This window comes from Pteronotus mesoamericanus, unplaced genomic scaffold (assembly GCF_021234165.1).
Source record: "Pteronotus mesoamericanus isolate MK-2021 breed Mesoamerican mustached bat unplaced genomic scaffold, CSHL_Meso_final scaffold_85, whole genome shotgun sequence".
In the NCBI taxonomy this organism is placed as follows: Eukaryota; Metazoa; Chordata; class Mammalia; order Chiroptera; family Mormoopidae; genus Pteronotus; species Pteronotus mesoamericanus.
In genome coordinates this window covers 40897627-40969715 of record NW_026555329.1, presented here as the reverse complement: position 1 = coordinate 40969715, position 72089 = coordinate 40897627, and the positions used below count along the sequence as shown (strand labels likewise).

The following is a 72089-nucleotide window of genomic DNA, read 5'->3' as shown; positions in this document are numbered from 1 at the left end:
GAAAGAAATGGCCAAGCAACGTGGGTCATTTTCCCAAAAGAATCTTAAGGAGTTTCCTTGATTGGTCGTAAGATACATTCTGTGCTGCCCATAAACTCCATCTGCCTAAAACTGCAGTAAAGACCTTGAATAATTTGTTTGTTTGTTTGTTTGTTTGTTTGTTGAAATAATGGAAAAATGTTAGATCCATGCCTCAAACAATGCTAATATGTGGATAATAAGGAATAACAGCAAGTACAGGGAATGATTTAACAACGTCTAGAAGTCATGGCTAGAGGTGACTATGAAAATATAAACCCCTCCAAGAATAATTCACAATGTACAAAATTCTGGGTATTGAGGGGGGGGGAATCTAGAGGTAAAGACACATATATTTAGATGACTCAATAAAGAAACTCACTGTTACAGAGTGATTGCTGTATATGCTAATGGAGGTTTGTACAAAACTGGAGTCCCTAGGATAGAATAACTGATTGAATTGAACCAAACAGAATTTTCCCAGTGTACTGGTGATTTGTTGAATGAGCACTTGCCAAATATATTCTGTTAATGATGACTAGAACAGAGCTCCTGATGGACAAATTTCCCTTCAAATTCCTTAATATAACTTTCCTGTCATGGGGCAGACAGATATAACATATTTAAGGGGGTTATTGTTGGAAGTACCCACGGGCCCTTCCAGTAGTCAGATTCTTCCCTACATATTACATAATCCTCTCTGAGCTCTCTCCTGCCCTAGATGGGTTCATAACTAGAACATGTAGAGTTTCATCCAGGTAGGCAAGTATGAGAATTTTGCTTTCAGATAGAGTCATGAAACATTTAAGAACCTAAAATAAGTCCAGTATGACTATCAAGTGGCCCAGGTGGCTAGTCCTCAATTAGTACTGAGTTAAAGCCAGTTAAAAAACAAGATCACGTGTCAAAGAGTATGAAATGAGTCAAATCAGGAGGAAAAAGCCTAGGCTAACTGTCAGGAAGAACTACCATGGGATTGATTGTCTCATGGAATTGTTGCATCCCTGACTTGCCCATACTTGCTGTTACCTAAGTGATTTAGGTTTCATCTGAGTTGGTTTGACTTCAGTGTCTAAGTTCAGGATAAGGTGTCTCAAAAGAAGAGTTTAGAGAACTCAGAGGTAGCTGAGTCTTCGTGGGAGTGACAGGAAACCAGTACAAGTCAAAAGTTCTGGTTAACCTACCATATCCATGACCGAGGCTTTGTGGTATAGTTGAAAGAACATGAATACGAAAAAAAAAGTGATTGATAACCCAAAATATCCACCTTGCCAGGTTGTTTATGAGGATAAAATAAAGTATATATGTGAAGGTAAATCATTCAGTGTTTAGTAAATACTAGTTTCAAGCTTTACTTCTCTGTCTCCTTTCTTCCCCCTCTCTCTTTCTTCATCTTTCTCCTGTTTATCTTCCACAGTAGATACCTTAGAAGAATCACTTTCTAACCATCAGACCCACCAAGACATCCAAGTAAGTCTGATTTTCAGTGCTCACATAGACCTTGCCACAATGACCTTCAAATATATTAGTCTGCTGGCTTCCTTCCACACTGTCTCAGCTAGGGTGATGCTCTATGCCCACATGGACGTAAGCAGAGGGTGATTGTAACTTTGAGTCTTGAGTCAGGGTCCCTCAGGGAAGATGAGCAGAAACCTCAGCAAACTCAAAGCATGTGTTTTATACATTAGGAGAAAGCACAAAGGCAAACCATCTGTCAACTGTTTCCAGTGCTCTCAGGGGAGGTCTTTCTGAGGGTATCTAGCAATCACTGTTCAAGCCTCCTCAAAGGCTATTCATTCTTCTTTTCCCTGTGGCAAATCCTTGCTAATAGTCCAAATGATATAGATTTGGTAACAGCCTCTAAAAATAAGTTACCTGTAGAGTTAATAAAACAGGGGTTAAGCAGACCATATTGATATCCATGTGACCAAATCTGTGCAGTATTTCTTTTATAAGCAAATCAGAAAAGGTAACTGCAACCCAGGGAAAACATTTTAGAGGCATCTGCCGAAGGGTGGTAGCTGAAACCATGCAACAGGATGAGATCACTCAGGAAGAGAGTGGAATTCAAAGTTTAATAACAGACAGAAAAATGACATTCAAGAAGCATAGCCACAGCAATAGGAATGCACCAGAATAAGATAATATCTATAAAAAAATCAAGGTTAAAATTTCAAGAAGTCAAGATTGGTAGGGGCTAAGAGTTGACATGCATGTCAAGTATGTTGGAGAAGTTTTTCAGTGGTTTCCCATTTTGCCTAGGATAAGATCCTAAATTCTTAACAGTGCCCAAAGTCCCTACAGCCTCATCTTACACCATTGTTTTATCCTCCCACTTCCAAATCTCTGCTCCAGTCACACTGGTTTTCTTTTAGTTCTCCTTGTGCACTATGTTCCCTCTTACCACAAGGCCTTTGTATATGCTCTTCTTCTACCTAAATTACTCTTCCCCTTAAGGGCACTTTAATTTGTCTTTCTGATCTCAGATGAAGCATCATTTCCTCAGTGAAGCCTTTCTGGGATATTCCAGGCTAACTAAAATTTTTTAATTTTATGCTTTTGTAAAATCAAGGTACTTTTTTTTCACTAATGTGAATTTGTAATTATATGTCCATATGTGTTATTTAATAGAAATTCCTCACCCATTGGATTGTAAACTTTACAAGTGGGACTCAAGAAATTCTTAACACAGCCATTAGGATTTTAACCAAACAGCAATGGTTGCCAAACAGAATCAAGCCTGGTGTAAAAAGAAACCTCTGTACTCTCTGTCCATTAGTGAATGTCTAAACAACCCCATCAAAGTGACTGTGGTATTTCTCCATGACTTGACACTCCAGATACACCCTGGCACATCTCAAGCTTATGAACTTGCTGTTTACATTAATGCAAGACAATTCATAAGCAGGTTTCCCAGCCACTTGATGTTAGTCTTTGGAAAGGCTACAAACTCCTTTAAAAGTTCAATGAAAACTATTGATATTGTTATGGATTGAGTTATGTCTCCTCCAAAAAGATATATTAGAATCCTAACCCCTAGTATCTGTGAATGTGATGTTATTTGGAAAAAGGATCTTTGCAGATGATCATGTTTAAGATGCGGTCACTAGGATGGTCCTAATCCAATACAACTGATGTCCTTATACAAAGGGGAAATCTGGACACAGAGACATACATGTACAGAGGGAAACAATGTGAAGACACAGCAAGAATGCCATCTTGGAGAAGCAAGGAATAATACTTGAGGCAACCAGAAGTTAGGAGAGAAACTTGGAACAGATTCTCTTTCATAAGTCATAGAAAGAACCAATACTGCTGAGACCTTAATTTTGGACATCTAACATTCAGATATGTGAGGCAATAAATTTGTATAGTTTAAGCTACCAAGTAAGTGGCACTTTGTTAAGGCAACCCCAAGAGACTAATATAGATATTCTCTATCTAGAAATAAAAGCCTTTATGGACAAACACAACTCTTGCATGTAATTCAGGGTGTTCACAGATCCACTGAAGCTCAGGTTAATAATTCCTACACAGACACTATAAAATTCCTGGACTAAAATCCCACAGGATAAGGGCAAATAAAGAAGAAGGAGAATCAACTGTGTACTTCATGTCTGGTCCTTGGCTAGACTCTTGACAGTTATTATTCTGTTCAACCGCTCCATGAAATAGAGTCTATTTCATAACCACTCCATGAAATAGATGTTAGCAACCCCATTTCAGAGGGAAGGAAATTTAGACACTGAGAGATTTAATACAGTGCTCAAATTTACACATCTAGAGAATGGTTGTACTGGAAATATGCCCTGAGTTTGTTTTACCCTGAAACCAATGCTTTTTCCATTCTTACCCTGCTTCTGTTCATGAGTGATATGTGAGATGCAAAGCACATGATGTGTGGTTTCCGGGGCTGTGAGGTTACAGAGAGACCAGGGTTATGCATGTGTCAGTGGCTTCGAGGGAAACAGGAGAATAGCTTAATTTTTTTAAGTTAAAAAAAGAGAAGTTAAACAAGGGCCATTTCTTTGACTGCTTTCTTTTCCTTGTTTGGCATTATAACTTCTTTTGAACAAGGATTTTGGTATAGAATTTTTGCTCCTGCTAGGCAGGGATAGAGACAATAAAGGATTAATTAGGTTATACTGATGATAATTGTTAATAGGAATTTTAGGATTTTTAGGGATGGGAGGGTAGTATGAATGAGACAGTAAAGCAAAGGAAAAAGTCCATCTCTCATTCATCAGAAAATATTTACTGAATTTCCACTCAATGGCAAGCTCCATGATCTGCGGACAAAGTCTAGCCACAAGCCTTAAGTCAGAGAAGGAAATCAACAGTTTAATCTGTCAACACAATAAAGTAAAATGTCATATGATAAGGAAAAAATAATATACCATATAGCAAAAAGTGGAGGTAACTACCCACTTCTAGTCAGGGAGAAAGCTGGGTCTAAGTTTACTGTGTCTGAGTAGTGATTACCCTGGCACAGGGAGGTAAGAGAAGGGTTGTTCCAGGCAAAGGAAACATATGCAAATCTCCTAAGGCAACAGAAAATATAAAATATTTGATGACCCGAATTCATTTCACCACAACCTGAGTGGGATGGAGAGGGGAGTAGGAGCTAGACCATGAAGGGCCTTGGCAGCAGCTGTGTGATGGAGACTGAGTTTCCTCTAAAGAGCAGTGGGAAGACTTAAAGGTTGGCAATAGAGAAGGGCATATGGGAGAGAAGGAGTATTTGCTGTGGGAATCAAACCAGTGAATTAATCTCTCTGAGTCTTAACTGCCTCATAGTAAGAGATAATAAGGGCCACTGTGATGATGAAATAAGACATATCATGATATACTCTTAGAATAGTGCCCTGGGCATCATTAGCTCTTATACTAGTAATACAGGCAAGGCCTGGTGGAGGCCTGTCAGGTGCAATATTCTAAACACCATGTCTTTTATTCCACCTGTTCCTGAGAAGGGTTCCTCTATGGCAAGTGCAGCAGTGACCCTTTGCTCACAGCCTCTGGATCATACACAGGTCTCCAACAGGTTTGTCCTATTCCACCTTGGGCAGAGGGTGAGGTTTTTCCTTTCATTGTCCTTAGACAGGGTGGTAAGTCTTCATGTCTGTCGGAGGCAGCCTGTCCACAGGTATTGCCTACTGGAGGGGCAGCAGGTAGTGTGCTGATCATGGAGCATTCAATGGTGCGCTGCTGGGAGGCCCACAGTGTCTCAGCTTGGAACTCACTGAGGCTTATTTCCTTTGGGGTTGTTGTGGGATGATAGAGATACCCTGAAAGCATGCCTTAGAATCTTTATGCTATAGAGTTCTTTGTTTTGCAGCTTTTAAAAACGTAAGAGCTTTCTGGTTTTGCTTCAGTGAGGCCTGACGGAGGTAATACTTAGAAATATCACACTGTCTCACCACCATAGAAAAACCTCAGAAAATTCAGTTCAGTTGAGGGCTTCCCTCTTGCCCCTTTCATATCCAACTGTAGATGTAGAGACTCAATCAAAATATGTGTAGATGTGAGTGACAGTTCCTCTAAACATGCAGTGCCATGGGAAATAGAAATTAAGGTCACATTCACACTATTCACCAGCTGCCAGGCCTCTGAGGATGAGGACAAAACCATGGACATGTGTGTACCAGAGAAAGCAGGCTGTCTGCGATCTGAGGATTTCTTCTCATTAAAGATAGAATCTCAGACATGTTGAATACACACCATGCTCAGGGAACTATGGTAGTTTTTTGCTCAGACATTCTTTTACTCTGTTGCACCTGTAAAATAATTATTAGGATTATCATCTTTACAGATACAGAAAATCAGCCCAAGCAGGCCTGTGAATTGGGCCAAAATTTCACTTGGGTAGTTTGACTTAAAAGTCTGTAGTCAACTGCAGTTACGTCCCGGCCTGTGTGAATCATATCTGTATCACTGCCTGGCTCTGTCACTTTGGACAAGCTACTTAATCTTGCTGCACTTCAACTCCTTCTAAAAAGGTAAAGAAGATATTCATCTAATAAGACCATTATCAGATAGATGAATTAGCACTTGTGAAATACTTAGGACAGTGCCTGGTGATTAGCAAGTGCTATAAACAAGCTAAGCATTACTATTATTATAACTGGAAAGACAGCAGAGTCCCAGCTTTATCAGGGAAAAATAAGATATTGTCCAAGATTTCTTGGATAAAAGCAAATACATTCTATAACCAAATAAATATACTAAAAAAGAACAAGACAAAGAATATTCAAAACCCAACCTCAACAGCTCATTCTAAGAAATCCTCTTGAAAAAAAAAGGAAAGAAAGAAAAAAGTAACCTCCAGAACAGATACATGAGAAATGTTGGTTTTTAAAAACTCTTTTCCAGTAAGAGCTAATTCCTTTATTTATGTCTCTCATCCCCCTCCTATTTCCCCACAACTTCATTAATGATCTGGATAAACTGAATACTACCATCTTTGTCCCATGATTATCTACCACGATTACTGGCATCCTCAAGAAAAACCCATCCAGAGAATTTTAGAAGAGCCTCACTGTCATTAAATTCTTCAACCTCAAAGTTTACTCAGCTTATCCTCAGCTACAAGCAGGATAATGGAAAGATAGGGATTTAGTGACATTCATTAATGGCCAAAGCATGAATCCAAAGTTGTAGTTGTGGTTATAAGCCCAGAACTTTCTATAAGCTCATTCTTCTCAGAGCTTGATGGTTTATAAATTCAATTAAATTAGCAAATCTATATTGGTCATTGTGCAAATAACTTTGGGGATTTCAAGAAAAATTAAAGATGGGTTCTTGCTCTTGAGGAAAATAAAGCCTAGCTGAGAAACCGTGAATTGATCTCACATTAATGTAGAAGTGACTGTTGGAATCTGGCTAGGATATTAAGATGATACCGAAATATCTCTCATACACTGGCTGAAAGGTAATTGAAACCATTCCATTGTAATTTTATTTTTTAATTCACACTTTTGCCTCCATGCTACCCTCCAAAATTCAGATGATTACTTGTCCTGCTCACCTTAAGAATAATTTCCTCCAAGCCAGTAGTTCTCCAACAGCATCAGCATCACCTGGGAACATGTCATAAATGTACATTCTCAGGCCCAAATCAGATCCATCAAATCTGAAACTCTAGGGGTGGGGATCAACACACTGTTTTATCAACTCTCTCTAGTAATTCCAATTCATGCTACAATTTGAGAACCACTGCTCTTGAAATTTAACTCTGATCCCTCATCCCAAACTGTGTTAAAGACCTGTGGAGGATACAATATGTTTTTTGCCTGAATATATGTGCTATGAAGACGAGAGTATCCAGAGATTCCCTGGACAGTTGATGGAAGGCCAAGATTTTGATAGCCCATCAGGTTGAATTAACACCCTTTAATCAAAAATAGAAAAGGAGCCCTGGCTGGTGTGTCTCAGTGGATTGAACACTGGCCTGTGACCCAAAAAGGTCATCAGTTTGATTCCCAGTCAGGGCACATGCCTGGACTGCAGGCCAGATCCTCACTAGGGGGCATGAGAGAGGCAACTATACATTGATGTTTCTCTCCCTTTCTTTCTCCCTCCCTTTTCTTTCTCTAAAAATAAATAGATAAGAGGATGCTGTGTCACTGGGCCTGCAGAGTACCTTCCACATTGGGCCACTGTACTAAGACTAGAGATGCAAAAGTTCTACCTAATACATAGAAACAAACACAAGGAAGCAGTCAAAATGAGAAGATGAAGAAACAAGTTCCAAATGGAAAAAGAGAACAAAACTCCAGATAGAGAACTAAATGAAAGGGAGGCAAGAAAACTAACAGATACAGAGTTCAAAACAATGGTTATAAGGATGCTCAAAAAACTTAATGAGAACTTCAACAGCATAGAAAAAGATATGGAAACAATAAAAAAGAACCAATCAGAAATGAAGGATACACTAACTGAAATGAAGAACACCTTACAGGGAACCCACAGTAGAGTAGATGAAGCCAAGAATCAAAGCAGTGATTTGGAAGATAAGGAAGCAGAAAACACCCCAGCAGAAGAGCAAAAAGAAAAAGAATCCAAAAAAATGAGGATATTATAAGAAGCCTCTGGGACAACTTCAAGCATACCACTATTTGCATCATGTGGATAACAGAAGAGAAAAGGCAAGAAATTGAAAACCTATTTGAAAAATGATGGAAAACTTTTCTAATCTGGTGGAGGAAATAGGTATACTAGATGAATCAAAGAGGCCCATACCAAAATATATCATTATTAAAATGCAAAAGGGTAAAGACAAAGAATCTTAAAAGCAGCAAAATAAAAGCAGAGAAAAACAGTTATCTACAAGGGAGCTCCCATAAGACTGTCAACTGATATCTCAACAGAAACTTTGAAGGCCAGAAGGGATTAGCAAGAAATATTAAAAGTGATGAAAAGCAAGGACCTACAACCAAGATTACCTAGCAAAGCTATCATTTAGAATTGAAGCACAGATAAAGAGCTTCCCAGACAAGAAAAAGCTAAAGGAGTTTATCACCACCAAATCAGTATAACAAGAAATGTTAAATGGTCTCCTTTAAGAAGAAAAAGAAAAGATCAAAAATGTACATAATATAAGGATAATAAATACATATATTAACAATTCCTATAAATGCAAATGGATCAAACGCTCCAATGAAAATATATATGGAGATTGAATGAATAAGAAAACAAGATTCTAACATAAGCTGTCTACAAGAGACTCCAGTTCGAAAGACAAAGAGTGAAAGTAAAGGGATGGAAAAAGATATTTTATGAAAATGAAAACAAACAAACAAACAGAAAGCTGAGGTGGCAATACTTATACCAGACAAAACAGACAGTAAAATAAAGATTATATCAAGAGATAAAGAAGGACCCAGGAATTCTACTTTCCAAATTTCCAAAATGCTAAATCTAAAAGACATGTATATCCATATGTTCACTGCAGCATTACCATAGCCGAGATATGGTATCAACCCAAATGTCCATCAACAGATCAATGGATAAAGAGAAATAGTACATATATACAATAGAATATGCCTCAGCCATGAAAAAAATGAAATCTTGCCATTTGCAGCAACATAGCTGGATCTAGAAGGTATTGTGCTAGGTAAAACAAATCAGAGGAATACAAATGTCATATCATTTCACTTATTTGTAGAATCTAAAACAAGAAGAACAGAATGGGTTCATAGATATGAAAAATGGTTTAACAGATGGGAAGGGGGTTGTGGGGGATGAGTGAGAAAGGTGAAGGGATTAAGTACAAATTTGTAGTTACAGAATAGTTATGGGGATGTAAAGTATAAGCATAGAGAATATACTCAATATATTGTAGTAATTATGTATAATGTCAGATGGATTATTGGGGGTAATCACACAGTGAGTTATGTAATGTCTAATCACTACGTTGTACACCTGAAACTAAAATAATATTGTATGTTAATTGTAATTAAAAAATAAAAAGATATTTAAAGTCAGAAAATAAATGGATACTTTTCCCAATACTTTTTTGGTAAGAAAACCCATCCTTTAGGTGGGTTTATGATACTTTTTATGAAATTTGTGTTAAGTTTGTGTGTCTGTTTCAAGACTATGTACCCAATGAATTATCTGTGAACTGTAGATTTTGTCCAACTTTTAATTTAACACTTCATTCTATAACTAACCTCCCATAGGAAAAGTCCAAAACTGTGCTTTCTTTTTTTCTTTCATCCCTGCTCCTTATTTTTCCAGATAAACTTTATTTTGTCTAATTGCAAAGTAAACCCTTTGAGTATTGAAACTAATTTTTTAACCTTATATTAAATAGGAAAAAATATTCTCTATAGGCTACTTAGTAGGTAAATTAAAAAACTGATTAAAATAATTTTATACTGATGTACACTTATAAAGTTTATTTTCTTAGAATATAGGTTTCACAAATTTCTTGTAAGGGTCTTTGTTTTTCTGTCGATAGCATGAATAGCATTTTGTTTTTAGTCTCTTTCTGCTTATGTCTGGCATTTTGAAAACTACTGAATTGTAAAATATTTGTCATTAAAATTTCTTCTTTCTAAACATATGTTTAACTGAGTAACAACAGCCCAATCTCTGCAATCTGCAGACAGGTTCATGTTCACAAGTGCTGTGGGCAGGGGAAGCTGCACCTCCATTCAGAAGCTGAGCTTCCCTGCTACATTTGTCTCTCCACAGTCTCCATCTTATGTGATGAATTAGTGGTAGAGCCACTTTTTAGTCTCTTTGGGCAACTATAACAAAACACCACAGATTGGGCGGCTTATAAACAACAGAAATTTATTTCTCTCATTCTTGAGACTGAGAATTCTAAGATCAGGTGCCAGCAGATTTGGTATCCAGTGAGAGCTTGCTACCTGGTCCACAGGCAACAGCTATCTTCTCACTGTAAACTCACATGGTAGAAGTGGCAAGGGAGTTTTCTCTAGACAGTTTTATGAGGACACTAACCCCATTCATGAGGACTGTACTTCCATGACTTCATCACTTCCTAAAGACCCCTACTCCTAATACACACACCATATGAATTTGATGGGGGGGGCGGCACACAAACATTCAATCTGTAGCAGGCCAATTCTTCATTATTAACAGAAGAAGGTGGCTGGCCTCAACTGCTGCTAACTCTCTAAATGTTGTTCTCAGCTTTGAGTATTAGCATAATTTCATGAATCTAGAAAAAATTCAAACTGATATTTTATTACATAGCATTGCAGACAGACATGGTCATGCACATATGATGAAGGTCTGTCCAGAAAATATCCAGCCATTATTAATATAATGAGAATGGTTTGCGCAATATCTATGTAACCTGGCAGCTGAGGAGAGTGGACTAGAATGAGCATGTGTGAACAATGATGACTTCACTGTACTAGTCAGAGGGGGAAGTAGATGCCATTGAGTGAACATGTGTACTGTGGCCATTACATACAAAATGACTGAGCAAGTGCTAGAGCAATGAATCTGCATCAAATTTTGCATTAAGCTTGAACATTCCTCCCCAGAAACTATTCAGATTATTCAGAAGGCTGCAGCTATGGGCAACTGGTGACTAGCAGCCTCATCACAACAACATGCCTTCTTATGCATTATGTCTCCTGCAGAGTTTTTGGAGAAACATAAGATCACCCAGGTGACTTGGGGCCATTACAGCCCAGATTTGGCTTTTCCAAAAACTAAAATTCCTTTTGAAAGGGAAGATATTTCAGGCTGTCACTGAGATTCAGGAAATTGTGATGGGGCAGCTGACGGCAATTGGGAGAACTGTGTGAGGTCCCAAGGTGCCTACTTTGAAGGGGCTTGTGGGGTCATTGACCTATGTACAATGTTTCTTGTATCTTGTATTTTCCTCACTACACATCTCTATTTTTCATAGTACATGGCTGGTTATTTTCTGGACAGACCTCAATATACATTATTCATAAAATGTTCTCCACAGTTCTAATAGTTTACACACACACACACACACACACACACACACACACACACACACACACACAGACCCTTAGATACTACACTAAGGAAAGATTTTTTTCCTGCTCATTATCTACATCTCTAAATCTGAGATAAATTTAATCATGGTTTACACTTGACTGGGATTTCCTTGACTCCTTCTTCCTCCTTACTTTACACATGTAATCCACCAACATGTCATACTGACTCCCAAACATATCCTGACCTTCTCCTTCTTCCCAGCTCATTGCTGCTACCCTCGTGCAAGCTGCCATCCTCTCTCTAGGTGACTGCAAGAGCCTCCACTGTTCTTGCTTTCCCTCCCACTATCCTACCATCCATTTCCTCACAGAAGACAGAGGGTCTTTTTAAAATATGTTAGATTTTTAAAATTTCCATCAGCTCCCCCTTGTCTTTAGAATAAAATCAGACTCCTTGTTCTATTCTACCAGCATCCAGGACTCTGCCTCTGTCTCTTCATCCTCATCTGGAAATCATTCTCTTTGAAGGTCTTGACAACAAAGCTCCTTCCACTTGGGCCTGTATGTTTCCTCAAACAGGATGAATTCATTGTAATCTGACTCTGGATCTATTCATGACTAGCTCCTTTTTGATGTTGAGATCTCTTGTTAAAGGGTACCTCTTCAGAGAAACCTTCCCTGACCCAATCCTGACCATCTAAAATATTTATTATTCACTCTGTGCTATTACTCTGTTTTCATTCTGTTTAGTTCTTGTCACTCTCTGGATTTTTAAATGGTCTCTCTGTTGTCCCCCATGACACACACACACACCAGAATGAAGCTCCCTGAAGTCAGGACCTTGTGCATCTTGTCCTCCATGGTATTGTGAGAGAGACGTAGTACCTCATCGCATCTCTCTCACAAGAGGGTCTCAGTACACTTAAATGAAGGGATGGGTTCTTGATCTTTTAAACAAGTGACAGTTCTTCTTCATCCTGAAAACTACAGTTTGCAGAACTTTACCTGTCCTATTTCATCCTTGGCTGCTGCTAGAAATAGTATTACTGGGAATTGATTCAGTAAAATGATGCTATTGAGGAGTAGGGTGAAAACAGAGGATGAATGGATGGCTTCAGTTGTCTTAGAAATTTTCTCTCCCAGGAGGAAGGATACTGCTGGTTTTCTGACTGATCAGGCCAGACCTGTGGCAGAAGTGGTAACAGTGGGTGGGAATATTTTTCTATGTCATTTTGGCTTGCTATGGCACTTTCCATAGCCTAGCAGTGAAATGGTCATGGTCCCTGCTCAGGTAACTCCTCTGATGGCTAGTTAGTGATAACTCTTGCACAAGCTGGCACACTGCTGATGGATACTTCTTGTTTCCAGCACTATTGTGACTTTATATCTTTATTTGTTTGCTTCTTTAAATGGACATTTGACCATGAAATTTGGGAAAAGATAAGAAGGTGCCATGACAACTCAGAAGTCCACAGGTACTGCTGTCAATCAAACAAAGAGGCTTTCTGACACAATTTTTTTATATTCAGACCATGTTCAAAATTGGCTGTAGAGAATTGTGTTTTAATGTATTTGTTAAGCATTTCTTCACTTAACAATGTGACTTAAAAGTAACACATCAGTGTTACCTAGTAGATAAAATAATAGTTGAAGATTGTTACCAGCTATCCTATTCAATTAAGGGCATTTGATTTAAATTTCAGTCTTCTCCCTTCTGAGATGGGGATAGTTAATAATACCACCAATAATAATAATATCATCTAGCTCAAAGAGGGGTGTCCAAACTTTTGGCATCTCTGAGCCATACTGGAAGAAGAAGAGTTGTCTTGGGCCACACATTAAATACACTGCGACATGTAATCACAAAAAAACTTCATGTTTTAAGTAAATTTATGATTTTGTGTTGGACTGTGGGTTGGACGCCCCATTGAGAGTAAATGGGATAATCAGCATAAAACTCTGAACAAGACCCTGACACAAAGCAAGTGCTGGTAATGTTCTCTAAGATTGAGATTGATACTATTTTTATTTTTTTTGTTCTTAAAATGTTTTGTACAAAATGCCAAGAACCATAAGAGCTATGTTTATTAAGAGAAAGTCACTGTTATTTTAAAAAACCAAGCTTTTATTATTCCTGATGGTACCTGAGTGAGGCTAGGGATAGGTGCACACTTTTGCCCATGGGGGTAAAGCAATGGAGAAAAGAATTATCTCAGAGGGAAGGCCAGTAATAAGCCAAGGAGAGCCCATAGAGGGCACTGCCTTCCAGGGTGACCATGACTTTAATCTTTAGCAGATTTCCACAGTCATAAAAGTTGGAATGTGTTGGTCCAAGGAGGATTGGTCTCTCAGGGGAAAGAGAGCAAAGGTGGGAAGTATCTAAGATTTTGAGTGCTTATTCCTTGCAAACCATTTGCTGCATACTTTATAAATACTATTTCATTTAATCATATCAAAACCATTTAAAGTAGGAAGTAGAGAAAACATAAGCTCATAGAAAGCTGCAATAACTTATCCTAGATAAGTGACCTAATCAGCATTTAAATTCAGATGTGTATATTTCAAACCTTCATCCTTCCTATTACATCATGTAACCTTTCTTACAAAATGACATTTACTAAGCACCTTAACTAGACTAGTGTCTAGTTAAAATCAGAATAACAATGCATTGTTTTACAAGGGTGTTTTTAACCTTTCCAGTGAGTGGAATATTTAAATCTGCCATTTAGGACATTCATCTGTGATAAATTACTGAGAAGCAATATTTCTAATCAGAAAGAAATCCACCTAGTCAGAAGGAATAATTCTTCCAGGCCACCAAGTCCATTGAGTTCTGCCTGACTCACAAGCCTCATCAAGTCTGTCTCAATTTTGGGTGTTCCGCTTCATGCAGTTTGGCTATTGCTCTGACCAGCCAAGGTAGAGAAAAGGCAGAATTGGGCATTCAGGCAAATACTTTCTTTCTGTGGCCTTGCTCTTTTCCTCTCATGCCAGTGGGTTTGCTCTATGGGCCCTTTTGCTGAGCTGGGACTTATAAGATCTATTTGAATTAGCATTTGTAGTACAATGGACAAACCTGGAAATTTAGCCTTCTCTGGCCATGGCTACTTTAACCTCAACCTCTTGCACTCAGTCTAGCCTAATTCACTGGAGTTCTTCAGAAGTACCCAGGGGCAAAGTTGCAGCTACATAATGGTTATGGCTTGTTTGTCTCTGTCTTTTGAGACAATGTTTTAAGTAAATTTATGATTTTGTGTATGGATCAGTTATGGATCTTTAACAGAGAGGGAGGTAAAATCTGGGTATTCCTGGATCTTGGTCAAAGTAAAAACACATGACATTTACCTTAAAATTGTCCCTAACATTCTCTGTCAGATTCCATAATTTTTTCTCCTGGACAGTTAAATTAGCATTAACAAATCTTTTGTCTTAGATACCCTGTTCAAATTCCATGTAAACTAACCTCCTTCTGATAAAACATTTAGTCTTCAGACAAAATAATAGTTTTCTGTGTTCTTTCGTATGAACCCCATTCTGACAACTTGATGAGATGGCATTCCAATGGCAATCTTGCTTTATTAAGTCTTCATGATTTCACCATTTTTTCGTCCCTGAAGATACAGATTTTCTCTTTCCATGGCTTAAATATCTAAATAGCTCATTTATCCATGGCCAGCATAGCTCAGTGGATTGGGTGTTGTCCCGCAAACCAAAAGGTCATGGGTTTGATTCCTGATCAGTGCACATGCCTGGATTGTGGGCTCAGGCCCCAGTTGGGGCACACACCAAAAGCAACCAATTGATGTTTTTCTCTTACATCAATGTTTCTCTCTTTTTCCCTCCCTACTCACTCTCTGTAAAAAACAAAAAACAAAAATAAAATAAATAGATCATTTATCTATTCATTTGTATTGGTCCTAATCTTTCAATTACATAGCTTAATTTTATTTTCAAGGTTGGAGACAGCTCAGTTTAGCTTATTGATGTCTGACTACTGAAATTTGTTACAAAACTCTCCTAGAGACACATGGATTCATCTAAACAGAAAATTTATTAACAAACTTTTTTTAAAGAGACTGGTTGTACTGAAAGAATATAGAAGGCAAGAATCTGGGGGAAAATTTATCCTCATCCCTGAAGCACTCACTGCAAATAGCATAATAAACTCTAACATTCTTGTATTATCTGAGCTGCCTGAAATATCTGAAATTGTTTCCCTCTTTTCCTAACCCTTAACCTAGGAAATACAAAGTTCTTATTACTGAATTGGGAAGGTAAGGGATTTAGGATAGTGAGACAGACTAGTGAGTTTTCAAAATCACATGGTAACCTATTATTATCCAAAGACTATCTACATAATAGTATAACTTCTATACAGAGTTAAAATGAAAACTCTCCTCCAAGGTTGAATTCCTACACAGTTGAGCATGCCAGAATACTGAACTTTAGTTGTTTTTAATAGACAAAATAAAATCATTTCAAATTTGTTGACCTGAAAAAGCAGGGAAAGGATTCCCCAAACCAGTAGGCTTTCTAATTCAGACTATTTTCCTTTCTCATTAAGTGGCAACATCTTCCACAAGGTGCAGAGAGCCACAGGCATAGGAATAATTCTGAATTTCTGGTAGATGGGGCCAGTGGTCTGTGGTTTAGGGAAGAACATTTGGTCTGGAAATGCTCTATATTGGGATAATTTTAAAGGGGAGATATCTGAACTGAAAATTTCTAAGGTGCTGCCACAATTTGGACTGAACTGTTCTCATGTTAATTCATCAATGCACATCAATAATTTTGGATTGTGAATTTATGATGATAAATCAAATAGCATTTCCTCCTCTTTCTACTGCTCTCCTTCCTTACCCTTCCTCTTCCTCCTCATATACTTATTCTCCAGTTCTCTTTGCTGTTTAGGGCATAGTTAGTTTGAACTAGAATTTATATGATTGCTATAATCATGACATTTGTGGATATTAGGTAGAGCACATAAAGATATAAACAATATCCTTAATACCAAGCTCTCAAGAGTATTGGAATCCACCATAAATCTTTGCAGTGCTATTGGTTGCTTTTCATATAGTATGCATTATGACAATAAGAATGTGTATGGTTCTTGATTTAGGAGGAAATTATAAACACTGTTCAGTGAAAGGAGGTTTAACCAAAACACTTTATTAAAAACATATCCTTTTGTTGGACTTGAGACATTAATTGACTTATTCCCATGATGCTAATGGGCATCACAGTTCATTATAATTTCCTAAGGTCATGCAAGACAGACCAATATATGTGTTCACTTTATTATCTGCAAGCCCTTAGAAAAGCCAGTTACTAAGGAAAGGTCACTTTGCAATGAAAACTTTTTGCAAAAACCAAGGGCCCTGCTAAAAAGAGACTAAATTGCAACTGCTGATCACGAATTACAAAATGTTTCAAAAAAAAAAAAAACATTTATCTTAGTCTTTTTCTCATCAAAAAGTTTTCTCTCTATTTTTTACACAACTTTATTTTTCGTGGATGAGAAGTCCGCATTTTATAATGGAATTTAGTGGGAAACTTGGTTTGGCTAAGATGTACTTATTTATAAGACAGGACAGATGTACCAATACTCCATAGCAAAGGTACTATTTCTGCCACTACAAGTGAAACAAAATAAAGATACCCTAAAGTTATGTGTATATTCTGCATATGTCTTAGCCCAAAACTATACTGTTAATGAAATAGGTTTCTCTGTATTTAGTTAATGGGGAGCTTTCCAATAGTTTAAGTTGATGGGAAACCAATACTAGTGTTTTTTTCCCAGTCTTTCTCCAGGCTGAGAAAGCTAATCAACCAGGTTGAGAGGTTACTAAGTAACATACTTTAGGTTTGAAAAAGCATTTCAAAAGATAAGATCATTCCTGATTTTTTAATTATTTTCTTTATTTAAACTATAGAGCTCAGTTGAAAATTATGATAGCAGACATGTTTTTAGTAAGAAAGGTACCTATTTTGCCATCAAAAATTTTCTTTATGAAGGAAAAGATTACTTAGCTATGGGATTGAAACAATTATATGTAAAAATAAATATATGGTCACTGAGGGTAATACAGTTGCAACTGCTGCATAGCACACACACATACTCAAGTTACCTAAATACTGTGTATGATGTATTCATTGCAAATTATTCCTAAATTATAGGATAATGATAGCCCATTCCTTAATTGTTGAGTTAGCTTAATTGCTGAAAGGTGGAACATTACATATTTCACCCTTCAATATGAAAAAGATATAAATATGTGTTAAGTTTTGCTCTAACTAAAAACAATACAAATTTTAAAATTGGGATATCATAAAAGTAAGCATCACTCTCCCTGAATAAAATATACAACAAATTATAAGCCCAATATTTTTTCTACACATGTAACTGAGCTAATAATTCTGCTTTAAAAAATAAAAATACATTTCAGTTATTATTTTAGCATAGTTCTTAAAAGACAATATTATTGATGCTAGAATATCCATATATAAAATTAAGCTTGTCTTTTAAAGAGATGTTTATTTACAAGGGCTTTAAATCTCATAAATTTATTCACAAGATTGGCTAAGAAGGCTCCTTCTCTCCTCCAACTGAAGCCACTTTAACTCAACAAGAAAGGCAAGGACACCGTTCCTGCATTTGAGGTGCCTTCCATAGATAAAGACAAGGGTTACATGCTTGGAAAAACTGAAAAACACCCTCATGTATTATGGGTGAGTAGATAAATTGATTTAAAATAACAATGGGAATGTTGAAAGGGTAGACATTGAAAGAAAATCCATCAAGAAATGAGTGTTGAACTTTCAAATGGTATGGAATTTAGCTTGGTAACAAATTAAGTATACTTCATGGGAAATTTCCTTAGAGACCTAAACTTTTTGGCTTTTAAAAAATATTTAAATAATTTTAAAATGTAAACACAATTTTATGAAAAGCAACATTACCCCAATTAGCAAAGTGTCTTCTAAGAAAGTCACCCTGATAATAGAGTGTCTGGAGGCTGTAAGGCTAGGCCCCTTTGACTCTACATGGGTCAGTGGGAGAGAGGGAAGAACAGCTCTGTCCCAGGAATGGGCCTGCAGAGTTGAAGGCAGAGGCCAGCAAACACCACAACACTTGCATGGATCCTGGCAATTTGCCTTGGGAGAGGTGGAAGTAAGTTGTTCCTTTGTAGAATAAAAGCTCGGAGACACACGGGGCAGGGTATCCGCAAAGTGGCACCCACTCCCAGATCAGGCCCATTGTCAGGAGCACCGTGGCTGCAGGTGAAATGCAGGATGCTCCTCTTTATTAATAGGATAAGTTGCTGCCCTATTTAAGAGCTCTTCTATTTCTAAATATATTGCCACTAGAGAGTTTTATATAAGATTGGTGACTAAGGAAACCCTCCTGTCAGACAGAGGTGACATGTGCCTCACTTCAGCTCTGCAGCAATTGGGAAAGAGGGCAGTACTAAACCCAGAGGCTGGAAATGGAGTCAGGAACCTGATGGAAAGGGCCTTGACACTGTACCAAGGAGACTCTGCTTTACTTTGAGACAGTGGAGAACCACGAGAGCAGGGCACCATCAAGTGCGTATAGAGGTTCTACCAGATGTAAAATATTTCTAGAAGGGGGACTTTTTATTCACTTCTGCAAAGTGGCTTAACTACTAAAACAGACCAACAGAAAAATAAAAGGCCACATAGTTTGTATGTTCCTGAATAAAATAGAAGGAGTTCCTTTCCTTTCTCCTTTGAGTAGGAGTGTGGATGGGGTGGGCACAGCAAAGGCCCACAGCTAAAGGGGGATGCTCTTTCTGGAGAGCAGCAGGCCAATCCTGTGGGTGGAGAGATAAGAAGTGGGGCAAACACTGTCAAAGGCTCTATCAGACTGGCCCACCTTGAAGGCCACTGTGAAAGTTCCCCATCCGTGCATTCCTCAGCTAGGTTTCACTATGTTTTGTGACTCTAAGAACCAATATGGGCACTGAAGATAACAAGAATTGGTATTGACTTATGACTGACTAAGCAGAGGATAGCATCTAGATGAAAAGACCAGGGAAAGGACAAATGGTATGAAGGTCTTGCAAAGCCAGTGATGCTAAGAGCCTGGTCCTGAATGGCAGCTGAAGGGATGGACAAGAGGCAAGAACTCTCAGAACTATTTTGATAGGACTTGGGACACTGATAGTGAGTACTAAAGGAGAAAAATGGGTCAAGAATGACTCTAACGCTTCTGATCCAGGCAACTGGAATTTAAGCAAGCTTTTGAGAGAGGATAATGAATTTGGTTTAGGTCACATGAAGAACCTTCTTTAGAGAAGAGTTCTCTAAAGAAGAGAACTTTAAATCTCTTATAACCAAGACAATGTATATTTATTACAAAAACAAATATATAAAGGAACACTTTGAAATACAATTAAATTTATTTATTGAAATAACATAAACAGTGGGTATACAGATTGTTTTCAGCATAACATAGGTATCACACATTTCTCCTGTTAAGAGATAATAGATAGATAGATAAGCAGAAGAAACACAATAATAGAATAATCTAGAATAATTAATTTTACTACTGGGAGTCTGTATAGATCAGCAAACACAACCCCATTAACTGGTGAGGAAACTAAGAACTAGAGAGGCTGGCATTCTCTACTGTACAAATTTTTAGGGCACTGACCATGTGCCAGGCACTTACTTGGTGCTGGACATATAAAAGTAAACAGAACATAGTTCCTGTACTGAAGGAGCTCCTAGCCAAGCTAGTGTGTGACAGTGTCCAGTAAGCAGGAAATTAACACACAGCCTAAGTAATATGGAAAACAGCATGCTTAAGCTGCAAGGTGCACCCAATCCAGGCTTAGGAGTTCTCCGAAGGTCTTGTGTGAGCTGATCTAAAAAGGATGAGCAGAAATAAGTAGACAAAGAGATTACACTCCAGCAAGGCCAAGGTGAGGGAAAGCGTGGGGGCATTTAGTTAGTCAAAGGCATTAGTGTACAGGGAAATTCTAGGCCTGGATTTTGGAGACAAGTCTTCTGACTCCCAGTTCAATGCTATTTTTAGAATACTACTAGTCTCCGTAGGTCTCTTGACAAGTATGTGATGATTTAGCACAAGTATCAATTCACTTGCACAGAAAAAAGGAAGCATACATGGCTCATGCTTACCCAGTGGTAAACATTAAAGATTTTCAAACTCTCTTGTTTAAAATTTACTCCCATTAGAGTAATAATTACTTTGTATTATAGCCTTTCATTTCCTTCCAAAATGTTTATATCAATTGGCTCATGCCATAAACTCATAAGTTTGGAAGAGATTTTAAGGCACCACTTTTTCAGTAGCCTAGGGAGCATGGGGTGGGCACAAGGAGACCAGTCAGCCCCTTGGTGGAGGCAATAAAGGGGTCATTATCTGCAAAGAACTTAAAAATTAATAGTAAAACTGACCAAAACTGTTCCACTTTTTATTATCACCACATGCCAGGAATCTGATGGTTCTCAGCAATGTCAGTAATAAAAAATTCTTCTCTGTAAAGGCAAAGTGCTCCTGCTGTCAGCCCAGCATAAGCCGCTACCCTTCATATATACCCACACACATAAAAAGCATGGCACCCAGATATGCTATGTAAGTCCCCATGTTCATCTCTCCAGTTCATATTACCACAGCCTCTCCGTCCTATTCTCTTTTGTAAACATAGGTTAAGTAGTTAACATCATATGTACTAAAAAAAAAAAAAAAAAAAAATCAATGTCTATCTTCAAAGAAGATTCTCATCTCTCAAGTCTCTAATCTGTTTTGAACTAAGGCCACCAGTGTCTGTCCGATGCTGTCACTCCTGCATTCTCAGGCTTACCAGGAGCAGTCCTCGCTCATCCTTTCCAGCCGGGCTGTCTGGCACGTGCTTGGAGGAATAAACACAGATGGGTCTGCGATGCCCAGTTGTATGTCGAAAAACCGTGTGGAAAGGACCACACTGTAATTTTTGGTGAAGGTTTCCTGGACAGGATAACAATCCTTGACTGTATAAATGCCAATCCAGGTTTCATCTGTAAAAGGAAAGAATGTTGATTCTTTAATATAGAAAACAGGCAAAATGCCTGTATTTTTCATTGTGGTAAATTATACTTAATATTTACCATTTTAACCATTTTTAAGTGCAGTTCAGTGGCATTAAGTACATTCACATTGTTGCATAACCATCACCACCACCCTCTCCAAAACTTTTTCACCTTCCCAACTGAAACTTTGTGCCCATTAAATGTTAACTCCCAATTCTGCCTCCCCCTAGGCCCTGGCAACTACCATTTTCTTTCTGTCTCTATGAATTTGACTACCCAGTACTTCAAATCAATGGAATTATACAGAATTTGTCCTTTAGTGACTGGATTATTTCATTTAGCATAGTGTCCTCAAGGTTCAACCATGTTGCAGTATGTGTCAGAATTTCCTTCTTTTTTAGGTCTTAGTAATACTCCATTATATGAATATATCACATTTTGTTTATCTATTCACCTGTTGATGGACACCTGGGTTGTTTCACCTTCTGATGACTATGAATAATTCTGCTATAAACATAAATGTTCAAACGTCTGAGTCCTTGCTTTTAATTCTTTTAGGTATATGATCAGAAGTGGAATTCCTGGGTCATATGGTAATTCTATGCTTTTTTTGTGTGTGTGAACTGTCATATTGTCTCCCAGAGCATAAAGGCCTGTGTTTTTGACACGGTCTTGGGGTAGGATATTGGCAACAGAACAGAGAAGAGCTTCATATCTATGTATGAAAGCAGACACTAAAAATAATGGCAGTAAATCTGGTCACTGTGACATTAGAAAGTGATGTGGGGAAGGAAAAGGAGGCATCCAATTCTAATGTGTGCATTAGATAAACACCTTCCATGTCACTGGTCTGGGAAGGTGGGGTGAGGGGGATCATTAAATGTCAGAGTCAAGGCTAAGTCCATAAGAGCTAATGTGGTAGAAATGTACAGATGATGCTAGAAGTCTGAGGTATTTCAAATATGATGCTTAGCTCCTGGTTCTATACAACTAGCAGAGTACCTGTGGGGATGTCATTGGGGGTTAAGCAATTCAATTACACTTAAAAATTTCCCTAACAATGATCTTCCTTAGTGGACTTAAATATTTTTTCCCATGATGCTTTCTAAGATGCAACCCTCTCATATTTTTTTAACCCTTACATGATCTAGCTGACTTTCTATCGGACCACTCCTGGACAGTGATCTGCTCCTGGGGCCCCCCTATAGAGTACTGGTCCTCAAAGGTGGAGTTCTGAGGAATGTCAAGAGGGTCCCAGGGGTCTGTCAGGGTGATCTTGGAACACTGCTTGGTGGCTTGTTCAATCTGAAACATCACTTCTTCTTTATAGAGCAAAATATATTCAAATAATCTGAAAGATAGATTAAAAGAATAATTCAGGACTTTACATGACAATCATCATGGATTTTATCAGTGCAAAGGCCAAAAGCCTTTGATATAAATTACTCTTACAAAAGAAAATACCTTGTAGGCAATCATTTGCTTATAAACACTAGACATATGAATTCAGAGTTCATAACTGAATATTCACTGGACAATTTCTTATCAAGCACCATATGCCAGACTCTGTACTTAGGACACAGACATGAGGAAGACCTGACCCTGGATTAACAGATATTTGTGACCTATCTTTAGACACAGGGATATAGGAGGATTTGACCGTTGGCTTGGTTGAGTTCTCCTTATCGCACTAAGTCAAGGAATTACATATACTGAATGTATAACAAGAACCTGCTGATGGGCCAGGCACCTCAGCCCCATTGTCTAAACTGTCATTCATGAGTAAAGAAAGGGCTTTGGTGAGAAGAAACAGCAGCATTGAGAATGGGCACTCCTCACATACTGGGAAGAGGCTGAGTTAAGCAAAGACAAGAGCTGAGGGGATCCCAAAGTAAATGGCTTCCTGTGCAGATTGTTTGTATGCTCTCTGCCTCATCGCTCATGGCCACATGCACACCCTATTCCCAGGTTGTGCTGGGAGTCAGCAGACTGCCTGTGATCACCTTACTGTGTTGTCAACCATAATGTGTAATTCTTAAATCTAAATAATTTTGAGTGAAGCCCACTCAGCTTGGGTTTCTTTTTACTTTAAATAATTTTTTAAATTTTTAAACAGTCGAAGGGAAATATGGTGGAGCAGTGAGTGGAAGTCACACTGACCTCCTCTCAGGACCAAACTGGAATTGCAACTAAATTGTGGAGAAATCCCCTGGAAAACAATGGAACGAAAGAGAGAGAGGAGCCTTGGAGCCTCGGACACACAGTGGAATTGGCTTTCGCACAACCTAATGGGTGAGAAGTGCAGTGGAGGCTCGAAAGGGTGGGCTGGGTGCCCAGGGGTGGCAGAACCAGAGGGATATTGAAATGTCCAGTTGGATCTTCCTGAGAAGAACAGGGTCTGAATCATAAGCAGGGACCTCTAGCCTACAGCACCAGAGTCAAAAAAAGCACACAGACAAAAGGTAGCTGTGAAAAGTGAAGTGGCACTCTCTGCCAGAAATAGGCAGCTGGACAAGCAAAGAAATGTTTAAAGAGCCAATGCAAAAATGTGCAGTGGCAGCCACCTACCTTGGTCTCTGGGCAGAGGCGGGGGCAGAGTGGGCTGGAGCCGCCTGAGGAGATATTGGTGAGGAAAGCTTTGGGGAGAGAACTGAGACAATGGCCAGTGGGGCTCCAGTGATGACTCACCTCCCACTCTGCAGCTTCCATCTTGCTCAAGCATAAAGGATACAATAGCCTAACCCTCAAGAGGCTCAGCCCCAGCCAGGACTTGTGCACAGGCCTGGGTGCTGAGTACAGAGCGGCCAACACAGATAGTAGATCCCTGGCTAAAGGGGACACAAAACTGCCTAGAGATGCTTGAGGAAAAACTGGGGGTGGAGGCACTGGGGAGAGAACTGAGGGAGTAGCTGGGGGATTCCTATTGCTGACTCCTTCCCCATTCTGCAGTCTCCATCTTGCGTAGGCAGACCATGCCCCAGAAAGGTAGCAACAGGAAAGGAAACAATAGCACTACCCTCAGGATGATCTGTCCGGGCCAGAAGTTGTGTGCCAGCCAGGGTGCTGAGTGCAGAGCAGCCAGCACAGATAGTAGATCTCTAGCTAAAGGGGACACAGAGCTGCCTAGAGATGCTTGAGGAGACTGGAGAAAGAAGCACTGGGGAGAGAACTGAGAGACTAGCCAGGGGGATATTGGTGCTGACTCCTCCCCCACTCCTCAGCTTCCATTTTGCTCAGGAAGACCACTCTCCTGAGTGGCAGCAGCATGTAAGGACACAATGGCCCTGCATTCAGGAGGTACTGCCCAACCTTGTGGTGCCTAAGCCTGATGGTTGAGGGCAGAGTGACTAGATTAACAATTGCAGGAGTCAGACACAGACACTGGATTTTTGGAAGTCTCAAACAGATTGCTGAAGGTCAGACAAGGTCAACATCTGACATCATCAGAGACAGACCCAGAAAGAGAAGAAAAGAAACAAAAGACCTGTCTACTACCATAGAAGTTCACCCCCACAAAGTCAGGAAATCAACGTATATCAATTTAAGAAGCAGAAGCTAAAAAGAAGAGTCTCACAAATAATGGGAAAGAAAAGAAACACCCCTCTCAAAAGGGGAGAAAGGAGGAATCCCCACAGAGAGAACGAAATGAAATACAGGTAAGTAAACTATCAGACATTGAATTCAAAACAATAGTTCTAAGGAAGCTCAACGAGCTCAGTGAGCTCAAAGAGAATTATGAAAAACTACAGGGAAACTATGAGGAACTAACTATGAGGAACTTACTGTAAACTATATCAACCTGGAAAAGGACATAAACAATCAATAATACACAAGAGGAAATGAAGAATACCATTTCTGAATCAAAGAACACAATAGAAGGAATCAAAAGTAGGCTAGATGAGCAGAGGATCGAATCAGCCAGCTGGTAGAGGACAAGGTAGAAATAAGCTCCCAGAAAGAGCAACAAATGGGGAAAAAGCAACAAATGGGAAAAAGTCTAACAAAATGTGGTATATTCATATAATGGAGTATTACTAAGACCTAAAAAAGACACAGAAAGAATGAAGAGACATTTAGGGAAAGGCAGGACAACATGAAACATAATAATATCCGCATAATAGAGATACCAGAAGGAGAAGAAGAGGAGGAAGGGATAGAGAACCTGCTTGAAAAGTCATGATGGAAAACTTCCCTAATTGGAGGAGAGAAAAAGTCTCACAAGTCCAGGAAGGACAGGGGGTCCCATTCAAGAGGAACCCAATGAGGCCCACTCCAAAACACATCATCATTAAAATGGCAAATGTCAAAGACAGAGAATCCTAGAGGCAGCAAGGCAGAAAGTAGTAACATATAAGGGAGTCCCGATATGGCTAGCAGCTGACTTCTCAACAGAAACACTACAAGCCAGAAGGGAATGGCAAGAAATATTCCAAGTCATGAAAAGCAAGGGCCTACAACAAAGACTGTTCTACCCAGCAAGGCTCTCAATTAAAACGGAAGGTGAAATAAGGAGTTTCCCAGACAAAAGGAGTCTAAAAAAATACTTCTCCACCAAACCAGCACTACAAGATATGCTAAAGGGACTGGTTTAAAAGGATGAAGAAAAAGAGTGACAAAGAGAAGAATGCAGGTACAAATAGAAAAAATGAATAAGTACCTATCAATAATAACTTTAAATGTAAAAGGACTAAATGCCACAATCAAAAGACACAGGATAGCTGCAAGGATAAGAAAACATGACCCACACATACACTGCCTACAAGAGACCCACCTCAGAACAAACGACCTACACATATTGAAAGTAAAGGGATGGAAAAAAATATGGCAAGCAAATGAACAGGAGAAAAAAAGCAGGGGTAGCAATACTTACAGCAGACAAAGTAGATTTCAAAACAAAAGCCATAAAAAGAGACACAGAAGGACCCTTTATAATACTCAAAGGAAGAATCCATCAAGAAGACATAAACATTGTAAACATATATGCACCCAACATAGGAGCACCCAAATATGTAAGGAAAATCTTGGAGGACTTCATGAAAGATATAGACAGCAACACAGTGATAGCAGGGGATTTTAACACCCCTGCCCTGTCAAAAATGGACAGATCTTCCAAACAGAACATACACAAGGATATTGTGGAATTGAATGATGCATTAGACAAAATGGACCCAACTGACATATATAGAACCTTTCATCCCAAAGAGGCAAAATACATTCTTTTCAAATGTGCATGAAACTTTTTCAAAGATAGACCACATGATAGGACACAAAACAAGCCTCAACAAATTCAGGAAAATTGAAATCATAACAAGCATTTTCTAGGACCACAAGGGGTTGAAACCGGAAACCAATCTCCAGGAAAATCCTTAAAAACTTTGAAACTCATGGAGACTGAATAGCACACTATTAAACAATGAATTGGTCAATAATGAGATAAGAGAAGAAATCAAAAAGTTTCTGGAAACAAATGAAAATGAACACACAAAAGTCCAAACCTATCGGGCACAGAAAAGGCTGTCCTTAGAGAGAAGTTCATAGCAACATAAGCCTACCTAAAAAAGAGAGACATTTCAAATAAATGATCTAATCCTACAACTTCAAGAATGGAAAACAACAACAAACAAATCCCAGAGTGAGTAGAAGGAAGGAAATAATCAAGATCAGAGCAGAACTGATTGACGTAGAGACTAAAAGAACAATTCAAAGGATCAACCAATCCAGGAGCTGGTGCTTTGAAAAGATAAACACAATTGACAAGCCTTTAAGCAGACTCATCAAGAAAAAAATGGAGAGAACCCAAATAAAAAATATCAGAAATGAAAGAGGAGAAATAGCAACTGATACTACAGAAATACAAAGGATGTAAGACATTATGATGAGCAATTATATGCCAAGAAATTTGAAAATCTTAATGAAATAGACAAATTTCAATAAAAGTATAACCTTCCAACACTGAATGAAGAAGAAGTAGAAAGCCTGAACAGACCAATAACAGCTGGGGAAATTGAGGCAGTAATAAAAAATCTTGGGGCACACAAAAGCCCTGTACCGGACAGTTTCACAGGCGAATTTTACAAAACATTTAAGGAAGAGATAACTCTTGTTCTTCTCAGGCTATTCCAAAAAATCAATATGAGGGAAGACTCCAAAACTCTTTTTATCAGGCCAGCATCATCCTAATCCCAAAACCAGATAAAGACACAACAAAGAAAGAAAACTACAGGCCAATGTTGCTGATGATCTTAGACCCTAAAATCCTCAACAAAAATATTCACAAACCACATCCAGCAATACATTAAAAGGATCATCCATCATGAGAAAGTGGGCTTCATCCCAGGGATGCAAGGATGGTTCAATTTTTGCAAATTAATAAACATAATACATCACATAAACAAAAGGAAAGACAAAAACCACATGACCATCTCGATAGATGCAGAAAAAGCATTCAATAAGGTACGGCACCCATTTATGATAAAAACACAGCAAAATGGGAGTAAAGGGGGCATACCTCAACACAATAAGGTCCATTTATGAAAAACCTACAATCAACATCATACTCAACAGGCAAAATCTAAAAGCTTTCCCACTAAGTCGGGGAACAAGACAAGGATGTCTGCTTTCACCACATCTAGTCAAAATAGTATTGGCAGTCCTAGCCAAAGAGGTCAGACAAGAAAAAGAAATAAAAGGCATCCAAACTGGAAAGGAGGAAGTAAAACTAACATTGTTAGCAGATTACATGATAGTGTGCATAGAAAACCCTATAGACTCCACCAAAAAACTATTCAGCCTAATACGTGAATTTGCAAAACAGCAGGACACAAAGTCAATATTCAGAAATCAAAGGCATTTTTGTACACCAACAATGAAATATTGGAAGCAGAATCAGGAAAAAAATCCTATTTGCTATAGCAACAAGAAAAATAAAGTACCTAGGAATAAACTTAACCAATGAGGTAAAAGACCTGTACGCAGAAACCTATACAACACTGAAGAAAGAAATTAAGGAAGACACATATAAATGGAAGCATATACTGTGTTCATGTATTGGAAGAATTAACATCATCAAAATGTCCATACTACCCAAAGCTATTTATAGATTCAACGCAATCCCTATTAAAATACCAATGCCGTATTTTACAGAGATAGAACAGACATTTCAAAAATTTATTTGGAACCATAAATGATCCCAAATAGCTTCAGCCATTTTGAGAAAGAAAAACAAAGTAGGAGGGATCACAACACCAGACATAAAACTATATTACAAGACCATGGTAATCAAAACAATCTGGTACTGGCACAAGAACAGACACAGAGATCAGTGGAACAGAATTGAAAGCCCAGAAATAAACCCATGTCTCTATGGTCAATTAATATTTGACAAAGGGGGCAGAAGCAGAAATTGGAGTAAATATAGCCTCTTCAACAAATGGGGTTGAGAGAGCTGGACAGCTACATGCAAAAAACTGAAATTTGATCACCAACTGACACCATACACAAAAATAAACTCAAGATGGATAAAAGATTTAAATATAAGTCGCAACACCATAGAAGTCCTAGAGGAGAACATAGGCAAGAAACTCTCAGATATCCTATGCAACAATATTTTCACCGATATGTCCCCAAAAGCAAGGGACATAAAGGAAAGAATAAACAAGTGGGACCTCATCAAAATAAGCAGCTTCTGCATGACTAAAGAAAACATCAGCAAAACGAAAAGGGAACCAACTCTATGGGAAAATATATTTGCTAATGATACATCAGATAGGAGCTTGATCTCCAAAATATATAAAGAACTCATACGACTCCACTCTAGGAAGACAAACAATCCAATTAAAAAAATGGGCAGAGGACCTGGGAAGACACTTCTCCAAGGAAGAAATACAGAGGGCCCAGAGACATATGAAAGGATGCTCAGCATCACTAGCCACCAGGGAAATACAAATTAAAACCACAATGAGATACCACTTCACACCAGTCAGAATGGCCATCATAAACAGATCAACAAACAATGGATACTGGCGAGGCTGTGGCAGAAAGGGGACCTTAGTACACTGTTGGTGGGAATGCAGACTGGTGCAGCCACTGTGGAAAACACTTTGGAATTTCCTCAAAAAGATAAAAATGGAACTGCCCTTTGACCCAGCCATTCCACTGCTGGGATTATGCCCTAAGAACCGCAAAATACCAAATCAAAAGAACCTATGTACGCCAATGTTCATAGCAGCACAATTTACTATAGCCAAGTTCTGGAAATAGCCTAAATGCCCATCAGTAAGTTAGTGGATCAAAAAACTATGGTACATTTACACAATAAAATACTACACAGCAGAAAGAAAGAAGGAGCTACCACCCTTCACGACATCATGGATGGAAGTGGAGAGCATTATGCTAAGCGAAATAAGCCAGGGAGTGAAAGACAAATACCATATGATCTCACCTATAAGTGAACCTAACGAACAAAACAAACAAGCAAGGAAAATATAACCAGCAACATTGAAAGAAAAAAGAAACCAACAGAATCAAGAGGAAGGAGGGAGAGTGAGGCAGGGAAAAGGAATGGAAGGGACAGGTCAAGAAACTTATATAAAGGACCCATGGACAAAGCCAAAGTGGGAAAGGACTGATGGAGGGAGGTGGGGAAGGGGGACAGGGGAAAGTGGTGGCGGGAAGGTTGAGACAAATGTATTTGAACAATAAAAAAATAAAATAAAAAAGAAGAGCGGAAAAAAATTAAAATAAACAGTTGACATACAATATTATCTTAGTTTCAGGTATACAACGCAGTGATTAGGTATTATATAACTCGCTAAGTGGTCATCCTGATAAATCTCACACTCATCTGACACCATACATATATTATTGGCTTTATTCCCTATGTTGCACTTTACATCACCATGACTGTTCTGTAACTACCAATTTGTACTTTTTCAGGCATCCTCCAAACCCCCTCCCATCTGGCAACCATCAAAATGTTCTCTGTATCTATGAGTCTGTTTCTGTTCTGCTTGTTTATTTATTTTGTTTTTTAGATTCCACATAAATGAAATCATATGCCCCCTGAGTTTCTATGCGTTTGACTGTCAATCCAAAACTGAGGCCAAGCTGCTGGTTGAGCAGAGTGAGGCTGCAACCCTAACCTCAAAAAGTGAAATTTTCAGCAAATGAGGGCAGCAGAGCCTAGAGAAGTGGCCTTTCATGAGCAAGTAACTCCACTTCACAGCCTTCATTGAGGACTCCTGTTCACCATTCCATTCCAAGTCTGAACTTAAAAATTATTTTCTTCAGGAAAAAGTATTATAAATGGTCTGTCTATATGGTTAAAAGAGTATTACAGCTTCTGTTTTGAACAAGCTGGTATAGAAATATATATATATGTGTGACCTCCTGCTTTTACAGAAAATATTTGAAATGGCTTACAAGGGTAAAACTCAAGCACAGCCCTCTAGAAGTCAGAGTGTATGTAGACAGAAAAGGTAGTGTTCATTTTATGCCATATTGCTCAAAAATGGAGTCAGCCTCTTATAATACACACCCAAGGTTCACATCAAACTATAAGCCCTTTGGAGGAGTTTGGGATTGGATTGTCACTGTTTTCTCATGTCACTGTTTTCTCCTTAGGTCCGTGGCACTTCAGGGTCTAAACGTTCATGGAAGGAATACAAAAACAGCATCAACTTCAGAGCATAGTCTATGTGTAAACATGGGAATTTTTGTGCATACACAAATCCTGTTCCATGGTCCTTTTAATGACAGAAGTCCCCCACAAAAATGCCAGTATTTTTTGCCCTGTGCAGTGGTCTTTTTTGTTCTTCTCTTCATGATCAGTGTAATCCTCTTGTGCTTTCCAAGTTTAAGGTTTTTAACCTAGAGAGTCATTCCTAGCTTTTGCTGAAACTTCAGTGGAGGGCATCTCAGACTACCAGGATTGTCCCTTGGAAGATATACAGTCATGTTCAGGAAAGAAGGTTCCTTCTTGACAATAGCCCAAACCCCCTAAATCCACAAGATCATAGAAGTGAGGACCTGGCAGCCAAGTTTGTGTACATGATTTGGTCACACTCAGCAGAGTTTGCTGAACCAGAGATGGACGGCTGACCTAGGCAGGACAGTCAGCTTCGCTCCCCCAGTCATGTGGAATTGTGACAGAAGTTCTGCCAGTCAGTCTCATGTGACTGGATATGTCATATGTAAACACAGAAGTCATGGGAGGCTATTTTCCAACACGTGAACTCGATAAGAGCAAAGAATGAAGCAGAGAGAAGCACGAGCAAGCTGGGATTCCAACAGCTCTTCAGTTCCTAGATGCATTTCTTTTCTGAAGCCCAGTGGCTGGAGATTTCCTTGCAAAGAAGTTATGATAATTTTCCTTTGTTCTAATAAACTTTCCTTTTTCTGCTTGGAACATTTTGTGTGACTCATAGGCAGGACTCATTTCTAATGTCGCTGAGGACTCCACTGTCCCATCTAGAGTCCTGGGCAATAGCTGCCAGCAGAGCTGTTCTGGGAGAGGCACAGCACTACCCGCTGCAGAGCCAAGGGTCACCAACGCCTGGGCAGTCACCTGCCAGGGAAGGCATGGTGACAGCAGGAGCAGAAAAGCTAACTTTACTGTTTTCCTGAAGCCAGTTTAAAGGAGATGTACAAAATCTGTATAGGAAAATAATCAAACACTCCTGAAATATACAAGGACACACAAAATAATACTTGAAAAACTCAAAAGATTTTTGGGGGGTGATAGGATGACTCAACATCATAAAGATATCCATATTTTCTATATTAATATATAAATTTAACTCAATTTCCCTTCCCCAAAATGCAAAAAAGGTTAGGTTTTTCGGGGAGTTAAGGAAGTGGTGGGGCCTTCCCGGAACCGTATTTACAGTGGTGTATTTTTGATACCAAAAGTACAGTTTAATTTTAAAATGAGAATTCTAGACTTGAAACAATCATTACAAAATGTTAACATTTGTTAATTCTGGGTGGTCTGAACACAGGTGTTTGTTATACTGTTCTCTGTTCTTTCCTGTTTTCCAAAAAAAAAAATTTTTTTTTAATGAGTGCATAGTCTGATATTGAGCTATGTCAACAGTATCTTAAGTAAAACAGAAAATATTCATTTAATTAGAAACAAAACAGAACTGTAAAATTTGTTTTACAAAATATCATGTGCATATAAATGTGAGGACTGCTCTATACAAAGTTTTGGAAAAGAAGATTTTCATGATGCTGTAGTGGCTTGTATGTTTATATGAACATATGCAAAATCAAGTTTCAAGTCCTCCATTGCAAGTAGGATACAGGGTCTGGAACCCAACAAAGCCAAAAGGTCAAAACACAGATGTCAGCCAGGGTTGAAATGAGTCATCAGCCTGGGATCTTGTGCGGGTAATAAATGTAGACCCAAAGAACTGACCAACTTCAACAGAAACTGGATTCTGGGAGGCGAGATCAAAGCCTGGCTCTGAAGTGAAGTAAGCTCTCACTAACTATACCCCTGGGGTGCAGTCAAGCAAGGTGAGGTGCTGGAATGGATGTGGAGGACAAGGCAGGCAGGCCAGCCCTGGGTCAACAACAGCATGTCAACTCCTCTTTCCTGGCCAGACCCCACTGTAAATATGGTTCTGGAAGGGCCCCGCCACTTCCTTAACTCCCTGAAAAACCTAACCTTTTTTGCATTTTGGGGAAGGGAAATTGAGTTAAATTTATATATTAATGTAGAAAATACGGATATCTTTATGATGTTGAGTCATCCTATCACCCCCCAAAAATCTTTTGAGTTTTTCAAGTATTATTTTGTGTGTCCTTGTATATTTCAGGAGTGTTTGATTATTTTCCTATACAGATTTTGTACATCTCCTTTAAGTTTATTCCTAAGAAGTTTGGCTTTTGTTGTTGCTGTTACTGTTTTAAATAAAATCTTCTTTTCTACTGTAGTTTCTAGCAGATTACTGTTTATATATATTAAGAATATTAATTTTTCACTTTAATTTTATATACTGTTACCTTACTAAATAACTTATTGTTTGAATTAGTTTTATTTTTGATGTCTTTTATGTTTTCCAAGTATACTGCATCCACATAAATGGCAGAGATCGTTTTTTATCCTTTCTTTTATAATTTTTCACCTCTAGTTTTTTTATCTCTCTGATTATATTGGCCAATCAACCCAGCACGATATCAAACAAAACAGAGATGGCACACATCCTTGCCTCCTTCCTGAGTTTAGTAGGGAAACAAGCTATGGTTCCAATATTAAGTAAACTAAGAACTGTACGGATGCTATCATATCAAGAATACACCCATCAATTGCTACTGAATGCTTTGTATCAGAAATGTTTGTTGAATTTTATCAACTAGATTTCTGGAGCCTAAGAGATGATCACATGTTTATTTTCATAGATGTTTTTGGGTTCCTTAAATTATCCTTGCATTCCTGAAAAAAGCCTCACTAGATCATAATTTATTATGTTTTATTTTTATGTGCTGCTAGATTCAGTTTAGTATTTGGAAATTTTTAATCAGTGGTTGTTTTAATTTTCATAAATGAGATTGTGCTACAAGAATTTTACTTATGCATATTCTCATCTATATGAGAAATATATACATTACATTATTTCTACAATTTGTTAACATTAATGATATTAACAATGTTGACTAAAAATGGGAAATAAACCCTTTTGCCTGTATTTACAACAAAATGGAAAATTTATAGACTGACATTGTTGGATCAAAAGAAATTCCCATTTTATATTTTGTAAGATAATACTGTTTCCTTCCCCCTAAAAAAAACACACTGTAGTTTTTAACTGAATGTAGAGCTTCATTAATTTCTTTCCATTACAAGACACTAAAAGTTTATCTTACTATGATAAGACAGGATAAAATTTTTTTTAATTTAAATTATTTTTTATTTTTCAATTACAGTTGACATACAATATTATATTAGTTAAATCCCCATAACTTAGTAAGTGATCATTCCAATAAATCCCATTCCCGTCTGACACCATACATAGTTATTAGATACTCTATGCTGTACTTTATATCCCCACAAATGTTCTGTAACAACCAATTGTATTTCTTAATCTCTTCACCTTTTTCACCATCCCACCAACCCCCTTCCCATCGGGCAACTGTCAAAATGTTTTCTGTATCCATGAATCTATTTCTGTTCTGCTTGTTTATTTTGCTTTTCAGATTCAATTTTTGTAAGATATGTATTTATTGCCATTTTATTGTTTATATTCACATTATTTATTTTGTCTTCTTAAAAAAGACTCTTTAATATTTAATGTAAATATTACGTTTGGTGGTGATAAACTCCTTTAGCTTTTTTTATCTAGGAAGGTCTTTATCTGTGCTTCAATTCTAAATGATAGCTTTGTTGGGTAGAGTAACCTTGGTTGTTTGTCCTTGCTTTTCATCACTTTGAACATTTCTTGCCAGTTCCTCTGACCTGAAAAGTTTCTGTTAAGAAATCAGCTGACAGTGTCAGGAGAGCTCCCTAGTAGAAAACTGACTGCTTTTCTCTTGCTTCTTTTAAGGTTCTCTCTTTGTATTTAACCTTTTGTATTTTAATTCACGGGTTGGATTCCTAGTCAGGGCACATGCCTGGGTTGCAGATTTGGTCTCAGGTCAGGGCATGTATGAGAGGCAACCAATTGCTATTTCTTGCATCAATGTTTCTCTCCCTCTCTCTTTTCCACTTTCCCTCTCTCTTAAAAAAAAAAAAATCAATAAGTATGTCCCCAGGTGAGGATTTAAAAAAAATTTATCCTTCATTTCAGTTAGTGTATCCTTCATTTCTGACTCTCTTTTGTGATGTTTATGTCCTTTTTATGCTGTTGAAGTTTTTACTAAGTCCACTGAGCAGTGTTTTAAACTCCGCATCTAGTGATTGCTTGTGCATTTGTTTTTCTGGAGTTCCATTCTATTCTTTCATTTGGAACATGTTTCTTTGTTTCCTCATTTTGGCAGCCTCCCTGTGTTTGTTTCCGTGTATTATGTAGAGCTGCTACAACTCCTCGGCTTGACAGAGCGGCCTTACGTGGTAGGTGTTCTATAGGGTCCAGGGGCACAGCCTTCCTGATCACCCAAACTGGTGGCTCCAGGTGTGCCCCATATGCATGTGGATTATGTACAGTCTCCTGTTGTATTTGAGCCTTGATTGCTGTTGACACAGCAGTAGGAGGGATATACCCCCAGGCCAGTTGGCTTCAAGAACTGGCTACAACTGCTGTGGAGGATCAGCTGTGCAGGGGCCCACACCCCAACAGAGCAGGATTACTTCAGCAGGGTTCTGGTGCCTGCTGAGTCTGCCCCATTTCACTGTAGAGGTGGTTTGGTGGTGATGCTTCAATGTGGTCTAAAGCTGTCCACCAGGTGCACTAGCTCTGGGACCTCCCAGGAAATGCAGGCCAAGGTCACTTGCTGCCTGTATTTTACCCAGGGCCACCTGACATGAGCTACAAAGCAATCTGCAGATGGATGCTGCTTGTGCTGGTCTTGGAGGTGCCCAGGTGAGGCCAAGATGCTAAACAAGGTTGGCTGCTGCTAGTGCCAGGCCTGGGGCCACTTAGCTAGCGGTATGGGGTATACTGACACCAGATGGTGCCTGTTTTGGAGATTTTGTGAAGCATGAACCAAGACATGCCATTCATATGGAAAAGCCACTGGAAACAGCTTGGATGAGCCAGCAAGTTGGGTGTAGCAGGGTCTCAGGGAATCACCGGGGTGGAACAAACAGTGTGAGTCAAATGGATGGGTACTCAGATATGGTGCCTACCTGCTAGCTCTGTGGGTGGAGTTTCAGAAAAAGAACAATGGCCTCTGGAAGCATTTATGTTTGGCTGAAAGCTTACCCCCCCCAACTCTAAACCTGATGCCAGACAATTCAGTTCCTCCCCATATGTCCTTGGTGCATTTCGAGTTGCTGCCCCAGCACTGGAGCTCAGAGCGAATGAATCTGTATGCTTGTGCATGGGCCCTTTAAAAGGAACTGCCTGGAACTCCAGAAGCCCCCTGTATCACTCAGCCTCTGTTCCCACTGGTTTTTACAGCCTGACATTATGGGGACTTATATTTCTGTCACTGGAGCCCTAGACTGGGGGGCTTGGGGTGGGGCTGGGGCTCCTCACTCCTCAGGGGAGAGACCTCTGCAGCTGAGATATCCCTTCCAATTTTTATCTACCACACATGAGTGTGGGACCACCCAGTTCCACAACTCCATCCCTCCTACCAGTGTTGAGGTAGCTGCTTCTTTAAATCCCTAGAAGGACTTCCATTTGACTAGATTTCTGGTGTTTCTTTAATGTAGAAGTAATTTTGCTGTGGTTGTGGGAGGATGCAAGTACTGCATGCATTTATCTGCACCTCCATCTTGACCAGAAGTCGGGGAGTAAACATTTAAGTGTCTTTTTCCTACTTTAGGATAAGGCTTATAATGTGAAAAACACTGTAAAGAAGCTTAGGTCAAGGAATCAATGTCCCCAGTCAACCACTGGTGAGCAATACGATCACAATTTTAATCTATTTCTCATATGTAAAGAGACACTAAAATTTTGAAGGTCACAGCATTATTATAAAGGTGACTTGAGATAATGGTTATAAAATTATTATATAAATGCAATGATTTATAGCTTTGTGAGAAACTCTCATTATAATTGTATTTACTATAATCAGTTAATGTTTAACAAAGAAACTACTCTCTTAACTTGTATACCTAACACTTGATCTAGTAGGTAACAAAGAAGGGTTAACTCATCCAGGTGAGATGCAGAGATAAGGAGAAAACATTCCTGAGTGTTATAGTGGATCTTTTTGTAGAAGACCATCAGGCATTCCCACCCCTTCTCCCTTGCCAGCTTCTCAATATAAAGGCTGAGAAAGTACATTCATTTTCTTAGTCTCCTGTGAAGCTAGGGGTATACATCATTCTGGCACTGGAAACCCAGAGGAAACATGATCACATGTGGGAAGAGGAAATACTCTGGAAATTTTTCTTCTCTCTAAAGAAAAGGAAAATATAGATGTGGTACATATATACAACAGAATACAATTCAGCCATAAAAAAATGAAATATTACCATTTGTGACAGCAAGGATGGATCTTGTTAAGTGAAATAAGTCAAACATAAAGGGATAAGAACTGTATAATTCCATTCATACGTGGGATACAAAACAGAAAGCAACAAAAGAACAAATAAAACAAACAAACTCATAGAATGGTGAAGGGAAGTAGGGGGAGGGCAAAGAGGGTAAAGGGGGTCAAATACATGGTGATTAAAAGAGGCTAGACTTTGGGTGGTGACTACATAATGGAGCGTACAGATGTATTATGAAATTGTATACCTGAACATTATGTAATGTTATTATCAATGTTACCTTAATAAGTTGAATTAAAAAAATTAAATTTTAAAAAACAAAACAAAAAAGAAACAAAAAGAGGAGAGTCTCTGCCCTACTCCTCTTCCTTCATTTCTTGCCTTTGAACATAGTTGGGTAAGGACATGTGCTTGGAGTGGCGACAGCCACCATTAAACAATGAGGCAATAAGTCAGTATGCCATCTTGCAACTAAGAGCCAACATTCTAAGACCGTCAGAGTAGATGAATCGAGAAGAACTTGGGGCCTTGATGAAACTGTTGAGTCAAACCTAGGAACATGTGTGACCAGAATTTTGAGGAAAAAAACCAAACATCATCATAGTTTAAGGCTCTGATAGTCAGATTTGCTACAGCTGAAAGCACCTGAAGTGAAGTAAGAAAAAACCACTGCTTTACCAGGTATTACCTATGGGGTTCCTTATAATAAGTCTACAAGTCTATAAGAATCTTCGCTTCCAGAATGAGCAGGGTCCAAGTATTTGGATAATGTTAGAATCCAAAACACCAGAATCTAACCTGAGCACAGATGACCCTGAACAGCTACTTCCTTTACAGCCAAGAGGCATTTGTTTTTTGACCTGAATTAGCAGAGTCAAAAAACAAAACAAAACAAGCAAACAACAACCAAAAAAAAAAAGTTGTCTAAGACTGGAAAATTCAGCTGACATGTTATTTTAATTTTTTTCTCTCCTTTTTTTAACAGATGAGAAAATATGAGGCTCAGAGCATAACTTAATAGCAAATAATTGTGCCAAGATTCAACCAAAGATCTGATCCCCAACTAGACTCATTCTAATGCACTAACGCCATGCTCCTTCATTCCTCAAAGGGAAAGAGTGATTCTTCCTATCCATGTAAAACAACTTGACTACCCATGGTATATTAAATTACAGAAAAGGGAATGGACAAATATTATATCGTGATTACAAATGGACTTTGGCTTTTGTAAAAGAAATTGGACAAATTTTGGATTTGTTTAATGTGCAACATAATAGATTAGTAATGCATGCCGACTCTCTGACTCTTAGCAGGAAGAATTGAGCTGCAGCCACTTGCCATTCTGGCGTAAACTTAGACGGAGTTACACCCTACAGTGATTATGAGACATAAAAGAAAAACATTATTTTGAAATTGTTGTGTTAGACACAAACTCATTGTGCTGGCTGATGCCAACCACATACAACAAAAGGAAAGTTAAATAACTTGAGAATGCAGCCCTAGAAAAAGTAAAATCAAAGCGTGATTATGTGTGCAATTTAAGAAGCTGTAAGGTGATGGATCTCTACTATTTGGATTCTAGTTCAAAAGAGGAACACAGTGCTCAAGAAATTGAAGAGATTTTCCCCCAGAAATGTATCTGGATGAATACTGGCAATGTGTAGGCATATATTCTTTCATCTGATGGAAGATAATAAAAAATTTCTCATGAGACAACAGCTCAACATAACTTTTTTTTTCCACTACCACTAAAAGAAACAGCCTCCTTAATATTGAGATATCCCTCTGTCCCTGGTACACAATGATTTCTAGAGCTACATGTTAGGGAGCTAACAACTTGGGAGGGTACAAGAATAATCATGTTCATACAGCCAGCACTATGCTTTTCAGTAGAAATATATCAGTTCCCTCCCTGTTGAAATAGAAACACACATGCGCGCGCGCGCACACACACACACACACTTCCTGCTAACAATGAAACTAAAATATAAATGTTATTTTTTTTACATTCACTGAGACTTGGGATAATGACACATTTAAGGAAAAAGAATAATGTGTGACTGCGAGAATAGCTTTCTAGTGAAAAACATGATTATCAAAGTAGAAAATACAGAAGAGGCAGTGTGGAACGCACTGGCTATGGAAACCAAAAATAGCAACAGTGAATTAAAAGGTATTGTATCAAAACTAAGAGAAAAACATAAAATGATAAAAGGTTAATGAAAATATAAGAAATTTGGGAGACAGGCATGAGAGAACCAATACATGTAAGTAGAAAAATATTACAAGGAACTAAGAGAGAAGACAGAGTATTAAACCTCCAGAAATAGTAGATTAAATTTCCCTAGAGCTGCACATAACCTGGAGATATTAATTAATAAAGTTCAAGGATAATGGAAACAACCTACAAAAACTTGGGCAGAAAAAAAAGTGATTAAAACTAAACCAAAATTACTTTGGAATCAGACTTCCCTTCTAGATCTCTAAATGCCATAAAATTTTTAAGCAAAAATATTATTACCTAATGAGTCATATACTCCCAAAATCATCATTATCTAAGACAGCAATAAATAGATGTTCTCAGACATTCAAAATCTCTGAAACTAACCTGTCTGAAAAAAAATAATTGAATATGTTTTCTAGCTGACTGAAACAGGAATCAAAAGATTTAAGTAAATAAGAATATTAGTATAAAAGAAATTACAGTGAAAAATTAAATTAGTAAAATAATACATTTTTTTAAATAGTAGACCTTGTGGTAAAGCTATGAATAAGTTTGTACAAACACATGCAGCAGAAAAATTTTACTGCATTTTAACTGGTGAAGAAGTTGACTTTTTAGAGGTCTGAACAGCATGATAAGAGAAGGAAAGAATAGAAACTATCCAAACACTTTAAGTTCTTTTCAACATACCTCCTGGTACCTAAATAAATAGTTGTTCTTTACCAAAACAACAACAGCAAACCTGTATCTAGCATCAGAAAAGCAGATTTCCAAGCTTCATTCTCTAACTCCTTAATAATAACTGACACCTCATGAGAGTGGCCCCTCTGGGGTCCCACGGGTAAGCCAGACAACACCTGGTGCTGGACCAGGAAGAGAATCACTGTCCAAAATACAGAGTGTGTGACAAAAGGGAGAGCAGAGGATTCAGTTCAAAGAAAGGATTCCCACATCCAGCAGAAACATATAAAAATCACCAGAATGCAGTACCTGTGTTCTCTGTTCATGATGTGGCATTTCGATGGATGTTAAATCTGGGGTAGATTCTCTTCTCAGCATCCTTTGCTCCCAGGAGTGTGGGCTAGTGGGCTGATGGATTTGTCCACTGGCCCATTGTCCTGTGTCCCCTGAAATTAGAGCTTCCATCCTCTTGTGCTTTCTCCACATTTGCTGCATTGGCCTCCCCACTTCCTCCAGAGCCTCTCTGCAAAGAGTTGTCCTGGGGCAGCTACCTTCTGTTTGGAGGTCATCTGTCCCAGGACCTTCTTTCTTTGGATGGTCTGAGAGCAACATAGGCACCCTTTTAGGCAGTCTGATTTTTCAGATAGCCTCAGTCCAAAGAGGAACCAAGAAAAGAAGAAAAGAACAAGGCTTCTGAAGAAAACCATTAGCACTTGGAAAATTTTCAATGCCCATATTGGGGGGTATTCCCCAAAACTGAGATTGAGGAGCAAGAGAGACACTGGGGACAGCGTTTGATGAGAGAACAGCTGGGGAGAGGTTCATTCATGAAGGAACTTGGAGGGTCCATTTTCAGAAGTTGTGATACGCCCTCCAAGGGAGAGCTCCACTACAACTCTGCTTAAAAACTTTTTAAAATATGGGTGCACACTGTAATTTGATGTCAAAAATTATTCTTAATAAAGGAGCTTTGTGATGTAAAATATAAATGAATATTATACCATAAAACCATAACACAAATCCATGTATATTGTTAAAATGTAATTAAGAAGAAACAGAGGCATCAATAGGCAAGGCAGAGTTAAGAGTTATGTACAAACATGATGAGTAGACTCTTTCTGAAATGGAAGATTTCGTATAAAAATGTAAATACTAATAGTCAAAAATGACTCAGAATGAAGCAGAATGTTAAGTGAATAAATAACCAGAGGGGGAAAAAATCCTTACAATGGCCTAATGATATCTTACATCTTCGATCTTTGAACTTAAAAAAAATCAGAGATACTTTTTCAAATGAAATTGTGACCAAATGGTTTTATTAATTAGTCTTTCCCAACCTCAAGGTTTTAGAACATAGTAAACTATATAAAGCTTGCCAATGTTTTTACAAAGATATGAAAAACCTCACATTAAAATATATAAAATATGAAAATAAAGACTACAGATCAAGTTAAATTGTGGCTATGGGTTAAAAACAAGTCTTAAGTAAAATAATAGGAAATCAAATCAAGCAAACTATTAAAATATTACACATACTGATAAATTAAAATTTATTTCAGGAATGCAAAGATGGTTTAAATGATCTATTAGTTAAAATCATGAGGTTGCGAAAGTTTAATATCCACTCTGATTAGAATAAATTCTTCATAAAATAGGTCAGAAAAATATTTGCTGAGCATCACAGAGTACCTTTGTAGGACATTTAACTGAAATATTAGAGGCATTCCCATTAGAGTGGGAATCATGACAAGGAGGTGTGACATCACTGTAGGTACATCATTTTGCCCTTCTGTTTCTTATCATGTTCAAAATCACTAATACTAGACTCATTATAGGTGTGGGAAACATAAGCACTCGTATACTGCCACTTGAGATATCAATTGGAACAACTTTCCTGAAGGGAAAAGTAAACTAAGTTTACTGAAGGGAAAAGTTGTCAAAATTTTTAAAATGTGCAAATCCTTTTCCTATCTATCATTTTTTGTCTAGGAATTTATCCAAAATATATTTTTAAATGGTACATATATAATTGCACAAGATTATACATGTAGTTGTTTATACTAATGAAAAATGGGGGTAAAGGAAGATAATTGTCCCATAATAATACTGCTTAAAGAAACAATGTTCTATCCATTAGCTAGAATACCAGAATCACTAAAAAATGATTCTGTTAAAGATTACTTAGTGGCATGAGACATATACACAATATTTCCATTTTAATTTTAAAAGTATATATATAGAATTAGGAAAACATCCAGAAGCACATTTACCAGGGTTGTTAAACCCTAGATAGCAGAATTATGAGCAATCTCTAGTCTCTTTGTTTTGCTTGTCTGTGTTACCTAAATTTTCCACCATAAACATATATAATGTTTGTAACCAAAAAACCATAAAAAATAGCATTTATTCATTCAACACACATTTATTGAGACTTCCTATGTACCAAGCACCTCTAGGTTTTGGGGATTTGCTGGTAAACCAGATTGATAATGTTTTCCCCTCACGTTAGGGAGGAGAGACAGGCAATAAACACCAGACAACTGAACTAATAAGACAAGGTTACATAGTAATAGTGTCCCGAGAAAAACAGAATGAGGTGTATTGTAAAGTGGCTTATGGGGACAGGTTTTTGGAATGGTCACAGAAGGCCCCTCTGAGGAGATGACAAGCTGAAAACTAAAGGAAGAGAAGGAAGGAAGAGAGGGGAGTTCAAAGATGATAGAAATAAACTAGTTGGTATGGGTGAGTTTGCAGAATGTTTTGAAGAAAAACTTAAAAAGTATTGAATATATATTAGATGGTGGTTAAGAATCTTGAACATATAAGGCAGTGAGGTGGAGTGTATGAGAATGTGGAAAAGAAAGACAGTCTAATTTGGGAGTGGGCCACGCAGCTTTTTAGTGAAAAGGCTTTCTGGGCAGAGAGAACAATAACACAGTGCCAAAGGGTAAGAAGCATGCTGAGGTCATGGGCTAATATGAGTGAGCTGGTGATGTAATACTGGATGGGCGATGGAGTGATGAGGTCAGAAACAAGGTGTGGAGGGGATTGGGGAGGTGATCCCATAGGACTGTCAGGTCATTGCAGGTGAATTTACTCTGAGAGACAGCAAGGCATTGGAGGCTTTTGAGCATACAAGTGACATGATACAACATTTTTTAGCAGACCCACTCAAGATCCTGTGTTGAGACCAAAAAGGGCAGCGGCAAGAGTTCGGAAATTCATGCAGAGGCTATTGTAAAAAATCTAGGCAAGAATGATGAAGTTTTGGTCCAAGAATATAGTAAAGTTGTATTTTAGTAAAGATTCTGAGTTTACATTGAAATTACAATCAATAGGATTTGCTTATGGATTACTTGTGACAAGGGGATAAAAAGAAATCAACGATGACATCAAGAGTTGACCCTAAGCAACTGGAATTGCTACTGGCTGAGATTAAAAAAAAACAAACTAGAGGAAGAACTTTTGTTTTTTATTTGTTTGTGGTGAGCCATTAGTTTTGGACATGTTGAGTTTGAGATGGCTACTAGAGATCCAAATGAAGAACTTAACACACCACAAAGTCAGGAAATCAAGACAGATCAACTTAAGAAGCAGAAGCTAAAAAGAAGAGTCTCACAAATAACGGGAAGACAAAGGAACACCCCCCACTTGAAGGGAAAGGAGGAATCCCCACAAAGGGTACTAAATGAAATAGAGGCAAGTAAACTCTCAGATATTGAGTTACAAACAATGGTTCTAAGGAAACTCAGTGAGCTCAGTGAGCTCAGAGAAAATTACCAAAAACTACAGGGAAACTATGAGGAACTTACTGCAAACTATATGAGCATGAAAAAGGACATAGAAACTACCTACGAGGAACTTACTGCAAACTATATGAGCATGAAAAAGGACATAGAAACTATCAATAAGAAACAAGAGGAAATGAAGGATACAGTTTCTGAATTGAAGAACACAGTAGAAGGAATCAAAAACAGGCTAGATGAAGCTGAGGACTGAACCAGTGAGCTGGAGGACAAGGTAGTGAAAAGTTCCCAGAAAGAGCAAGAAAATGAAAAAAGACTCAAAAAGAATGAAGAGGCATTTAGGGAAATGCAGGACAACCTGAAATGTATTAGTATAATAGGGATACCAGAAGGAGAAGAGGATGAGGAAAGGATAGAGAACCTGTTTGAAAAAGTCATGATGGAAAACTTCCCTCACTGGAGGAGAGAAAAAGTCACACAAGTTCAGGAAGCACAGAGAGCCCTATTCAAGAGGAACCCAATGAGGCCCACTCCAAGACACATCTTCATTAAAATGGCAAGTAGCAAAGACAAACAGAGAATCCTAAAGCAAGCAAGAGAGAAAGAGGTAGTAACATATAAGGGAGCCCCACTATGGCTAGCAGCTGACTTCTCAACAGAAACACCACAAGCCAGAAGGGAATGGCAAGAAATATTCCAAGTCATGAAAAGCAAAGGCCTACAACCAAGACTGCTCTACCCAATAAGGCTCTCAATTAAAATGGAAGGTGAAATGAGTTTCCCAGACAAAAAAAGGCTACAAGAATACACCTCCACCAAACCAGCACTGCAAAATATGCTAAAGGGACTGCTTTAAGATGAAGAAAACGTTTCTATGAATACCCAGTTCCTTTCAGAGTTGTCAATACTCAGTATTACCAATATTTTTAATACTCATTAATCTGATTGTGACAATGATGTTATTGTAATTGTTCCTTTACTATTTGTTGAAACTAAACCTGTTTCAGTATATTTCTTGCCTATTTTTATTATTTTTTATAAAAGCTTTAAATGACTTTTTGGTATTCTCTATCCATTTATTGATTAAAGGTTTATAGAACTTTTTCCCTAAATAACAAACTATTATCCATGTTTTAGATGTGTTGCAAATACTTTTCTATTCTATTCCTTGTCCTTTAACTATTTTTATATGTATATTACTATATAGCTAAATGTTTAATATAAAATAAACCAACAAAGCATTCGGATATAAGAGTGTAAGTTCTGCAGAGAGCTATAGGCTGAAGAGATATATATAGGAGTTCTGCATGCAAAGACGGCATTTAAAGCCATGACCTGGACAAGATCAACAGAGAGGAGTATAGACAGAAAAGTAAAGAGCTGGAAAGCCTGAGCTTTGGGACATTCTACTGTTAATGGTCCTAGAAAGAGGAGGAGGAACAAAGGAGACTGAGAATGAGAGGAAAGGAGGTGGAAGAGGAAACCAGAAAAGTGTAGTGTCCTGAAAGCCACATGAAAAATGTGTATCAAGAGGGAAGAAATGACCAACAGTAAAATAAGGACTGATAAAGTATCAGTTGATTACTAATGTGAAGCACATTGCTCTTGACCATAGCAGTTTCAGATGTTGAAAGTTTGATTGGAGGGGGTTCAAATGAACATTGGAGGAAAGAAATTAGAGTTAGCATGAGATTTTTGCTTTCAATATAAGGTGGAAATGGGGTTTCAGCTAGCAGGATCAAGAAAAAAAAAATTTTTCTCCATTAAAGATGGGTAAAATAAAAGAAATTATAAAGAGGGAAAATAGAAGATTTTTACTGGAATTGGGGAAATATAAGACTACCACATTTATTCCAGGAAAAACAAACCACTAATTGGTGGAATATATTCAGATCTTTGGGCACTTTGCCCCTGACCATCGTCTTTGAGGTCAGAATCAAGAAGAAAGAGCTCAAGGTTAACGGAGAAAAATAAATATGTTTTCAGAGCAGTATGGCGACTACCTTCAGCTTCTATTTATGTTAGTCTTATACCTGGCCAGTCCTTTTACTTTCCTGGGCTTATCTTCCTTGAAACTTCTTATTCTTCACTCTCTGCTTCCCCTCCACATTCTCCAACATCAATCTTCTAAAATCCATGGTCAACAGACCTATTGAACTAATACTCTTAAAGCAAACTTTACATGCTTCCAAGAAAATCTTATTCTTGAAGAAAAACTCAGTATTGCAAATCAGCATGGTTTATTTTTCAAGGATCAAAAGACCACAAGCAGTCAAACTTCTGAGCTAATAGAAAAGGCTGGCTCCAGCCATTAGGGACCTAGAAGAGGAAGTAAAGTCAAAGAGAGTTATTCTCCTGAAATTCTGAAAATCACATTTTCATAAAATGAAAGTCTAATTCATGCAAAACAGGGTTTGTGATCAAATACGTTTATTGAGTACTTCATACTAATTTACCTCCCTCAGCCACACAGACACATTTTGAGAATTTACAATGCTGTTACTCTGAGAGATCCAAAGGGAAAAAATAAAAATAAAATAATGTGATCTTACTCTTGTTAAACAATTTAGAGCCCTTAGATAGTGCCAACAAGGCAAGCATCTGCATGGCCCGGCCTGGTGTGCAGAGCCCAAGCAGGGTGAGGAAGACATTCATGTAAGGGAAAGCACCATAGCAATGCCCAACTGGCCACCTACTGCAACTGAATAATGGGAACCAATTTCCTCTGACCAGGAAGTTACAAAAATGAACTGGAGAATACTAGAATATGCCATTTGGTAGTAGATTAGAATTAGTGGTATTGGTATAAACATCTTTATGAATTAGAATTAGAAGCTTAGAAATAAATGTAGATGTCAATGTGTGTATATATGTGTGAGTAAGCGACTATGTGTAGAGTGTGTGTGTGTGTGTGTGTGTGTGTGTGTGTGTGTGTGTGTGTGTTTAAACCTATATTGCCTTGCTTTGTCCACTGAGAGAGCCTGGGAGCAGCTCTACCCAATAGCCATGATCACAACTACAGGAGAGATCTTGGCTTCCAAATATTATTCTCCAGTCAAAGTAACAAGAGTTTCTTGAGAAATGGGTTATTCTAGAACTCTGGAAGGGAAAGTACAGGTAATCTTGGAATATCTTCTTGTTCATGAAAACAAAGAAGTCCTCGAAGACTGAGAGAGACAGGTTGAAAGAACACAGAAGCCAGTCTGAAAAAGCTTCCACCATCCAAATATGGAACAAGTAAAAATCAAAATAAACAATAAGAGCAAGTGAAATATATACAGTGACAACCTTGAGCCCAGGCTGATATAAATAAGTGGACAAATTGAAAGTTTAATGAAGAATCGGATATGTGCATGGTTTCAAAACATCTCCCTACAAAATACAATTTACAAAGTAACAAAATGTCACTTCACACTGAAGAAATCTTCCAAATATCAATTAATCAAATGATCAAAGTAAAAACCAGGATTCATAAAGAATAAAATATTACCTCTGTGATATTTCTGCCATAGGTGTATAACTTGAATCTAATTAATTATGAGGAAACAGCAGATAAACACAAATTGAGGAACATTCAACAAAAAAAAAATGTACTGTAATCTTCAAAAGTACTGAGGTGCAAGAAAGACTGAGAAACTGTTCCAGACAGAGAGAGACCAAAAAGACACACACCTAGATGCAATGTTTGAATATAAACTGTATCCTTTTGCTATAAATAACATAAAAAGAACAACTGTCAAAACCTGAATGAGACCTTAACTGCAAATGGTAGAAATGAGTATCTGAGGTCTGTCCAAAAGGTATCCAGCCCTGTAATATGAAAAATAGAGACATTTATTGAAGAAGATACAAGAAACATTGTACATAGGACAATGATGCCTCAGTCTCCTTCAAAATAGGCACCTCACACAGTTCTCCCAATCACCACCAGCTGCCCCGTTGTATTTTCCTGAATCTTATCGATGGTCTGAAATCTCTTCCTTTTCAAAGGTGATTTTAGTTTTGAGAAAAAGCAGAGTTGCAGGGTGCCAAATCTGGGCTGTAGGGGGGCTGATTACCTGGGTGACTTGATGTTTCATCAAAAAACTGCACAAGCATGATGCATAAATGGTCACATTGCTGTGATGAAGCTGCCAATCAGCAGTTGCCTATAGCTGCAGCCTTCTGAATTATCCAAATAGTTTCCACAGAGGAGTATTCAAGCTTAATGCAAAATTTGATGCCTATTTGTTGCTCTGCTCACTCAATCATTTTGAATGCAATGGCCACACAGTACACGTTTGCTCAACAGCGTCTACATTTCTCACTGACTAGTACAGTGAAGTCGCCGTTGTTCATGCATGTGCATTCCAGCCCAGTCTCCATGGATGCCAGGTTACATTGATATCAACCATTCTCATTATATTAACAATGGCTGGGCTTTTTCTGGACAGACCTCTTCGTATGTTAATTTCCTGATTCTTATGCTTGTGTTGCAGTTATGCAGGAAAAATGTCTTTATTAATAGTAAATGCACACTGAGGTAGTTGGGAGTTGTGAGGATATCAAGTTGAGAACTCACTCAAATAGTTCAGGAGAAAAATAATGGCTATGGACTGCAACTGCAACTTTTCTGTAAGTATAAGATAGTTTCAAAATAAAAGTATATATTTAGAGAAAAAAGATTCATTTGGTTTTTAAACACATATGATCACTGAAGTTAGCTAGCACAATAGCATCCCTTGGAATTGATCTTCCTCGGCAGATACCTGGAGGAACACTTCAGTGAGCAGTCCCATTCAGTCCTTTAGTATGTACAGGGAGGCTACCCGGACAGGAGAGCTTTCTGAGTTTGGGTCTAAAGCATCTTTTCTCTACACGTAAACACAAGCTTAGGTGATAAGGAGAGGGGAGAAAAAGAGCTGAATTTAACTACATGAAGGGACAAGTCAAGAAAAATTTTAGAATTTATGTCAAATTCATCACATCACTATATAAACAAGAATTAACCTGATATAATAAAATGATAGCTTTCATTCTATCATTTAATCTTAATCTGAACCTAATTTAAGGAAGAAAACCTAAGTATTTCGCATCAGTGTTGTAGGTATCATTAAATCAAATTAAAAGGTGGAAAACACTGATATTCTGAGAATTTAAAGAACTTATTGTGGTGAAGCCAGGATTAGAAGACATGTCTGGCAACCCATGACTATCTAAATGGATGCCCATCCTTTCTCCACTACACTAGGTGGTTTGTTGGAAAAAAAAATAGATAAAAGAAGTGATATTCTGTTCTCCAAGAAATAAAGTGTTCTGAGAAAATTAAGGCAGCCATGGACTAATCAGAATTTGAATAAAAACCACTTTCCAATCCATTTAAGACATATTTTCCTTTTCATCTTTTACCAAGAAAAAAAAAAATCCTCACACAGGTAGGATTGGTTGTTTGCGTTTAAAAAAAATTTTTTTTAACTTTCCAATTATAGTTAACATTCAATATTATATTAGTTTCAGGTGCACAGGATAATGATTAGATATTTATATAATTTACAAAGTAATCCCCCTGATAAATGTCACACTTATCTGACCCCATACATAGTTATTACAATATTATTGACTATATTCCCTATGCTGTACTTTACATCCCCATGACTATTTTGTAACTGCCGATTTGTACTTAATCCCTTCACCTTTTTCATCCAGTCCTCAACCCCCTCCCATATAGCAACCATCAAAATGTTCTCTGTAAGTATGAGCTTTTTTCTGTTTTGCTGTTCATTATTTTTTTAGATTCCACGTGTACACATGACATTTTTCTCCCTCTGTCTGACTTATTTCACTTAGTATAACACACTTTAGGTCCACTCGTGTTATCACAAATGGTAAGATTTCACTTTTTTTATGGCTGAGAAAAATCCATTGTATATGTGTACCACTTCTTCTTTCTCCAATTATCTATCATTGGACATTGGGTTGCTTCCACATCATGCTTATTAAAAATAATGCTGCAATGAAGGTAGGGATGTGTATATCTTCTCAGATTAGTGTTTTGAATTTATTCAGATTAATGCCCAGAAGTGGAATTGCTGGGTCATATGGTAGTTCTATTTTTAATTTTTTGAGGGACCTCCTTATTGTTTTCCACAGTGGCTGCACCAGTCTGCATTCCCACCAACAGTGCACAAGGGTTCCCTTTTCTCCACATCCTCACCAGCACTTGTTGTTTGTTGATATATTGATGGTAGCCATTCTGACATGTGTGAGATGATGCCTTATTGTCATTTTAATTTGCATTTCTCTGAAGATTAGTGACTAGCATCTTTCCACATGTTTATTGGCCATGTGTATGTCCTCTTTAGAGAAGTGTCTGTTCATTCAGGTCCTATGCCCAATTTTAGAATTGGTTATTGAATAGTCTTCTAAGATTTATCCCTGAATTATCTGTATATATTAGATTAATGCCTCTCTTCTCACTCTACATAAGTAGCTTTATTAATTGCAACACCACGACCCAAGGCACTATTTTGTAAGTGGGAGCAGTAAGTTATCGATAGCCTAACAAATTCAATATCTACATTGCTTTTTCATAAAAGTTCAACGTATTGACTGATTATGAAAATAAATCTTGCTTTTCCTTGTCTTCAAATATGATACTTGTGAGTTTAATCAAGAAGTCAGGAAAGACAGATGGAACCAAAAAACAAAACATTATCATTTACTAACATTTCCCACTCTCTGTTAAGGCTTGTCTTATCTGAAGCTTATAAAGTTGTTTAATCTTTTCCATCTTCTCTGAGTAAAGAGAGCCTGGAAAATCCTAGTCATTCCACAGTAACTATCAGTGGGATTTTCCATAACTATCTGAATGCAAAATAAAAATCTTAAGAAGTTGATCCAATTCTAAAACTTACTTCTCAACTTACAAATAAATACGAAGAGACAACCCATCCATATTTTCTTCAAATAACATCTGGTTTCTTGGCCAGACTGCTAATACCTGAAAAAGTTTCTGAGTTTGTTTCAACCAATCTACATTTAAAGGGTTTTAAAATGAGCCCTGGCTGGTATGGCTCAGGAGATTGAGTGCCGGCCTACGAACAAAAGGGCCATTGGTTCGATTCCCAGTCAGGCACATGCCTGGGCTGTGGGCCAAGTCTCCAGAGAAGGGTGCATGAAAGGCAACCATGCATTGATATTTCTCTCTCTCTTTCTCCTTCCTTTCCCCTCTCTAAAAATAAAATAAATAAAATCGTTTTTTTTTAAAGAGTTTTAAAATGCATTTATGCTTTAAATATTTTCTACATCTGACTTAGGGCCAGAAATTGGGCTGTGGGACAGAACCTTGCCAAGAAATTGGAAAGAGGGGGGATAAAATTGTCTTCTAAATGTCAAACTGTGAAATCAATTGATGGATCAGAGCAGGGAAATAAGAAAATACCACATGGAACAAAAAGTCTTCTAGGCCAGCAAGGTTTAGTATGGTCCCACTAAAGATACAATACGTGCATCTAAAGACCATATCAGTCAACTGTGGAGCTACAGAAGAAGAAGAGTTGCTAAGACAGACCTGAGTAGAATCCACCAAAGCTCTGTGCAGGATGGCGGGGAATCTGGACCAGCAATGAGCCAGTGAGACAGCATCTCTATGGTGAAAATGAATGCATCATTTTATTTTAGCCAGATTTCTCTGAGCTGGCCTGTGTTATTCATGATGAAAAGCTCAATATTGAGCATACAGTCTAGCCTAGAGCAGGCAAACATTAGATTCAGTGAATTTGTTCCAGCTCTTTGCTCACAATCTCCTGATTATAATTTGGCTCTCATGAAGTTCTGCCTACAGGGAGAAAATGACCTAGTCTTGCAGATTTGAGAATTCTGGCCCCATGCCAGCTAGAGCACTCATTGAAATATACAGTTTAGCATTTGGGCTTGCTTACTTGACTCAGCTCCCAAAGGAAGGGCCCTTGAGTACTCTGAGAGATCAGGTTCCTGAGCCCACAGGGCTGGCAGCAAGTTTTTTGGCCATGGTAAATTCATCAGGGTGATGACAATGGAGGTGACAGGGACAACCACAGCCATTGCTGAGCAACCTCTATGTGTCAGACACTGCCCTATGTGCTAAACACACTTGAACTCATTTAATCCCTACAGCATTCAATAGAGTAGGAATTATTGGTATTCCTATTTTGTAAATGTGGAACTTAAGGTTCTGGAAGCCCTAAATAACTTAGTAATTTATCCAGAGACCCACATTAGAAATCTGGATTTAGACCCAGATTTGTCTGACTCTAAAGCTTAATCTCTTAGATTTTGAAAATAGCGCCTCTGGAGGATGACCTTTATCCTTCTCTTGGCCACACCCCTCTGCTTCAACATTGTGCTTTGGGCCATCCAGTCCACCTTCAACATGACTATTCATCAATACACCACTACTCTCCCAGCCTTCACATAAATGCACATAAAGAGTAGCAATCAACCCTTCGCCAGAAGTTCAGAAAGCCAAACCCTATCTCAGTGAACAGTGTCACCGTCACCATCTATTCCATGCCATCATAGGGTCAGCTTCAGAAACCAAATGATGCTTCCCTCCCTATCACCACCTCAGCCACACACTGTTTAATCATCTGCACCTCCTTCAATAAGCCCCTTCACCACATCCCTAGTGTGTCCACTTCTCATTATCGCCATTGCCACTATCTGCCTTTCACCTGGACCTCTACAAAAGTTTTCTAAGGCATGTTCTTGTTTCTACTCCTGCTCTCCTTCATTCTCAATGCATCTAGTGATCTCTGTATTATCTGATCATGGCATTTCATTGTTTAGAAATCCTTCAGTGGACCTCCAACCTCTTGTCATACTCTGTGCTTCAGTTCTAACAGTGATTGGCCTACAGTTTTTGGAATATACTCAGCAATGTCTGCTCCAGAATGACACACAAGCCAAGCCTGGAATATACTCTCATCCCTCCAAACTATAATTCCACACCTCCTCTAGTCAGCTTATATAGGAGCTTTGGGACTCACTCATGTTTCACCTTCTCCAGGAAGCCTGGGTTAGGTGCTCATCCCAGCACATGCAGTTCATCCCTCATCTCACTGTATGGAAATTTTTTATTTATGTGACTCTGGCCCTAGCCTATGACCTCCCTGAAGCCCAGGACCCACTCTGTTTATAAACAATGCCACACACACACAAATGCATGTAGGATGAATGAATGAATGAGAGGCTGGTATATTACAAGTGTAAAAATCTACCCTGCCTCCTCAAGTCCCAGCTGTGTGATCTTAAGAAAGTTGTTTCTTCTCCCTAGACCTCAGATTCTCTGTAAAATGAGAATAGTAAATCCTACACTGTCAAGTTCTTCTGAGATTTAAACCAAATCTCATTAATATGTGGAAAGTCCTCAGCACCATGCTTGGTGCATAACGTGTTCAAATTTTGATTGTTACTATTATTATTATTATGTCCTTGGAGAACTAACAAAAAATATTCATGTTCTTGAAAGGCCTCAGATATTCCCAGACCCCATGATGACTCGGCTGCTCCAGGCCTCCACAGCATTCATGTTTTATATTTCATAATACATTATCTTGTACTCTTGAAAGTACCTCTTTGTAAGGATCCTATATATTCTCCCAGAGGTCTAATACTCAACAAAAGCTTTTAGGTGAATTAATATCAAGATTTGCTGCAGATGTTACTCCTCCTAGGGCTTTAGACCATAGACATTCACTTCAGACCATGGACATGGCTCCTCCTCCTGATGATGCAAATGCCACACAGAAAAACTAACATAACCTTGAGAGGAACATACAGAGAAAGGGGAGGACTCTGGAACTGACAGGTGGTGATCCCAAAATAGAAACCAGGGCTTAAGGGGGTCAGAAGTAAGACAGGCCTCAGAAAGGGGATGTCTTTTGTCACAACAGATATGAAAAGGTGAATCATAGACCATTGGTTAAAAAAATATATATAGCATAGCCCTTCAATGGAATATTGTGCCATCATTAAAAATAGATGGGAGGTCAACTAATAAAATGGCAAATAAGGGCACATAAGACATCATGATATATTTTTAAAAATATAGATAATATACATTTTTGATCCAAGTATGTAGAACTTGCTTTAAAAAAATCTAAGGGAGTAAACCAAAATTTTAATAGTTGTAACAGGGGGATGAATTTGTGGGTGTTTTCTTTGGTCAGTTCTCCCCACTTTTTGTAATATTGTCATATGCTTTAAAATGTAAAGACTAATTCTTTAAAGAATATACGTTCTCGGTGCTTCCCTGGCAGGTTGTTCTTCGAAGAAATGAAGCAGTGCAGAAGACATGCCCTACGCTGAAGGAGGCTCCGAGAACCTCAGGCCTGGGTCCGGGGCGCGGGCAGTGTGATCTGGCCCCTGCGGACTGCCTTTTTTACCAGCCATCGCCCCGCGGGGTCTCGAGGGCAGTCCGCCCCCCCTGGGCCAGCCCCTCCACCCATCTCTCAACAGTGCCGTCTACCTCCGAGTGATCCTCCTGGCGAAGTTCGTTCTTGGTAAGAGGGAGGCACCGAGAATAACTGGAAATCGGGCGCCCGAGAGCAGCCCCCGGAGCCTTAATCCACTGGGCCGCCCCTGCCCGCCACGCCGCTCCCCGCGTACCTCTTGCACGGAATAAGCGCCTTCCTTTCCTCCAGCACCCGCACGCGCTGGTTGAGCCCGTCGTAGGAGACCTGGGCGCGGCTGTTGCGCCCGCTGCTCTGCTGGTACAGCACCTGGCGCCCCTCCCACTGCTGCGGCGCCTGGCAGGGGCGAGGCGTTCCCGGAGACCCCCAGGTCCCCGCTCGCAGCGCGGCCGCCCCCAGCCCGCAGAAGCCGCCCAGCACCCAGACCGAGAGGCCGCCCAGCAACCAGGCGCCCAGGGGCCCCCCGGCCCCACGGAGGGGAGCTCGCCCTGGCATCGCGGTCTGCCACGCCCGCCGAGCCCAAGGGGCGGCTAAGCGGCGGGCGGCTGCCCGGGGCTCCCCCGCGCTGTGCCCGAATGCTGCCTCTGCCAAGTTGCTGTCTGTCCTGCGACGGCCTGCCCCTACAGCTGTGGGGATCAAGACGCGTGAAGCCAGGAGCCGGGACCAGGGGCCTGTGAAGGCTTCGGTGAATCGCGCAGGAGCTATTTCTGCCAGGGCTGCTGCCCACTGAAGCTTCAGCTTTCACTTGCTCTCTGCTGCCAACAGGAAATGCAGTGGCAGTGGTGCCACTAGCATCCTGAAGGGCATCCCCGTAGGGGGAGGGGATGGTGAGAAGGAATATGTTTCTCCAATAATTTAAGGGTTCAGCAGATAACCCACACACTGGGGGACAAAGTCAAGGTCAGGAAAGCAGCTCTGCTGCGTTTGTTATTATGCTCCACGTGCCTTTGCTAAAATTGCTATCTTCTTCCTCCAAATTAAAAATGTAAAGAAGGGTCCCTTGCTGAAGAAATGACACCAATCACTCATCATAAACACACCCCAGTTCAGGCTCTCAGCATGGAGCGGAGGGCACGAGGGGATAGGCCCTCCCCGTGGGCCTGAGGACTCAGGGACGTTGCCTCCATGGCACATTTGCAGTGACACTGCTGCCCTCAGGCATCACCTGACAATGCCACAAGCCTAGATCTCTGTGGGTCTGGGAGTTCAGCATCTTCAAGGACAAAGTGAACTGGGTTTACGGTTTATGTATTGTTAGGATCTATACTGTGAAATCAAGAAAAAAGTAGCAACTTTCAAAAAAGACCCTTGTTTTCCAAGTTTATAGTATCTTTTCCTTTGATCTGTGTCTCAAGGATGAGGAGGAGTGAGCCAGGTGAAAGTGGGAGAGAATATTTCTGGATGGAAGACATGCGGACAACAGAAAATGAGTGTAACATTGGGGTTCAATTACGAGGCAGAGGGTAATAAGGAGGCAGATCATTCAGGGTCTTGAAAGCCATTCTAAAGATTTAAAATGAATTCTGAAGGTGGTTGGAGCCATGGATAAATTCAAAGCTAGGGAGAGGCATCAGCAGGTATACATGCCTTGGGGAGCTCTCTCAGGTGCCACTGTGGAGAATAGGTAGGGCAAGGCAGAAGGAGGGAAGAAGATGATGTCATAGTCCAGACAAGACATACTGCCAGAAGTAAGGTGGTGGTGGCCAGGATGCAGAGGGTGGATCAGAGTGAACTATGGAGAAGGATTTGGACTCAGAGAGAGTTCTGGTTTGGGGCCACTGGAATTCAAATAGTCTTGAGATAGAGAAGATAAAATCAGTTAGGATTGGTTGATTTTGAGATGATTATGGGATGTACCAGTGGAAACAGCCCAGAGACAGTTTAATAAGCACTTCCAGGGACCAGCAGAGGTAGGGGTCTGGATGGGAAACCGTTGGCATCCAAGTCGTCACTGAAGCCAAAGAGTAGAGTGGCAACCCACCTGGGGCAACTTTGCCCCCCGAGGAGCAGCTGGAAAATCACCAGAGAGAAGCTAATGACCAAGGCAACTAAATCGGCTATACAAGCTTTTGACAAATCAGTGTCAAGGATGGACTACTGGCTTGAGTGCTAAAGGAGGACATGAAGAGGGAGGTGGGTTGACAGAATCTCCTGATGAATCCCTCACTGCTCCTCCTCTCCCTAGCTGATTGATAGAGATTGATATAATGGGATGAATGAAAAGCTTTATGGAGGACTCTTAACTTCCCATCCTTTCTTAAGAGATATGCCATGGAGAACATCAAGGCAACACCTGAAGTGTGACTTGGTACTTGCGTAGTTAAACAAATGCAGCAGCTTCAAACTGGCTGCATACAAATGAACCCTCTCCAAGTTTCTCCTCCTCAACTAACTCGCAGGAAAAGGGCAGACAGTTCAGCTCTTCCTCAAAACTGTATTTTCTTCCCTCATAGGAACTCAGGATGAAAATCTTTTTCACTAAGCCAGAGGTTTATTCTCGTTGGATTTTACTGCTGGAAATACTTGAGATCTCACTGGGCTCTCCCCTTTGCTTGCTATCTCATTAGCCTGGCTTGGCATTTTTGAAGCTTGAGATCTGTCTCATAGAAAACTGAAATACCTCTCTGGACTGGTCGGGGCTTCCTCTAAATAAAACTGGACTCCTGGGGTAAATCCTGAAATACAATACATTTGTATCATTTACTTTTTAAACTTACATACTTACTTCATGTCTCCCCTTACCTCCCTCCCCCCACAATAAGATAATGCATTTAAGGCACTTGGCACCATGCCTAGCCCATTGTAAATGCTCACTGTATGTCGGTTGTGCTGCTTATTCCTTGGGCTGTTTTAGTCCTCAGTCCTGATCAGAGTCAGAACTAAACTAACTTGGTGGTTCTAGGTTTTGGAGAGAAAAACCTGTCTGTCTTCCTTAAGTTCAGATTTTCAATGAAACTATGTATTTAAAGATTAACATTCAGAGATGTTTTTCATATTCTAATGCCGTAAGAAAATAACATATACCCACAATCTTACTGCCTGAAGATTCATGTATCCTTACAACAATAATGCTGCCCTTTTCTGTAGATCACTGAGCAAGCAGTGGTTTTACCACCTTCTTAATCAAAATAAGGTTTAAAAAAATACATACTTGTTTTCCATGCTACATAGCTTCTTACCCAATTTATATAACAGTTTCCAAGCACATCAAAAATCAAGATTTTAGGTTGCTGGATTGGAATCACTTGGCATGAAAGGGGAAAAAACCTTTCAAGCTGTGGTATCCAGACTTTTCTTTGTTTTCCCCTGAGTTTCATTCATGTTGGAGAGAGGAATAGGGAGTTAGAAGAAGAAAAAAAGAAAAGTTGGTAGATGGGAGATATTTTTCGACTAAAAGATGCTATCGTTATCTTCAGGCAGTTCTGTTCCTGGCACAGGTATAGACCAAATGCTGTCCTGAAAAAACGTGAGCCCAAACTAAAGTCTATTAGCCGCTACAATAACAACAAAACAAACTCCATACCACGTGCTGCGGGGTGGGGTGGTTTGTTTACATACGTGTCCATCCTCTTCCTGCAATTACTACTGAACTCTCCCATCCCACAAAATCTCGCTACTCAGCGCTTCTCATGCCCCCTACTGGAGTAAGCAAGTATTTTTCAGAATTAAAGGGCAGCAAAAGTTCCCATTTCCCTCCAACTGTGTACTTGCAAAAGACGCAAAGTTCAGCTTGGACTCCAAAGAGCGTCTTTTCCTCTCCTGAAATCCTCTCTTGCACTCTTTTGGATCCGGTGTTCAGAACGACTGCCAAGGGCTTTTCCTTGGTCCGAAGAGAAAGGACTGGGCAGACCAAAAAGGTGGGACTTCGGGGGGAATGCCGGATTTCAGCCCAGGGCTGTGGCCCGGAGGAGATGATGTCACCCTTCTGCAAAGAGAGAACTGGGGGTGGAGCGGCGGAGGGGGTAGAGGGGGGAGCCCTTGCCGCGCCTGCAACTGCCAAGGGAGCGTTCGGAGCCCACGTCAGGGGAGGTGTCGGGATAAATAGGGTCCCGCAATGGCCGTAGCTGGCTGCGCTTGGAGCTGCCGGGTCCGGGACTGGAGCTGCCAGGCCGGGTTCAAGCCCCGGAGGCTGAGGGCTGGAGTTGCTGGTGCACTGTGCTCCAGACGGTGGACTTCACCCTTCAGCCCCAGCAGTTCCCCATCGCTGCCTACGCGAGTTTGCGGGGTCCTGTGTCCTAAAGGACTTCCTGCACGGAGAGGGGAGAGAAAAAGACTAGAAGGAGGGCGAAAAGAGAAGGGACCTTTCTGCCTGTCGGGGTCGCGGCGCAGGAGGACAGTGCCATGCTTCTCTCCATCCTGGCCGCGCTATGCTTGTGGCTGCGTCTAGCCCTGGGCGTTCGCGGCGCTCCCTGCGAGGCGGTGCGCATCCCCATGTGCCGCCACATGCCCTGGAACATCACGCGGATGCCCAATCACCTGCACCACAGCACACAGGAAAACGCGATCCTGGCCATCGAGCAGTACGAGGAGCTGGTGGACGTGAACTGCAGCGCCGTGCTGCGCTTCTTTCTCTGCGCCATGTACGCACCCATCTGCACCTTGGAGTTCCTGCACGACCCCATCAAGCCGTGTAAATCGGTGTGCCAGCGAGCGCGCGATGACTGCGAGCCCCTCATGAAGATGTACAACCACAGCTGGCCCGAGAGCCTGGCCTGCGACGACCTGCCAGTCTATGACCGAGGAGTGTGTATCTCGCCCGAGGCCATCGTCACTGACCTCCCGGAGGGTGAGGCGTGGGGAAGAACTGAGGGGGGTAAGGAGCCACCCTTGGCTGTCGCTGTCATGTGAGAACCGTGCTGCCACACCTACAGCTACCCGCGTGTGGTCTTCAGCCCCCTCCCCGATCCCCCTTCGAGGGCTGGAGGAGTTGGGAAGGGCTAGTGACTTTACTTGTGGAAAAGTCTGATTTCCCACGAGGTGTTCTGATAGGAAGGACACCTTACCTCATAAAGGAAGGAGGGATTTTGCTTACAAAGGGAGTCACGGGGGACAGTTTCATTTTTCAGTAATAACAGAACAGTAATTGCAGCAGTAGTAAACAGGTATGTAGGTCTTATGGTGGGTCTGAACCAGCATTAAGCACTTTACATTTATCATTTAATCTTTAAAATCTTCAAAGCAACCCCACCAGGATTCTCCATTAAATGTTAGCTCTTGAAAGCTCTTTTTGAAAAAGCATTTCCAGCCATCACTCCCCCACAGCTGTGCAGCTTGTAAATTTAGTCGCCCTGGAAAATTGTGATGTATATTTCATGGTCTTTGATCAGGAGCCAACATCTGTGGCATCTTAGTTAACTGGGTCTCATTTTCCACTTCCTTCTTTTCTCTTTGGTCATTTTGCTGTTTTTTTGTTTTGTTTTGATTTTTTGTTTTGTTTTGTTTTGTTTTCCTATGAAGAAAGAGCAGGTTTAGATCCATTTGTTGAGGTGAAACCTAAGAATATTTTTGCATTTTTTATCTCTGACCCAGATTGCTGCACATTTAAAGAGATTACGGTATAGTTTCTCAAGTTATGCATACTTCAGCGCATTGCCTAAAATATGAAGAAAGAATAAAGTGAAAGGAAAGATTGAAACTCCTCTATAATTCAGTTTTACAAAAAACTATTTCTTGTTTGAATTATATAAATGATAAAGGATTGTGCTTGTTTTGGATTATGTCGCTGTGGATTGTTTCTGCCTTGCAAAATGTAAGGTGGGGATTTGGAAATATGCTAGTTATTTTTATTAATGTAAGCTGTCAACTTACAAAATCGACATTTTTAAATGGATTTGAAAGGGAATGACATAATTTGTCCAAGCTGGCTACATGTATCAGGAAGGCTAAATGGATGTGCGTTCACATCAATTTGTGCTGGATAGGCAATATCACCTGAAAGTCTTTCCTAAGCCCAGCGATGTCTATGTGAAAGAAGTAGATGACAATCACAGTATTTTTTTTTGTGATGCTGTATTGGTTTATGTCTCTGGACGATTCCTTATTCCAGCTGGGTGAACAGACCAAATCACTGACCACACCCATGTGACCCTGTGTGTGTTTCAGATGCTAAGTGGATAGATATTACTCCAGACATGATGGTACAAGAAAGGCCTCTTGACATTGACTGTAAACGCCTAAGCCCAGGTGAGTTCTTTGTCTTCAAAATTCAGTTTCCTTCTCCCCAGAAAGACTTCTCCGAATTCTTCTCCAACATTTTGTCTCTTTCTTTTCTTCTTTAGACCGGTGCAAATGCAGAAAAGTGAAGCCAACTCTGGCAACGTATCTGAGTAAAAACTACAGTTATGGTAAGTCATCTAATGACACCATTCTCTTGGGACCTGGGCACATTCCAAAACCAGGTGTGCTGGTCATAAAGTCAAAGAGATTTGATGATTTTTCTAGTTAACTGTAAGAGTTTTACATGGCATAATAACAACTGTAAAATATCTTGCTTTTCTGGGTAAATCAAATAAATACAAAAGTAAATTACACAAATGAGACCAGTGATGTGGCTCAGATTGCAAGTTTGACACTGTGATCGTACCTGTCTTGGTGAGAGGTCCTGCTCAGCCAAGACAGCCCACCACACTTGTTCTTTTCATAAGATCTCATTGCAGGAGGAAGGTTGGATGAGTGATCCATGGATTTGGTTATCATAGGCCCAGAGGACCAATAATTAAGATCTGCCCCTGTATCTTTTTACTTATAAATAGCTGTGAATATTTAACATCTAAAAGAAGATGTAGAAATATGTTAATCACAAGAGCCTATGGCTATAATTATTAACATGGTTTAAATGTCCTTTTGTTTCTTATTTGAAAAAAACAAACAAACAACCAGTCAGCACTTTCTTCAAAGAATAAGTCAATCATTCTATTTTGAATGTTTTAAGTTAATTATATTATCATCACTTGAAACTAAACTTAATTAAAAATATGCTCTTATTTTAAAATATCCATTTGGGATATTTTATGTTTCTTTGAATTTCTTAAATAATTTCTGCTAAAATAACAAAAACTGTTTTGGGGAAAAAATGTTCATTTTATTTGTTAACTTAGTTTTCCATATTTGAAGTGATATTTTATATCATAAGAATCTTTATATTATATATGTAAACAATAGTAAGAAAATCATGACAATATAAAAGTCTGAAAAAATAACCTTATTTTTAGGTTGTCAGATTTGAGAATCATCATAGCTAATGTGGGTAATTCAACCCCCAAAATACATTTTCTTTTCTAGTTGCTTTTTGCTGTTGTTTAAAACCCTTTCTATGTAGATAGACTCATATCGCCTTAATCTGATTTACTTGGTCCATCATCTGAGTTTTACTGTCATGCTATTCTCTGCGGTGTCATGGCCTCATAACTACTTTGATGATGAAACCATTTCTATTTAAATCCTTTGGCTTCTTCATGAACTAGCTTCCTAGGATAGAGTCCAAGATAGATCCATACTAGTCTGATTAGAACTCCATGGTAGACAGCAATAACAAGGAACAAAATGAACCAGAATTTAAAACTTGATCAGACACAGTAACATAAACAGCCCTCTGTAATAAGAGTTCTACCTCGACCCACCACGGGCCTCACTTTGACAGTATGGGAAATTTAAGGATTGAGATCAGTGATCTTCAGAGACTCCATCCAGTCTAAAATGGTTTGACTCTAATGACTTACTCTGGAACAAAGAAAGTTCAAATCTCAGATTGGTAATTGAACCATACAAATGTTAATTTGGCTTCTGGTCTTGAGAATACATGATTCTCACTTCAAATCATCACAAGGCAGATTATAAACAAATATTTGTTCCTATGAAAGTTTTACTGATAGTCTTATGTAACTAAATTTCCTGACATGTTTTTGGCAAAAAAAACATAAAAAAAAAACCCCAAAAACAAAAACAAAAAAACCCACCTAATTTTAGAACTGAGAAGGACCTATGGAACTCTCTAATCAAAGCTTATCTATTGCCTAACGAGCAATCACTGACCCAAAGGCAGACTCCAGACTAAGCCTGCTTGTCAATGTACTTTTATGTCTTGCAGCACGATTCAGAACTTTCAAGACAATGTTGACAATATGAAAGGCTTTATATTTAACATGGGATTGTGGGCTCTTTGTCTGCATTTGGGCAACTTGGACATGACCATAATTACAGGAATGATTCTTTAAGAAAGGCTCAGGAGTTGGCATGAATATGCCATCTCTATTTTTCTCCAAAGGCTTCAACAACACTTACATCAATTTTTAAATTTCAGTCATACATGCCAAAATAAAAGCTGTACAGAGGAGTGGCTGTAATGAAGTAACGACAGTGGTGGATGTGAAAGAGATCTTCAAGTCCTCATCACCCATCCCGCGAACTCAAGTCCCACTCATTACGAATTCTTCTTGCCAGTGTCCTCACATCCTGCCCCATCAAGATGTTCTCATCATGTGTTATGAGTGGCGCTCACGGTAGGCATGGAAGGATAGAAGAATCTGCACATGGCTTACAAAAACACAAGCCCCATTTAGTAATCATGGTTTTAAAAAATGGCACCATCTTCTATTTTGAAATTTTTTTATTTTTAAATCATGTTTTTTCTATTACAGTTGTCTCAATTCTTTCCCCTTTGCCTCCTCCACCCATCCCAACCTGCCTCACACCCCACAATCAATCCCCACTCTGTTGTCTATGTCCATGGGTCATTCATTCATGTTCTTTGTTTAGTTCCTTCTCCTTTCCATCACTGTCCTCCTTCGCCATTCCCTCTGGTCATTTCCAGTCTGTTCCATGTTTCCATGCTTATGGTCTATTTTGTTCAGTAGTTTATTTTGTTGAATAGATTCCACTTTTAGGTGAGATCATATGGTATTTGTCTTTCATCGACTGGCTTATTTCACTTAGCATAATGTTCTCCACTTCCATCGATGTTGTTGTAAAAGATAGGAGTTCCTTCTTTCTTTTTGTTTTTTAAATGCAGATTGATTTTATTTATTTACTTATTTTAAATGTCAAAATCCATTATAAAATATTTAAAAAATTAAATCCATTATAAAGTCTCAGCAATGAAAATATGACATCCACACAGAAATAATCAAGTAGATCAATGAAATATAATGAGCATTCTAGAAACAAACATATATATCTGTCTAAAATGTAATACATGATTAAATTGATATTTCAAATCAATGGGTAAAATAATGCTTACTCAACAAATAAGGTGCATAGACCACTATTACTTGAAATAAAACAAATATAGAGCCTTATTTCATACATTATACAAAAAATACTCAGGTGAGTTAAAAATCAATATGTAAAATCTAAGGAGTTTTAGGAGAAAATACAAACTAATATTTTTCTTACCCTGAAGTAAAATATTCAAACTCAGAAGCCATAAAGTAAAATATTGACAATATGACTATATTAAACACTTAAGACTATATAGTAATATACATATAAGGAAAGTTAAAGGACAAGTAATAAAATAGAAAAGTACTTGCAACACATCTAAAAAAGAGTTAATAGGGTTTTTTTGTTTGTTTTTTTAGGGAAAAAATTCTACAAACATTTAATAAAAAAATGGATAAAGAATACTAAAAGTCATTTAAAGCTTTTTAAAAATAATAGAAATAGGCAAGAAATATACAAAAACAGGTTTAGTTTCAACAAATAATAAAGTAATTAAAATAATGCATCATTGTCACAATCAGATTAATAAGTATTAAAAATATTAGTAATATCAAGTATTGGTGACTGTGAAAGGAACTGGGTATTGATAGACTCTTCATCTTCTGAAAGCAGTCCCTTTAGCATATTTGGCAATGATTTGGTGGAGGTGTATTCTTTTAGTGCTCTTTTGTCTGGGAAACTTTTTATTTAGTCTTCCATTTTAATTGAGAGGCTTGCTGGGTAGAACAGTCTTGGTTGCAGGCCTTTGCTTTTCATGACTTGGAATATTTCTTGCCACTCCCTTCTGGCTTGCAGTGTTTCCATTGAGAAGTCAGCTGCTAGCTGTATCGGGGCTCTCTTATATGTTACTACTTTCTGCCTTGCTGCCTTTAGGATTCTCTGTTCATCTTTGATATTTGCCATTTTAATGGTGATGTGTCTTGGAGTGGGCCTCATTGGGTTCCTCCTGAATGGGACCCCCTGAGCTTCCTGAACCTGTATGACTTTCTCTCTCCTCAAATTAGGGAAGTTTTCCATCATTACTTTTTCAAACAGGTTCTCTATCCCTTGCTACTCTTCTCCTTCTGGTTTCTCTATTATACAGATATTATTATGTTTCAGATTGTCTGGCATTTCCCTAAATCCCTCTTCACTTTTTTTTAGTCTTTTTTCATTTTCTTGCTCTTTCCAGGAAGTTTTTTCTACCTTGTCCTCCAGCTTGCTGATTTGATCCTCTACTTCATCTAGCCTGCTTTTGATTCCTTCTACTGTGTTCTTAAATTCAGAAATTATATTCATTTCCTCTTGTCTCTTGTTGATAGTTTCTATGTCCTTTTTCATGCTGATATAGTTTGTGGTAAGTTCCTCCTAATTTCCCTGTGGTTTTTTGTAATTCTCTCTGAGCTCACTGAGCTCACTGAGCTTCCTTAGAACCATTGTTTTGAACTCAGTATCTGATAGTTTACTTGCCTGTATTTCATTTAGTTCTCTTTGTGTGGATTCCTCCTTTCCCTTTGACTAGGGGGTGATTCTTTGTCTTCCCATTATTTGTGAGACCCTTCTTTTCTGCTTCTGCTTCTTGAATTGATCTGTCTTGACTTCCAGACTTTGTGGTGTGAACTTCTATTGTAGGAGACTGCTGTTTTTTCTTTCTGGGTCTGCCTCTGATGATCAGCTGTTGACCCTGTCCGACCTTGGACAGTCTGTTCGAGATTTCCAGGAATGTACTGTCTGGCTGTCTCCTTCAGCTCTTAATCTAGTCACTCTGCACTCAGCAAGCCAGCCTAGACACCACAGGGTGGGGAACTGTCCCTCCTGAGGGTGGGGTTATCAGGTCCTCTCATGCTGCTGCTGCTCAGGGTAGTGGTCTGCTTGTGCCAGATGGCTACTGCTTCATGGGGGATGAAACAAAGATTATTAAAGCAGAGATAAATCTTGAAACAGACCCTAATGCATAAAAGAACCTATGTTATATGAGAAATATGGCAAGTCAATGGAGAATAAAAATATTATTTAGTGAAGGTTGCAAATATTTTTATTTGGGAAAATGGTACACAATTTCACTTTATATTCTACTCTAAAATATATTTCAAATGTATTAAAGAGATTAAATAGTTTAAAAACAATCAAAACAGAAAAAATTAAGTAAATAAATGTATGATATCTGAATGGCAAAATACTTTGTAAACATAAAAGTAATGTAGAAATAGCAAGGGAAATACATTATTTAAAAAAGAAATTACAAGAGAAAATGCCAGTACAACATATTTGACCACATACTAGCATGTATATTAAAATCACAAATAAAAATAAAAAGAGAAAAATTGAGAAATACAACAGGTATGACAAAAGAATAGTGATCTTACTCTCTAAAGATTTCACATAAGTTAATATTATAACAGTAAACCTGTAACATAGAAATATATATACATAAACCTTTTTTATTGTTTATGCTATTACAGTTGTGCCCACTTTTTCTCCCTTTGCCCACCTCCACTCAGCTCCTCCCTTTCCTCCCTCAGGCAATCTGCATATTGTTGTCTGTGTGCATGGGTCAAGCAAATATGTTCTTTGGCTAATTCCTTCACATTCTTCCATTCTGTCCTTCTCTCCCTCCCCTCTAAAAGCTATCAGTCTGTTCCATGGATCCATGCTTCTGTTTCTATTTTATTCATTAGTTTATTTTGTTCATTACATTCCACATATAAGTGAGACCGTAAGGTATTTGTCTTTCACTTAATGGCTTATTTCACTTTGTGTACATGTATCTATAGAGACAAGATCCACAAGAAATACAAATAGTAAATAAAACATTAAAAATTTTTATCTCCTTAATTCTCCCATCCAAATAAAAACAGGATTTAACTTTTACCTAGTCTTAATGTTCATGAATTGAGTGAACATTTAATCATTTTGAAAACAATTTGTCACTATGCATTGAATGTATGTATGTCTGTGTGTGTGTATGAATATGTATATACTTATATATATAAAATATATAATCTACATAGAGAGAGGGAGCAAGAGAAATAGAATATAGTATAGATAGTCATAGTTGTAATATTATTTGGTTATTAAAATTATATTTTTGAATTACATTTTGAATTCTAATTCAAAAATATCAAAAAGTGCATACAGGATGGCACAAAAACAGGTTTATAGTTGTGAGGGCACAAAACACAGAATTTATTCTTGTATTATTACTTATTCATTTTTGTATTATTTTCCATATGAACAACTATAAACCTACTTTTGCCCACCCAGTTTAGTACAATAACAAAAAGAAATATACAGTAAGATCTAAACATACAATGTGGTCTATAGTATATATAGTAAATAGAAATAAATAAAAAGAAATAGAAAGAACAACTATATGAGAAAAATAAAATATGTATATAGGTATAAAGAAGCATGAAATGATATATAAACAAAATATAAATGGTGGATTGTGAAGTTATTGAAGAATTTTTTAATTTTTTGCATTTGTAGACTTTTTACTTTCCTAATCAGAAGTTGCTTATTAAGATAAATTACTCTTTTTCAGGATGATGCTTCTTGAAAATTGTTTAGTTGAAAAATGGAGAGACCAGCTTAGTAAAAGATCCATAGTAAGTATAACTAGCAATACTAGGAATATGGATGTAAGTTCATGGAAAGAAATTCTGTAGAATTTGGGAATTATTTTCATTCTTTTGAGTAGGTAGTTACAAGTATAGCTCTTCTCACTTGGAATTTTTATAATAAATCTCTCTCAACTTCAAAGACAATTTGATTGCATTCAATACTGACCTCCTGGCTATTTCCAGATTAAATTAATATTTTTGTTTTCTTTATTACATTTAATTGTTTCAGCAAACAGTCAGGTACTTGAGCAGAATTATAATCCAGAGGGATTAAAATAGACGTGTTTTATTCACATATATAGGAGTGTGAACACCTAATTCTAAAACTCATCCTATCACTGTACAAAGTAGAACCTTTTCTTGTATTTAAAATAATTTTAAGACTTTTATCAAAATAAGTCATATACAAAAAGTAATTATTTTGCATTTTGTACTGTCTGTCTTTTAAGTGGTAATATCATAAACATATTGGTAATCCAATTAGAGGAGTTAGAATAATTTTTTGCCCAGACATATGAAGTCATACTAGAACCTAGAAAATATAGTCGTTGGTTTGAAATTTTTAAAATATATCCTCTTCTGAAAATATGTTTAGAAATATTCAGGAGAATTTGTTTTAAGGTTCACAAAGGTATTGCTACTGCCTATGATTTCTTTGCATGAATAAAACAATAGGTTAAGGGGAGACTATATATATTAATACTGACTTACATAACATAGCCTCTCCTACTCAGTGCATTTCTGAATAAAAGAACCTAATACTACTGTTATATCTGAGCTAAAAACTTATGAGTTTCTCAAGAATATGCCTCAGTCTTACTAGATATAAAATTCTGGAAGAATTAGTTATCTGATTTCTAAGACTGCAGTAGATTAGAAGCATCAATGAAGAAGTTAAGTCCACCATAAGGACCTGAAGGGAAAGAAAGCTTTCAAGAATCAGCTGTTTGGACCATTTACTTTTGCAACAAATATTACAAAATACTTCAGTAAGAATTTGAAAATATCACCTCACAGTAGTTACATACAATGATGACTTTATTACTTAGAAGACCTTAGGAGGGTGGGGACGGTGTTTTTCGTTTCATCATATTTCTCATTCCTAGAAGAATGCCTGGCTTACGGTCATACTCAAACTCTTTGCTGATTGAAGTATACACTGACAAAGTAGGGACATATGTAGTATAATAAAGAGAAATGTCTATTTAAGTGGACTCACTTTTTCATTTTTTCTTATATGTAGCCGTTTAAATAAATAGTATTTATTTATGTTATAAATAGTAAGTTCTTTTTCATCAAGTAAACTTGGCTGTCCAGAATGACACATTTCCCATCAGTTCTGGGTAGCTAACACTGAGTGGATTACCAGCTGTAGGTGGCGCTTCTGTCTTCTATTAGATGTGAGAGAATTAAGTGAATCTGTAAGTGTGGTAAGAGGCCCCTGATTTCTGGGGAGGCTGGATAAATTTCTTCTTTTATCCATGTCAACGCTTTTTAGAAGGCTTTGCTGTGTAGGATGTCGCATTAGTGGGCAATGGGAAAAACTGAATGAGTTAAGGCCTTGGGCTCTGGAGCCAGACTGGTGAATTTGAATTCTAGCTCTGACATTTATCATCTGTGTGACCTTTTGCAAATAACCTTGGTGTGCTTGTTTCCTGATTGTGACAATGGTGCACACCTATAAGGTCTGTTGTGAGTTTCAGTGAAATGAATGCATGTCAAAGTTTCATCATACATTCAGCACTTTCTAAAGTCTCTGGTACATGGTAAGTGCTCAACAATATAGAGTAGCTATTGTAACTTTTGTCATGATTAGCATGTAACAGTGGAAAAATTTTGTTAGCTCTGATATTAGTTTAATAACATAAAGGGGTGAGATGTACTTGATAATCATGTTTACAAATGCCTCCCAGCAGTGGGAAGAGAGACTGCGAGAACAGCAGAGAACAATCCAGGACAAGAAGCGAACAGCAGGGCGCACCAGTCGTAGTAATCCTCCGAAACCAAAGGAAAAGCCACCCGCTCCCAAACCAGCCAGCCCCAAGAAGAACATTAAAGCTAGGAGTGCCCAAAAGAGAACAAACCCAAAAAGAGTGTAAGCTAACTGCTTTACAAAACGGAGACTTCCTCTCAGGATGAGGCCAGGCATCGCCCAGACAGCCTGTGGAAAGCCACACACCCCTTGTCTTAAAACTACAGTACCCTTCATAGACACATCGCAGTACTTTTCTTAATGATACGCTTCAGTTTTTTCTTTTTAAGCCACTACAAGCCATAGTGGTAGGAATGCCCTTTGGTATGGAAGGCTTACAAAAGCTGATCAAAAAAGTTGTATTGTGTTCAGAGTAGCCTGTGTGCACACGCTATGGGAGCTCCATGTGGGGAAATATGCTTTTGTTCTTTCAACTTGACCTCTTATGTGCATTGTAAAATAAATGCCGCATTGCAAACAAAGCACCTAATTTTTTTTACAATATGTTTTCTTTCAGTTTGATTTCTGTAGTTAGAATCTTAGCAATTTTTTAAAAATGTGATTGAAAATATGCTTCTAAGGGGGAAAGCAAGAGGAATGAATGTTTAAAAGATCTTTATGTGTTTACTGTTTGTAGAATATTTGTGATGAAAGGGGACCTTTGAACAATCTAGAAAAGTAGGATATGGAAAATTGTAATGAGTTTTTTTTAATGAAAAAGCCTTTCTGCTCTGTTTTTAGCTAAACTCTAGAAAATAAGATAATAATGATGTAAATAAATAAAAAGGAAAGGCAGGCAAACAACGTCTGGATCCTTGTTTTCTGGTTACCACGCCATGGCACAGATATTCAGATTTAACACCCATGATGCTTCGCAGCAGAACCCTGCTTAAAGTAGCACCTGAAATACAGTTTCTTTCTGCTGTTATGACTGAGGTACCAGCTAGTCAACCCCAAGTATTTTATACCTGTGGGTGTGGGGCTTGCCTCACTTCCCAGGACATCATAGGTATCCTGAGACCAAGAATACTCTGCTGCTGCTTTCAAGGAGGCTGTGGGCTTAAGGTGGGAGGGTCAAAATCCCAAAACTCTGGTTGTCAGTCTGTTATGACACCACTGCTGTACACCAGCTCTGCACCTGGAAAAGGTGGCTCCGGTTAGTTGTCCATTCACTACTCAGGAATGTAAAGGAACAGTTGGAATGCTTAAGAGGTAAATCTCCTTTGGATGTACCATTGTCCCTGCTTCTCAAAGAAGAAAATTAAACCAATAATTTTTATTTCGTCCCATTAGCTATGGACACAGAAGCAAGGTGTGTGGGTAGATGAGAGGGGAAGAAGGGGACAGACATCCATCTCTTCCTGAAAGTGTAACTTTGTCTGCACTGCTACCCCATGTCAACAGAGTTAAAGGAATCCAATAGATTGACCCACCCAAGAGTATCAATAAAATACTCATTATGTGTTTCTGCTGTATAAAGCAAAACTTTTTTGGCCCTTAAGGAAGCCAGACTGGTGTTTAGCATAGCTTCCACACTAAGGAAACTTAAGGAAAGGCCATTAAAAGGCATTGCTAGCCTAGTTTACCTTTTTGGCATAATAGGAATTCTTTGGGGGAAGGGGTTAGAAATGAAACTCTCCATAGAGAAGGAGAAAAAATGCTATGGAAAACTTTTTTTAAGTGCAAAAGAAGGTAAAAGGAGTTTGGAGATGACTTTACAAATTTAAACAATGCTTATTTTGAATATTTAAATTATATACTGATTATTACACAAAAGTGTAATCAATCAGGCATACTTGTCAGTTTGATTAACAGATAAAAGATTAACCAGGACACCATTTGGTTATTTATTGTGAAAAATTTGAAAATGAACACTAGCCCCCAATAGAACAAACATGGGCTTGGTCTTTGTGTGAGAACCAAAAATTTATTTTTCTCACTTAAATATTTCTCCCCATAAATATATGTGACAGGAGGTAAACACAAATATAATAGGGAGGAAAGTTGAAGTTCTATCTCTGAAATGGGGATTATTTGAGAGTTTGTAATATGTTTATCAACACAGTTTATAATTGAGGACAACTGGAGTCATTTATTTTTAAAATAATTGTTGGTCTTTTAATAATACAGTAAACATGTATGTTCTATAAATCATTCAATAAATACATAAAATAAAAATAATGGAATTAAAATCCTACCTAACCTACCCACCACTATCATAGGTAGTCACTGTCAGTATTTTGGTATATCATTTTATAGGTGTTTCCTGTGCATTTATATAATGATTTGAAAAAAAAAAAAGTAAAATATATACTGTTTCATAACTTGCCTTCTTCACTCAGCCCTTTACCGAGATTAGTTCTCATATCAATAGAGCTGATGCCACCTCCTTTATAATGGCTTTGTTGTATTCTATGGTATACATTACTCAACAAGCCCTTATGGTATGAGGATTTAGTTTGTTTCTTAACGAAACATACTGAATAATTGAATAAAAATCTTGATAGCTTGTGTCTGTGCACATTCTTAATAATTTTGGGGAATGTTTGTTTAAGTAGTATTTCTAGGCTGAGGAGTATGATCAGCAAG

At 38.6% G+C, this 72089-nt stretch overlaps 2 protein-coding genes across 4 annotated transcripts; one reads left to right on the top strand and one right to left on the bottom strand.

Moving 5' to 3' along the window:
- Nucleotides 1–19896: 19896 nt before the first annotated feature.
- EPDR1 (ependymin related 1) lies at nucleotides 19897–55440 on the bottom strand. 3 transcript variants are annotated; one of them, XM_054564247.1, is made up of 4 exons: nucleotides 54907–55440; nucleotides 22670–22878; nucleotides 21323–21515; nucleotides 19897–20362 (listed from the first exon to the last, which is right to left on the bottom strand). In XM_054564247.1, coding segments are annotated over exons 1-4 (702 nt in total). In that variant the 5' UTR covers nucleotides 55206–55440; the 3' UTR covers nucleotides 19897–20361. The 3 variants fall into 3 exon arrangements, with proteins under 3 accessions (XP_054420222.1, XP_054420221.1, XP_054420223.1); XM_054564246.1 differs by lacking the exon at nucleotides 19897–20362 and having other exon boundaries at nucleotides 20371–21515; XM_054564248.1 differs by lacking the exons at nucleotides 19897–20362; nucleotides 22670–22878 and having other exon boundaries at nucleotides 21379–21515.
- Nucleotides 55441–59051: 3611 nt separating this feature from the next.
- SFRP4 (secreted frizzled related protein 4) lies at nucleotides 59052–70179 on the top strand. Its single transcript, XM_054564606.1, has 6 exons — nucleotides 59052–59496; nucleotides 60813–60893; nucleotides 60989–61054; nucleotides 63010–63208; nucleotides 67450–67513; nucleotides 69442–70179. The coding sequence occupies exons 1-6, from the start codon at nucleotides 59052–59054 to the stop codon at nucleotides 69625–69627; spliced, it is 1041 nt and encodes a 346-aa protein (XP_054420581.1). The 3' UTR covers nucleotides 69628–70179.
- The last annotated feature ends 1910 nt before the right edge of the window (nucleotides 70180–72089 follow it).

Bases quoted from the DNA above. Each gene is read 5' to 3' on its own strand.
- SFRP4 (XM_054564606.1), top strand. From the start codon at position 59,052: ATGCTTCTCTCCATCCTGGCCGCGCTATGCTTGTGGCTGCGTCTAGCC. The intron at 60,894-60,988 runs GTGAGTTCTTTG...TTTCTTCTTTAG, and splicing joins CTGTAAACGCCTAAGCCCAG to ACCGGTGCAAATGCAGAAAA. The intron at 61,055-63,009 runs GTAAGTCATCTA...TTTAAATTTCAG, and splicing joins GAGTAAAAACTACAGTTATG to TCATACATGCCAAAATAAAA.
- EPDR1 (XM_054564246.1), bottom strand. From the start codon at position 55,205: ATGCCAGGGCGAGCTCCCCTCCGTGGGGCCGGGGGGCCCCTGGGCGCC. The intron at 22,879-54,906 runs GTACGCGGGGAG...TCTATCTTTCAG, and splicing joins GCGCTTATTCCGTGCAAGAG to ATTATTTGAATATATTTTGC. The intron at 21,516-22,669 runs GTAAGGGTTAAA...TTCCTTTTACAG, and splicing joins TAGAAAGTCAGCTAGATCAT to ATGAAACCTGGATTGGCATT.